Genomic DNA, 72,089 nt, shown 5'->3' with positions numbered 1-72,089 from the left:
TTAGGACACCGAGGAGATTTGATTTGAGTAACCAGAGATTGGGTAAGGGCTTGCAATTATTCTAAGGGGAAGGTGTTAGGCACCCCTCAGAATCCACTAGTGTGGTTCCCGGCCAGACTATTATTGTAAATTTGGTTACAATTAGCGCATAAACAAATAGGGCTCAAATAAGAGGGGATTTCATCATATAAAGGTTTGAAAGTAAACAAGGTTTGAAAGAGTAATAAAAAACTGATTTTAAAAATAAAGAGTTAAAATGTTGAAAAGAAAGAAATAAAGAATAATGGGAGAGGGGTCCTAGGCTTATTAATAATATGGATCACCCCACACAATGCCCAGTAATCACTCCTCAATGGGGCTACACGTGACATTATCGCATGGTCATCATATCCATATCTACTCTTCCCACCCTGTTAAGGTATTAATGCGCGGAATGGTCTCGTTTACCTATTGCATGCTACTACCCTCCCAATCCTATCAGTCCTAGAGGCATGAGGACTACTAATCCTAAAGGAAAGGGATGTTAGCTTATTTGTGGTTTCAAAGGGGAAAAATTCTAAGGCGACATACAAAACACGTATAACAAGTTGGGGGAAAACACATAACAAGCGAAGGCTCAAATATACCCCCTTTAAAAAAAGAAACACGTAATTAGCATGACTTACACATACTGTTAAGGTCTGATTAAGTACTAAACATACAAGAGCTTAAAGGTTGAGCCAGACTGATTTATTACACAATTCAGATAAGAAGTCCGAATCAGGCCTGCCGGCTGGTTATATTTACTAACAAAACTGATTTAATTTATAATTTTACCCTAAGGCTTGCCTAAGCATTGGACAAGGATCCTATAGGCATGAAATCTATGTAATTTAGAAAGCAACGAAATAACAGGGTTTAAAGTGAGCTGGACACATACTGATTAAAAGAGGAATCAGATTGTTAAAAGAAAGGCCAGTTTTTAACGAAGATTATGAGTTCTACAGCTAAAAGTACCTGTCGTTACTAATTTTAGTTCCATATGTGAATGAAGAGATTCAGATTCGATTAGGAGTTCCTATAGACATGCTTTCTACGCGTAGTTGATTTTGAACATGGTATAAAATGCAGAAGACTCGTTTTAAACTTATGAACATGATATCTAGGTGCAGAATTTTGTTTAAGACCTATGAACATGATATCTAAGTGCAGAAATTGTTTAAGACCTATGAGCATGATTTCTATATGAATGTAGTAGTCCTATGATCATGATTTCTATGTGAATGATGGGCATACAGAATTCAGAAGGACCTATAGGCATGATTTCTATGTGCATATGCAGAATTCAAAATTCCTATTAGCATGATATCTACCCTTTTTGCATACGTAGTTACCCGTCCCTTTTCACTAACCATCCGCAAGAGTTTATTACAAATTATTACAGCCCGGAATAAGGTAAAATACACCAAAAAAATAATAATAATAAAAGTACAACCAAGGAGAGCCTGATTCAGACTTCATGTCTGAAATATGAGGTAAACCAACTCCAAGAGATCATGATCCAAAGGCTTTCTCCCATTTGAGTGTGTCAGAGTTCCCTAAGAACCTCAAAAGGACTCCGGGCAATGCTCACACTCACATGTATCATCAGATTGGGGATAAGTGTAGTGTGGAAGGGCCAGCCCTCAAGTGTCCAAGTTCAGAGGGAACTCAAAGGGTCCCACGGCAGGGCTCACAAGAGGGGGGCAGAACTTAAAGACTAAGAAAGTGTGTGCAAGTGCAGAATAGAATGCTAAAGGGGAAAGGGAGAGGGAAAAGCTACAAGTAAGCACACATAAGGGGTGCAGGGGAGAGGGGTGATTGTAAAGAGCCTATTGCTTAGGCAAGGGAAGACTTTAGGCATGCCCAGCAATGGAGGGTGCTAGCATACCTATAAGCCCGTTAGAACACATACTATTAGAGGCTAGGATCCCAGGGGATCAAGTCTGATTCATGGACAATAACTTGCAGTATTGCCATGCCTCAAACCATAGCTTAAACATATAGGGGGTAGGGTTTTTTGGATTCATGCTAGAATGAGTGTTGAACTATACATAAGCAGTAAATAGGGATACTAAAGCCGTAAATAAATACATTGTTGTGGTGCTGAAACTTAAACAGGACATACTAGTTTCAAAGAAACAAATAGAGAGAAAGCAAGCAACTAGTCTTGTAACAGGCCACAGTATAAGCAAACAAGAGAGAATAATTTTTGAGTGTAAGTGTAAGTTTAGAAAGACAACCAGTGATGGGTCTGCTAATGAAAGAGTCATGTACTTATAGTGTGAAAAACAGGCAGAAATAAGGTAAGAAAACAATTAAGGAACTGGGTATCAATTAAAATCAATCAGTACAAGACTTCCTTTAATTAAGGAATTCGGACTTAAACGGTAATGAGTAATAAAATTGTTTAAGGAAAGAGATCAAACAAGCATCTTGTGCAAAGTAGGCATTTTAGGGGTAAATACATAGGAGTTTATTTAAGGGCAGAACTTTGAAATACTCGGTTACATAAATAAGGTAAGAAAAATCAATTAGTAGACGGTAAATCAAGGATTAGAGATTTTGTAATCGCTGGTCCATGAATGAACCAAGTCAGAAAAGCCGATGAGAGTTTTTAACTTAAATCGAGTCACGGGGAAATCAGCAAACAAGGAAAGAAATCAATCAAACCTATACAAAAGGAAGTCTGAAATTAATTAAAATTGAAAGCCATTTTAGAGGGAAGTTCAGCACATATAAAGAGCATGCAAACATGCTAAGCTGAATTTAGGGCAAAGAAAAATGTCATGTCATTGCAAAATTAATAGGTAATAGGCTATAGGATCATGGTAGTCACATAGGTCAGCAATGTAGAAGAGAGATAATATTAAATAGCATACAAAAGGTCCAGTGTAAAGACCTTAGAAGAGTTTAGTGGAGAATCAGAATTGCTTAAAGAAACAGAGGTTGAAACAAAGATTTCAAGACTCAGTTGAGCAGCAGATGAAACAAATTCAGAAACTCGAAATAGTTAGGGCTTCTGAAATAAGACAATTTCAAAGATGAAGTCATATCACATAGCCAATGTTCTCAAACTCGGATGAATCCCCAAATTCTAGGGTTTCACCATCAATTGAGTGTAGAGATGAGAGGACAAGTAATCAAGGAAAAAGATACTAATCGAAATAGGTTCAGAGGTCTCAGAAAGGAACTGAGACCTTTAACATGCTCTTTCAGTAGCAGGAACTCATGAGAAGCATATTAAAAGAACAACATGTGAAACACAACAGCGGAACTCAAAGAAACATAGTAGAAGAACTGATAAGAAACCTAATGGAAGAAACTAATAAGAACAGTAAGAGAAGCATATTAAGAAGCATATTAGAAGAAACTTAACAAGAACACAGTAGGAGAAACATATAAAGAACACAGTAGAGAAACATATAAAGAACACAGTAGAGAAACATATAAAGAACACAGCAGAGAAACATATAAAGAACACAATAGAGAAACATATAAAGAACACAGTAGAGAACATGAACACAAAAAAAAAACCTAAATCGGAAAAATATAAAGGTTTTGAAAGCATAACGTTTTGCAAGAAATATCAAGAAATCGCTTTAAAAGTTTAGGGAAAACATGGATCTAGAACATATCTAAAGAAAATAGAAGAACCTCAAAAGCTAGGGTTTCAGAGGAACCCAAACGGTGAGAAAGGCGTGGATAGATTTAACCAGGATGAGTCGAGGTCAGGCTCGAAACAGACATGGCTTGCCGGAGCAAGGCCGAAGATGGCCATAAACTTGAATCAACAAGGTCTCGATGAAGCTTCTTCATGGTCAGACCATGAAACTTCAGCAAACAAGCGTGTATGCACCATGGAAGGCTGGTAGGTGGTGAGACCACCATAGATTCAGGCCAGGAGGTGGCCGGAGAAGGTGAGTGAGACTCATCGGAACGAAGGGGAAGGGGGAAGGTTCTAGAGAGTACAAGAGATAGAGAGATAGAGATGAGTGAGGAATGAGAGGGGTTTGGGGGGTCGTTTGGTTTAATTTGGTAAGAATGGATTTGGACCGTTGATCAAAATTGATCAACGGCCAAGATTTAATCCGTGTTAGGTCGGGTAGATTTAGGATTTGGGCTTGGGTCTTTGGGCTGGTTTAATTTGGGTTGGGGTTTGGTTTAATTAGGCCAAATTAAAAAGATAAATCTGGCTATAAGTTAAATAGCCCTTTTTTTCCATTTAATTTATAGAAAATAATAAACAAATTTCTGAAAATAAATTGAAAGCACTGAAATAATTTATAACATATAATTATCGATAAAAAAAATATAAAATCCCATTTTATAAACAGGAGACGAATTTAAACCTAAAAATGGCTAATATTGCAATTATGCAATTTTATCCTTAAAATTACTCAATAAATTTGTAAAAATATGTAAAAAAAATATCTTAGCTATATTTTAGTATAAATATGAGAATCCAATAAATGAATCACCAAAAATGATAACTTTGGTGACAATTATTGGGTTTTTCTTGATAAAATAGGGCAGTAAATTGATTTAAAAATCTTTGAAAAATCAAAGAAAAATAATGTAACCTTGGGCTATACTTATATATGCATATATAGGCTATTTTGAAGGTATTTTGCATATTTTAAAAAATACAGGGAAAAATTGGGTATCAACACTTAATTGGCATGCTGAAATCCTGTTGTACTCATCTGGTCCAATACCACAGACGAGGATTTTCTTAGCTCGAAAGTTCTTTTCAATAGCCTTGCGGTTAGCATCATTATATTCCTTTCTAGTTTTAGGAACTGTCACTACAAAGGCTCTAATGGTCTTCATAGGAGCGAAGGGTCCATCGCAGATAATATCCCAAAGCTCTGAGTCTTCAGCCATGATGAAGTCGTGCATCCTTGTCTTCCACCATCTATAGTACTGGCCGTTAAATCTTGGCGGTCTGTAGGTAGACTGACCTTCTTCGAAGTTTGGCGGAGCAGCCATGAGAATCCTTTCTAGGTGTTATCCTGATAGAAAGAACCCGCTCTGATACCAATTGATAGAAATTAAGGGTCCACCAAACTATATAGAGAACCAGGTTCTTTATTAGTTCCCACAGAACACACGCGCACTGGAGTAAGTAAATGACACAATGGAGTTTTATGCGGAAAACTTCCAGTGAGTAAATGACACAATGGAGTTTTATGCGGAAAACTTCCAGCTCACTGGATCAAAAACCACGACCTACCCTTGTAGGATTTCAACTTCACTACTGAGCAAACTTTAGATTACAAACAATTGTAACCTAGGAATTAACCTCTTAATCCCTCACTAACTTGTAACAACACTATTACAAGCCACTTTGTAATAACTCTATTACAAAGACTTTACAACTCGACTAACTCTAGCCAAGATACAAACACAAGAGTTTAAGATTTACAAAGATTTCCTACACAATGCTTCTAATTATGCTAAGTAGGAATTACAAGTAGAGTGCTTTAAAAAAGGTACAACACAACTAAGGACATGTAATAACTCGATACAGGGAACTGGTCCGTTATTATGTTGTCCTATGTTCTTGATGCCCTTGAAAGTCACTTGCAAGATTGATAGATGACTTGAGAGAATGCTTGATCAATTCTTGAATGTGAAAGTATTTTATTTTACCTTTGCTTGATATTAATAATTCATTCGTGACATCACTTGAATGATGCAAGCAAGTTAGGTAAATGGCATTTCCCATAAAGTTGACTGCTGCACTATTTTCACACCGTTGCGTGTGTATGTAGCAACTTTACAGCTGGAGGAGTTGACTTGTACAATCACCACGGGAACCAGTAGCTACCTGTTCCCTCTGTTGTTTCTTTGACTCTGAAGAGTTGAAATGTGTCCCCAACTGGAGACTTGTTGATCTTTAAGTTCTTGAGGATGTGTATCAGGTTCCTTATCTGGTTATTAACAGTAAGTTTGTTAGATCATCAAAACATAACAGGGATACACATATAACCTATCATCCCTCCCATAGAACAGTGACAAGAGATTGTTACGATCTTTATGGTGAAATAAAACAAAACTTTAAGAAGGATTTCAAAGAAGCACAATCAAAAATTTGCCTTACCACAAATACATGGACCTCAATGCAACGAATTAATTACATGTGTCTTACGGCTCAATTTATTGATAGAGACTGGGTTTTGCATAAGAGAATACTACATTTTTCCCTATCTCTAGTCATAAGGGTGGAGATATGGTGATTGTTATCTCTAAGTGCTTACTTGATTGGGGTTTAGACAAGGTGTTCACCATTACTGTTGATAATGCAAGTTCAAATGATGTAACTGTGAAAGAACTATCTAAGCGGTTAAGTAATTGGGGAACTAACATGATGTATGGTAATCACCTTCACGTGAGATGTATGGCTCATATAATTAATCTTATTGTACAAGATGATTTAAAAGAAGATGGCGATTCTATCAAACGCGTTAGACAAGCAGCAAGATATATTAGTCAATCTTCTGCCAGGATTAAAAAGTTTAAGGATTGTTGTTAAATGGCAGACATAACATGTAAGAAAACCTTATGTTTGGATGTTTCTACAAGATGGAATTCTACTTACTTGATATTAGATGTTGCACAAAAGTTTCAGAATGCATTTGAGAGGTATAAGCTTGTTGATCATGGATTAGTTAATTATCTTGTTACCCATGTTTGTGAAGATGGAAATTGTGCAGGTTCGCTTGTGAGTGATGATTGGAATAATGTAAGGAACTTGGTTAAGTTTCTTGAAACATTTTATGAGCTTACCTTGAAAGTTTCATGTTCACTTTATGTCACCTCTAATGTTCACTTTTCTGAAATTTCCGAGCTTTCTTGTATGTTGAAAGGTTTGGTAGCAAGTGAGGATCTTGAGTTGCAATAATGAAAAATTTGACAAATATTGAGGTGAACCAGAAAAATAAATAAAATAATTTTTATTGCATGTATTTTGGATCCTCGTAACAAGATTGAGTTTGTTGAATTTGCACTTGAGGTCTCTTTATTTCTATTTTGAATTATTTTAAAATAAAATGTAGAACATGAGATGGTGCGAAAATTTATGCAACCCACTCTTTTTAAACTCAAACGAACAACTTTATTAAACTGAACTAGTCACTAATAAATTTACAATAAAACAAGAAGTATGTTTTGAATAGAAAGGACTAGCATAATTTTTAGATTCTTTTGTCAAGCAATGCACAACTAGATTTTCTTGCCTCTTAACCTAAATAGAGAAACATTAGGAATTGTCTTTAACAAGGAATGACAATCACCTATCAGCACTACGAACTCGGTAAAATCTTAAAGAGTTGCGAGAAAGCATAATTTTCTGTGTATCACATTCAACTATACATGGGTTATGAAAATTCAAAATGTTGGAATACCAGCCGAGAGCGAAACGCAAACTAATAGTTTCAGCATGCCCAAAATTAACACAACTTTGAAAAATCGAAGAAGCTTTAGCTACAAACGGGCTTCACATAATGTGCAAAAGAAAAGAAAAGAAAAGAAAAGATACAAGGAGGAGAACTATCATATATTATTGTATTCATATTTTAATTTAATTAAATGCTTTAGTTTTTAATAATCACTTCACTGGTGCAACATTGTATATACTGGAAAATTATCTTTCTTTTTTTTTACCTTACAAACAAGATTTATTTGTTTTTATAGGTAAGTCAATAATATATATTAAAAAGAGAAAAAAATCTATTATATTATAAAAAAATTAAAAATTTAGAGGGTAAAAAGTATTTGGTCATCAGAATTTTGAGAAAAGCCAATTGACTTTTGAAGTAATATAGGCATATAGATAAGTTATTATTTGTGTTACAAAAAAAAAACATGACATTACTAGCTAAGTTCGGATTGTTAAGTGACCATTTAAGTAGTGAACTCAAGAAGTTGTGACAACAAAAATAATTTTCAAATTGAATATTTCAAAATGATAATATACCTATATTCTGGGGTTTGACAATATAGCCCGGAAAAGAGAAGAAAAAAGTAATAGATATAGTATACGGTTAAAGGTCTGATTTTCCCTTCTACTATCATAAATAGACCTTATTTATCCCCCGTTTGAGTTTCTTATCAAAAATATCCGCACCGTTATACATTAGTTGCATATTTATCCCTCACCCGTTAAAAATACCCTCCCAGATTTTTAAGGAGCACGTGGCATCCTTTGATTGGACCAGACGACCTACCCCATTCTTTAAATTAAAACCCGCCCGACCCAATAACTTATCTTAGACCCATCGGTTTATTCCATTCCATTTTCCATCAAGCCTTTCTTCTCCCTCAGAATGAAAAGACCTAGGGTTTCTTATTAGTCGCTATTTTCAACTCCATTGAAAGGCCTTCTCTCCCATTTGCTTTCTTATTTGCTTGACATACATTGGGTTGTAAAGATTTTCCACCATAGCAAGTTTTCTCATGTCAGAAAGTATTTATTCATCAAAGAGGAGGTGCCATTATGGGGAAATTGCCAACCACCTCACTTCAATGACTCCATATAATCCCGGAAGGAGATTCTTTAAGTGACCTAAACCTGATGTATGTGTTATTTCGTTTATTCTAGTTCCATTTGATTTTTTCGATAATTTAATTTTTCCCTTGTATTATTGGTTCATAATTACAAGTTGTATGCTTTGTGTTTGGTAGATAAGCTCATGCAGTTATTGGGAATGGCAAGATGATGTGTTACCAGATCGAGCGCTCATTACAATTGACAATATGAATTACAAATTGGATGCTGCTAATGTTAAACTCAACAATATGAAGTCAACGTTGGATGCGATTATTCTTGAAAGGGACAGATTAAAGAAAAGAGTGGATGGCTTGAAGGCTTTAAAGAATTCGAAAGCGAACAAAGCCCGTAAATTGGAAGAGAAAATCCTAAATATGAAGATCGTCATTATGATTTCATAGGCAATATTTATGGGATTTGTTGCTGCAGTGCTAATGAAGTGAAGTTGATATATGAAGCGCAGCTTTTCAAGTTTTTGTATTGGTACTTAAAGTTCTAAACAATGAAGTGTTTTAGGTCTGATTTTGGTACTTAAGTTAGGAACTGTTTCCAGGTTCTTTTGTTCTATTTTCAAATAGTGAACTTGGTGTATTACTTCTTTTGCACTTGGTAAATGTGAACTTAGTTCAGCTTTGTAAATATGTACTTGGTAAACTTGGTGTTTCCAGGTTATTTAGTCTAGAATTGTTATCTGCTTATTGAAATTAGATAGTCTATTTCATCATTACTCATGAGACTGAATCTGCAGCAGCAGTACTAACAGCAGCCTATTTATGAACAAAATTATGAACAACGGCAGTAGTACTAATCTGCATTTCACTTAACAAATATGTAGTACTAACAGCAGCCTATTTATGAACAAAATTATGAACAACAGCAGCAGTACTAATCTGCATTTCACTTAACAAATCTGCAGTACTAACAGCAGCCTATTTATGACAGCAGGAGTAAATCTGTATTTTGCTTAACAAATCTGCCTGCATATTGCTTACCAGCAAAACTAAAATCTGCATATTTCTTAATAGCATCAGTAAATAAACAAATCTGCATTTGGCTTAACTTTATCCTAAAATCTGCATATTTCTTAACAACAACAGTAAACAAACAAATCTGCATTTGGCTTAACAATAGAACTAAAATCTGCATATTTCTTAACAGCAGCAGTAAACAAACAAATCTGCATTGTGCTTAACAGCAGAACTAAAATCTGAAAATTTCTTAAGAGCAGTAGTAAACAAATCTGCCCAGCAGCACTACACAAATAGCAAATTTTAGTTTGATGGACTGTTGGATGCAAAATTATGACCCCCAAAAACTTACAGACACTTGGTCATAATATGACCTCCAATTTACCATCAAATTAAACAAAAAATAGCAGTTGATTATACTGCCACAATGCAGTAACTACAAGCCCAAAAGACTTCAACTACCACACATTATTTGTTTCTCTTTCTTGGCACCAACTTTTCAATTCTTTGCCTACTTTGCATTTCCAATTGTCTTCCAATAATAGCAGTTTTTCCCTTCCATGTGAGGCTGCCTGGTGAGTAAGGAAGATTTGACGGAACACTTAAACCATTATGATCACCTTTGAATGCAATTACCCTTGATCCTGAAGGTTGTGATGGTTGTTGTCTCTATTGAAGCCTTGTTTTTTCTTCTGACACAACCATATGCCTTATAGCTAGTTCATCTTCTAGTTCTGGATGCTCAAAAGCAGCAACACAACTTGAAGTCTCCCTATAGACACTTGGTGTAGGCATGAAAACAAACTCTGGGCCTTGACTTGCTTGACTACATTGGGGTGCAGTAAGGTTGATTTCTTCTTGTGGATGTTGGACCACTTCTTTATCTTCATCAAGCATTCTTTGCCTTTTCTCCTTGTTGGGTGTCTATTAAACAAGTTAAATGTTAGATAAATCCAATAATGAGTAAATAAATTTACTAAATTAATTATTACCTTATTATATCCCCTAGCATTATGCTTTGTCTCTCCACAATTGCTGCACGCCATAACTCTTCCCTTCCTAGAAACTCCCCACTCACCTTGCCTCATGATTGCTTCATCTTTTTGCCTTGTTCTCTTGATTTTAGGCCTCCCAGCCAACTTAACTAACTCGGGTGGTTTCATTGCTTGAGATTCTTAAACTTTCCAAAAATTTTCACCCCTAACTGGCTGTAATTTGTGTTTATAAGTAAGCATGTGTGCTTCTTCGCTATACCACCAATTTATTTCCTTCAAAGGATCCATCTTCTTGTACTGAATTGCTTTAATGGCATGGGGACATGGAATTCCAGTGAGATCCCATCCCCTACATGTGCATCTCTTCACAGCCATATTGACAGTGTGCATATCTCCCTCTTCTCTGACTTCATATCCAAATCACCATTGGAGTTAACAACACATCTATTAGCTATCTTCAGGTACTCATTGTATAACTTAATGCTATGTGGAATGAAAGATGTAGCCTATAATCTAGCATATTCTTCTCTCTCCCTCAACTGGTTCATTAGCTTAATCCTTATATCCTCAAGTGTCACGCCCCGAGCCATGGCTTGGGCGTAGCACGACACTCGGTACCTGACTGCATGTGACCGAGCGAATCAACTGTATGGCTGGATCAATATGTGGTATAACTGTAAGCTAGAGGTGAATATATGACATGATAATCTACTAAAGAGTCTGACTGAAATATCATAGATGCGGAAAATACTGAAAGGTCTGCAAGTATAAACAAGTAGCCGACAAAGCTAACACATAAAAGCCTACTAATATCTGACTGACTGGGTTATAGTCTACGAAGACTCTAAAGAATACTGAAAATGCTAACTGTTTACCCGGACAAGGTCCCCAGTATACCTTATTAACGGAAATACTATAATGACTGAAACAGGGAGGATAATGCCCCGAAAGACTGGGGCTCACCAATAGTTGATACGAGATGTCCTAGCAAGCAGAATCGTCAACCTATAAATCGTTACCTGTATCGCGAGATGCAGGCCCCGGGCAAAAGGGGACGTCAGTACATTTGAATTGCATTGGTATGTAAAATAACTGAAGGAAAGAACTGTAAATACGGTAACTGAAACTGATAACTGATAGCTGATAACTGAACTAAACATAGGAAGTAAGGTTATGAATACTCCCTCTTCTGAATGATGAACAACCTGTTTATCTGAATATTAAACTGCGGCCTCAGGCCCAATATATATATATATATATATATATATATATATATATATGTGTGTGTGTGTGTGTGTGTGTGTGTGTGTGTGTGTGTGTGTGTGTGTGTGTGTGTGTGCGCGCGCACGCACAACTGCGGCCTCGGGCCCAAGTAGACGTATACATAACTGTGGCCTCAGGCCCAAAGATGCATAAAGCATAAACTACAGCCTCAGGCCCAAAGACAGGTGTTCAACATTCAAGAATATAAAATCAGGAACTGAGAATCATATTACAATACATGATACTGAAATGTTGAATCACACTGAGTTACATGATACTGGAATACTGAATAGGACTAGACGGAGACATGTATTCTTGAACTGATTATGAACACTGAAACTTTAGCTGTTTATGACATGCTGAGTAAGCTATACTGAGACTCAGGGACATCAAGCCCAAGTCTATATTGAATACGAACTGAGCTCACAACGTTCTGAATGAAAGTCATGAACGAGTTATGAAGCTAGAGAATAGAAGTTCTACAATTATTCATGGAATTAGGCTAAACTATATTTCTGAGGCAATTAGTAACGTGGGAAAAGGAACATAATGTAGGGAGAATTATTAACATTCCCAAACATAGAGAGTTAGCCTCACATACCTTAACTTCCTGCTCTTGAGCGTAATACAACGTTTGTCAACCCTTTCAACTTTAATCTATAGCAATACAAGTCAAAGAGATTCTATATTAGCTATGATGCTCATGTTTTTGGTCACTTAAGTATCTTATCAAACACTCGGTGAGAATAAAGCTTCATAGTCCTTATTAATGGTGTCTCTACACCCAATAACTCATTCTCTTGTTCCTAGATAAATTCTAAAGTCTCAAATGGTTATAATCAACATTATTCTTTATCACTCATAAAGTAAACAACTCCCTTAACCAATAATCAACAATCAACATCCCAAACCTATAATCGTTCATGCTTTCCTATCTAACCCATCAACTCATATCTCATGAACTAGGGTTTAAAATCATTAAACCAATGCTAGAATCAATTAGAGGGTGAAGACATTACCTTTTTGAAGTTCAAACCCTTTGAATTTGAGTTATTGGCTTCCTTCTCTCAACAATGATGTCCCAATTGAATATCTAAAGATATGGAGGGTTTACCCATGTTAATAAGATGTTGGGAAATTGAAATTAATGTAGAATCACCATTAGAACTTACCTTAGGTGATGAAGGGACCCTTAAGGAGTTAGATTTTTGAGAGTTCCCCCTTTCTAAAGCAAGTTTTTATGTTTTGGAGCTGTGGGGGACGAAGTAGGGCTTTAAAATGACCCCCCATAAGCGCGCCCGCGTACCTGAAGGCCTGACCGTGCTACTGACCGCGCAAAGTGGCAGTAACACTGCCTCAAAAGAAGCGCGCCGCGCTCGGGACGCGCTCAGGGCGCGCATATCGTATACTATTCTGTAAAACGCGCATAACTTTTTGCACAGAGATCCGTTCGGGCTCCATAATATATCATTGGAAAGATATTTTAAGGACTTACTACTTTTGTGTTTTGAGTGTTCTCAAATATCTTACACGTTGTTCACTAAACCTCCTGCCAGACTCATCTTTTGTAAACTTCGTAGATTTTATCGAATCTTGTACAATTTACTTTTCGTCTTGATTCTAAAATAACTATTTCCACCCATAATCATACCAATGGACCTTCACATGTCCAAAATATAACCTTACCACTCATTTAACACATTCATACCTAAGCCAAATTTATGGGGTGTTACATCAAGCATGTTAATGATTGGCTTCTGCCTAGCTTCTAGAATCCATGCATTTACGGATTCTGTGAAATTGTTGTCAACTATTTGGTTCTTACATACTGTGTCAAAATAGGCTCTATACCATGCTTGAGGAGGATATTTGAGTAAAGCTTCAGCAGCTTCCTTTTCCATTTTGCCAATGCTCTTCAACCGGTCCTTGAAGTCTTCCTCATATGAGCACCATGAACACCACCATAACAACTTCTTGAACTCGTCTGTTTTTCATTTTTTGCACCAGTTTGCTTCAATGTGTTTAACACAATATCTATTATTTGACTCTGGAAGCAAAGTATGGACTACCTGAATCAATCCCTACATAAAATAAATTCAAATAAGAACAGTTAAAGGACACAAATAAGATAGACTTAACAGTAAGGAAATAAATAAATAGAATAGAAAGACTACCTTCTGCATGTCTGAGATGAAGGTAATTCATTCACCCTCTTTGAAATCCAATGACCTTTGAAGCAATCCCAAGAACCAATTTCATGTTCTCTTAGTTTCCTTGTCTACAATTACCCAAGCTAGAGGATAGGTTTGGTTATTACAGTCCAAACCAACAGCAATAAACAATTGACCTTTGGCTTTCCCTTTAAGAAAGGTCTCATCCAAGCCAATGAAAGGTCTCATCCAAGCCAATGAAAGGTCTCAAACCTTCCTTAAAACCTATAGCATGTAAGCAAATATACATTCTCAAGAATCTTCTAACACCTTGAGCAAGTGCATCCTTTGACAAGTTAATGATCACATCACTCCCTGGATTACTTTCTCTAAGTTCAGTGGCATATGCCTCAAGTTTATTGTAGCCATCTGTAAAACTGCCTTCTAGTTTCTCTAAAATCTCTCTTTTATCCCTCTTACACTTTCCATAACCGACATTTGTATTAAACACATTTTTTATATCTGCTCTCATCTCTTTAATCCTATACATAGGATTATCTTGCAGCTTTTTCTTGAAATAATGTGCAATTGTATGATAATCAACCCTACTATTATCAAATGCTTCATCACAAGTATGCTCTGATTTTAGTGTCTTTATCCTAAAACCTGAAAGGTTTCCATCCCCATAAATGAGAACAAAAAAAGGGCAACCAGGAACACATTGGTACCTTAATCTTTCTTTATCACTTTTTTCTTGTTTTAAATCCTTTTTGTTTGCCAGGGAATATAGGTTAATACATTTTCTTGCTTCAGGTATGTCCTTGAAGCTCATACCCTTATATAATTCCTTGTAATTTTGTAGTCCAACATCAATTTCTCTATTTTTTGACATGCAATTGTTTGTAATTCCTCAGAATCATACATCAGTTAGTGATGGATGTGAAACAGAATAATGGACAATATTAGGAACAGTCACAGATAATTCACATTCATCTACTGCATAGAAGTTAAGACACTTAAACTCATCAGATATTAAAGACAATAACTGTCTTATCCCAGAATCATCAACTACTTCATAATAGTTACCAGAAGGTCCATTTACAATTAGTTGTTGAACACCTAAATACATCAATTCCCCAGTGTACTCATTTACTAGATCAATAAAGGAAATAAGGCCAGAGTCATAACCTTCCCAAGAGTGAACAAACTTCTTTAAATAGAACACATGGGGTTTTTTGATTCAACCCCCACCATGATGGAATATTTTGTCTACCAAAGTCATATTTAATATCCTGAAAAGTTAAGAAAACAAATGACTGTTATGATTGAATAATAATGTGCAATGGATGTGACATCAAAACTGAAATACAAGTTAAACAATAAAGAAAATCTATAACAAATGAAGACTGTTAAACTGAAATTAAGACAAAAATTAAGACTTTTAAACTGAAGGTTAAACTGAAATTGAGACAAAAATTAAGACTTTTAAACTGAAGGTTAAACTGAAACTGAAAATCTATTAAATTGTTAACCTGTTAACTGTTAACTGTTAACTATTAAACTGTTAACAAATGAAGACAAATACACTGTTAAACATTAAAGAAAATCTATAAACAGAAAGCTCTAACAAATGACTGTTAAACAATATAGAAAATGTTATCAAACAATATATTAATGGACCATAAGGAAAGACAAACATGGGCAACCCGAAAACAACAAAATATGCAACAACAGGACGACATAGAATAAGAAAGTGAAGACCCACTAGCTTTAAAATATTCAGTTAGGGTCAACAACCATACACCGAGAAAAAATACCTTAAATCCCAAACTTAAGACCCCACAATCTCAGTTGTGCCACCATTTTTTTTCATTAAACAAACAAAAAGGCCAAAACCACACGGACCACAAACTACACAAAAATCCAAAAAAAAAATCTTTCTCAAATAAACACTAACGGAAAACCCACCTAGACAACCCATGCAAACAAAATCCACTCATAAAAAATATAGCCAACGGTCAACTATAAAGATTTAAGCTCATACTCAAAACCATAACAATATTAAAGAATGAAATCCCTACAGGTGACTAATTCGCGGCAAATTTAAGCAAGAAAATACATATAACAGCTTAAACAAACATTTACTTGAAGAATGCACTTACCTTTAACTGCAGTTGTAGGAGAAAGCATGTGGAATGAATCGATTTTAATGGGGTGTGATGAACCCTAGGTTTCTTTCTGAGGGAGATGAAAAGAACGATTGGGAAATGAAAATAGAAAATGGGGCGGGTTTTAGGAGAAAGCATTGAAAAGAACGATGGGTCTAAGATAAGTTATTGGGTCGGGCGGGTTTTAATTAAAAGAATGGGGTGGGTCGTCTGGTCCAATCAAAGGATGTCACGTACTCCTTAAAAATCTGGGAGGGTGTTTTTAACGGGTGAGGAAAAAATGTGCAACTAATGTATAACGGTGGGGATATTTTTGATAAGAAACTCAAACGGGGAATAAATAAGGCCTATTTATAATAGTAGAAGGACAAATCAGACCCTTAACCGTATAGTATATATATACTTCATTTTCTTAAGATTTAAAACGTGAAATTAACAACGACAAAAAAGAAAGTAAAGGAGCGTATATACTATGATGTTTACTAGATCAAGATTCAAGATATAAAATTAGCTTTCATAACATAAGACGAAAATGTCACCTTTCTGGAGATAAAGAATATACGGAAAAAATACGTGAAGATGAAAAAAGAAATTTTCTTGCATATCTTGAAGAGTTTGTGGCGGATATAGCGCTTTGAAGGGGGAAAAAATTGTGATAGAAGAAGATAATGTATTCAGGGTCGGCTCTAATGTTGTACTTAGTAAGTAAGGCTGGTGTCTTAGGCTCCAAATTTGGAAGACTCCATTTTTTAGAAATAATAGATTTATAATAGTTTAAAATTATAATATTTAGTATTTTTAGTACAAAAGTAGATTTTCTCGTCATATAAAAGGAAAGAAATCTTTTTTTTTTTTTGCTTACTTAAATGAGCCGCCCTGGATGTATTGTATTTCTATTCAATACATCCAGCCTCTCTTTGTTTCCGGAGGTCTGATTTTCCTTTTTTTAATTATACTGTTGCATATTTGTGCTATTGATTTCATGATAGTGTGATGGAAGATTTACTGTTATTCATAATGAAACCAGAATGCTGTTTTTTCTGAATTAGTGAAATTCCCGATCAGGATACTTTTTCTTGTTTATTTGATCTCTGTGGAGAAGGGGAGCCTTGGCGTAACTGATAAAGTTGTTGTCATGTGACCAAGAAGTTATGGGTTCGAGCCGTGGAAACAGCCTTTTGCAGAAATGCAAGGTAAGGTTGCGTACAATAGACCCTTAAGGTCTGGCCCTTCCGCGCGAGCTTAGTGCACCAGGCTACCTTTTGATCTCGGTGGACTGCAAGTGGCGTTGGGCAATAAATATACCTATCATTATTCATCACTAGGGCAACTAATTTAGGTAAATAAAATAATATTAAAGGCATGTGCTTAAAAAATTTGCAAGTAATGTTGTTATTGTTTACCTCGAAAATACGAATAACAATTAAACTTGTTTGTGGTTTTAAAGATGTGTGATTTAATCCAATACTAAATAATAACCAAGAAATCTAACGTATAAATGAAAGAAGTAAGTTGAATCAAATCAGTGTTTAAGCAAGTCTCGACCTCGAGTTGTGATGGCCTCGAGGTTGGTCAACAAGAACAGTAAAATAAAGACAATGAAGTTAAGGAACAATTCTGATGAAATATGAGCCATAAAGTAAGAGAGTATATTCTTTGCTAATGATTGATGAGCGTTACAAATGATTGGGGTCTCCTTTATATAGTAGGGGAACCCTAGATAAGGTACATTCCTATTTACAGTAAAGAATCTTATTGGGACAGTTGTCTAACCGCTAGTACGGATTCGTACTAACTCGTACAAATCTATTTCGGAATATACGCCACGATCTTGGGGACGTAGCGGGAATCATGTTCTTTCTGTTTCAAACCCATAATGGCATCATCTCGGGGTTGGCCCTACTCGGCTTCGGTGCTCATCATGTACTTCGATCTTCGAGCCTTATGTTCTGCCCTCGGGCTCGAACCTGGCCCATAATGAGTCTGTTCCTCGATGTAAGCCCTCGAGCCCACAAAATCGGGGACACATGATTTTACCGTATACAGATAGTCCCTGCGTTTCTTAGAGTAAAATGATAAGAAACAATTTGAACCTCGATTTTCCGGAGTCCTTAATGATGATGTCATTCCTGTGACATAGGCGCTCGAAGTGACTGAAACATCCCGTCGGTCAACTTCCCCTAAACATTAAATGCTTCCAGTGGTGGTCGGACACTAGCGTCGTTGAACCGTCGTCGCTTGCCTATAAATACAAGGTAATTTCGGAGAAAGCATTACTTCAATCTTCAAAACTCCTCCAAACTTCTTTTATATCTCCTTCTCTTCATCTCTTTTCTCTCATTGCCCACTACTCCCGTTCCTTTTAGTGTTAGAAAATACCAGACTCCGCCTATCTCCATTTCTTCTAACTCGAAACAATAGCGAAAACTTCAAAGGCAGTTCCTCAAAAGGAGAAAGCTTCCTCCTCCTCTTCCCGGCCGGTCAAACTTGTGGCACCGGCCCTCCACGAGATTATCCCTGGCCCCTGTGTTATAAAGAAAGACTTCAGCATTAAAAATCCCCCCACAATCCCTGGCCGATGCGAGCATGTATCTCGATATATCAGCTCGATAACGAAGAAGCATCTTAAAGCCATGAAAAAAGACTGTGGCTGGGGGGACGAAATCATGGTACAGATCCCCGACCCCGAGGAAAGCATTACTACTCATGTGGAGGGGTTCTTAAGTGTTTACACTTACCCCTTCACACTGGGTCCTCTTGATCCAATCGTGATTGACTTCTGCAAAAGATATCAAGTCACCCTCGGCCAAATTCACCCCTCTTTCTGGCGTATCGTGATTATGCTCCGCTACTTCTCTAGCAAGGCCGAAGGATTAGAGTTTGCCCTCAATCACCTCATCCGATTGTATCGACCTCGGCTCTTCCGAGGGTTGATCAAGCTCCAATGCCGATCGAGCAAAGCCTTCTTCGCTAGTAATGACGAGGATTAGGACCGAGGCTGGATGAGCCAGCTCGTCCGAGTGAGGACCTCGACGTCATTCCCGAGTGAAAAATGTCGTTCCCAGAGAAATGGAACCCCAATCGTAAGTGAAGTTTTTTTCCCAGTATCTTCTTATATTCCGTTTCCACATTTTGTAATGCCTTTACCTTTCTTACAGTTGTTGCTTGGATGCCCCATGCGATCCTTGACCTCGAGGACTGGGTCCGGAAATTGGCTGTGACCTCCCCGTACGATGAGCGCAAATGCCGTGATTTGTCGAGGGGCAAATGGGAAGCCAAACACCATAGTTAGTTCTTCTCCCAGGTCTTTGACGCTTTCCCTTTTATTGGAGGTGTTGTCTTACTGATCCCTATTTTTCATTTATGCAGGCATTAGAGATGTCTCCGAAATGAGGCCAGCCCCACCCGGGGAAGAGACCGAGTCCCCGATTCCAAAATCGGGGAAAGATAATAAGAGGAAAAGGGCTTCAAAACCCGAAGAACCCCAAGATATGAAGGCCCCTGCTCGAAGGCCTAGGAGGAAACTCATTCAAGTGGACATAGATTCAATCCATCAACTGAATGGTGAAGAAGGGGACGAGAGCGAAGAACCGACGTTGGTGACACGAACCAGGAAATCAACTGAGGCCGTCAAGCCCTCAGAACCGGAAACCCTGCCTCGTGAAGAGGAGGCTCCGAAGAAAAATCTGGGCAAGGCTCCCGAATCACCTGAGATAAAAATTATTCCCCCGCCTTCAACAAGTACATCAAAGGGGGCAAGTACCGAGACCCCCGAGGCTGAACAGAGCGCCCCGAGCGACTTGCTCTGGGCCATGACAATAGGTCACTCCCCTCCTCTACCATCTTATTCTAAGGAGGCAATAAAGGAAGCTCAAGCTCTGCGAACGCCCGATCCGAGCAGATTCCTTGGTGAAGAAGAACCTTTCCGGGATTGCTTTACTAGGGTCGATGATGCCGCCGACCTCAATGATGCATCTACCCTCTTTGAAGAGGCTCATCGTCTATTCTCTCGGGTAAGCTTTACCTTTTACTTGTTGCAATTTTTTCTTCTCCTTGTACACTAACTGATATCTCTTTTTCCATGTAGGCTATTACCAAGTTTAGGGCCGAGCTGAGCCAATGTGAGGCCGAGCTCAAGAGATCCTCGGATGAAGGGAAGGCCCTGAGTGTCCTTTGCAGCTAGAAGGAGGAGGAGCTCAAGGACCTTTGGGTGGATTTGGCCAAAACTCGTCAAAATGAGGTCGAGTTAGATAAGCAGGTAACCGTCATTTTGCAAGAGTATGGTCTACTTGACCCAACTGTGGAGGCTCACACTTCAGTGTCTCAGTTGCAGTAAAAATTGGATATGATCGAGCAACTTCGAGGGGAGGTCGACCAAGTTAAGACCGACTGCAACCAGTGGAAGGAGCTTGCTGCTGAAAAAGATATTGCTCTGGCCAACCTGGCCTCGGCTGAGACCCAGCTCGGAGGAATCAAAGTTAAAAATCTGGCCCAGATCAAGAAGATCGATGAGCTCGAGGCCAAACTTGCCACAGCCGGGGCTGAGGTTACTGAAGCCAGAGCCGAGGTCGAGAAGACGAAGGCCACGGCTGATAAGACTGTTGCTATGTATCTAAAGGATGCCGAGGCTGCTCAAATGGAACTAAGGGAAGCCTCAAACCGGGAGAGACGAATCTGTGATTTGGCCAAGTGCCAATCCCGGAGGGAGACCCTCAAAGAGATTCATGATCGAGGCTTCGATCTCACCGAGGAGATAGCCCAAGAAAAAGCGCTCGAGATTGATGCCAAGTTCCTCGTCTCCTCCTCCGACGATGATGATGATGAAAGCAGCCAGAACGGGTCCGATAATGAAGCTGGGCCCGAAAAGGAAGCTGCTCCCGAGGGACAGACCAGCCCTGGGCATAGATAGGATTTTTCCTTTCTTCTTGTATTGTCCTTTTTTGTAAGACCTTTCAGCGGCCCCTTGTATATATCTTTTTCCCAATATATAAAAGAAGAATTTCCTTGATTGTTTTATCGATATTTCCTGCCTTGTAAAATTCTTGCAATGACTTCATCTTTTTTGACTGTGTGTTTGAGATTTTTTCATTGACATTGCCATGACCGAGTTCGAATAAGTTCGAGCTTTTGGGCATAAATCTTTACGGGCTCGTGCTGAATAGTCATGAGTCCCCGAGTCATTATTTGTTTGGGCTTGGGATAATCGAAACCTTGGGTTCGAATTGAGTGAGAGCGAGATCTCGAACCCTATTTGTATCGACCTTTTAGGCTTACTAAATCGACCCTTAGGATCTTTTATATTGGCTCTTAGGCTCTTTTATATTGGCCCTTAGGCTCTTTTAGGTCGGCCCTTAGGCTCTTTAAATTGGGCCAATTCTCCCTCTAAAACGGCTATAATTTTTCCCTCTTTTCGGCTAAAAGACTTAGTGAAAATTTCATTACGCCTTAACATGTGTTTTTTTGTACCCGCTGGATTTTCCGAGGGTTCAATCGATTAGAACCCGATTTTTTCTTAATCCGCTTGTGTTAAGATAGTTGAATACCTCTTGAGGCTTTTCCGAAGGCTGATATTATCGAAGCCTTTAAATTATTTGAGGGCTGATTTTTTGAAGCCCTTTTTTACTTGCTTTGCCGAGAGTAGCCTTATTTAACTGATTTTTCAAAGTATTTGAAGGCCTTTAACTTATGGTGGAAGTCGGACGTCTCCGAGCCGCATTATTTCGGCTGTAGCCTTTTTATATTACCGTAGTCTTTAATATGGTTGTAGCCTTCGGGTGTGTCTCTTGGACTTATTTCCCGATAACCTTTCGAACTTGTCCGAAAGGTTAGTCCCCGAGTATAATGGCCTTGACCTTTGCGTCGAGGGATGCCTCTTTGAGTCTTATAAATTCGAGTTTAGACATTTGAATGTGTTGACTGTCAATGGCAGTCCCCAGGTATTCGAGGTGTATTTGCATTTTGGCCCATGAGTCGTTTCTCACAGAACCGCAAGCATAGAGTTCGTATAGTAGCAAAATTCTTTGAGACACAAAGTGTTTCGATATAGAAAGAATGCTTCTTTGAATAATTGATACATGCGTACATGTTTTGCCATCGGGGCTCGACTATCCTATATGGACACGGTTCATCTGACCCTTTGGACCATTACAAAGTTTTCCTATCTAGGCCCTTTTTGGCGTGAAGTATTTTCGTCGAAAATATAACTTCCGAGGGTGATGCCCCCCAGTATTCGAGGTTGATTGAAAAGAAACCTTGAATACTGTTGAATTCTCCTTATGTAGCAAATAGTTGTTACCTCGTTAAAAACCTCGCCGGAAAAACCCATTTGGGATAAAACCCGATCTAAGGGAAAAAGAGTGCAACGTGTGCTTTAAAACCTAAGGTCTTCGTGTATAAGGGTGCCCTCGTTGTCTTCGATCAAACATCTGCAATGAGTTTGTCTTAAATACAAATGGAAAAAGGAGAAGGTCATACCTTAGCAATAATATCTTTTAAGTAGTGATACATTCCGGTTGTTTGGCAATTGTTCACCTCCCATCGTGCCAAGTTTGTAAGATCCTTTACCGATAACTCTGATGACTCGGTACGGTCCTTCCCAATTCGAGCCTAGTTTCCCTTCATTCGGGTCTCGAGTATTGAAGGTGACTTTCCGTAGAACTAAGTCCTTGATTCTGAAGTGTCGAAGGTTAGTCCTTCTATTATAATATCTCTCGATTCTTTGTTTCTACACCGCAAACCGAAAAAGTGCAGCTTCTTATTTTTCATCTACTAGCTTGAGGCTAGTATTCATAGCCTCGTGATTTGACTCCTCCGACGCATGTCGAAATCTGGCAGTAGGTTCCCCGACCTCGAATGGAACCAAGGCCTCGGAGCTGTATACTAACGACAACGGGGTCGCCCCTGTGCTAGACCTCGATGTCGTTCGATATGCCCAAAGAACCTCGAGTAGAACTTCTCTCCATTTTCCTTTTGCATCGTCCAACCTCTTTTTTAAGTTTCGAATGATAGTTTTGTTGGTTGACTCGTCCTGTCCGTTCCCGCTCGGGTGGTATGGTATTGATTAGATCCTCTTTATTTTGTGTGCTTCGAGGAACTCCGTTACCTTGTTGCCGATGAATTGCTTCCCGTTGTCACATACGATTTCAGCAGGAATCCCGAATTGACACACGATGTGATCCCAGATAAAGTCAATAACTTCCTTTTCTCTGACCTTCTCGAAGGCTTGTACTTCCACCCATTTAGAAAAGTAATCAGTAAACAAAATGAATTTAGCTTTACCTAGGGCCGCTGGTAGAGGGCCGACGATGTCCATTCCCCATTTCATGAAAGGCCATGGGGACAGGACTGAGTGAAGTTGCTCCCCGGGCTGATGACTCATTGGTGCAAACCTTTGACATTTATCACACTTTTTAACGAATTCCTTAGTGTCTTTTTCCATGCTATCCCAGTAATACCCTGCTCTAATAATTTTGCGAATCAAGGGCTCGGCGTTGGAGTGATTCCCACAAGTGCCTTCGTGGATTTCTCGTAGAACATAATCGGTGTCCCTCGGCCCTAAACATACAACCAACGGTCCATCGAACGTCCTCCTATACAATGTTCCATCTTCATCCAATGTGAACCTAGCAGCCTTGGTTCGTAGAGCCCTCGATTCTTTATGATCCGAAGGGAGTTTTCCACTTTTCAAATATTCGATATACTTATTCCTCCAATCCCAGGTCAAACTTATGGAGTTTATCTCGGCATGACCCTCCTCGACCACAGATCTCGATAATTGGACGACAGTCCCCGGGACGATATGATCTTCTTCAACTGATGACCCCAAGTTAGCAAGTGTATCGGCCTCACTGTTTTGTTCTCAAGGAACATGATTTAGAGTCCACTCCTTGAAGTGGTGCAAGGTTACCTGTAGCTTGTCCAAGTATCTTTGCACCCTATCCTCTCGAACTTCGAAGCTTTTGTTTACTTGGTTCACCACCAAAAGAGAATCGCACTTGGCTTCAACGACTTCTACCCCCAAGTTTTTAGCTAGCTCAAGACCTGCAATCATAGCCTCGTACTTGGCCTCATTATTAGTCAACCTAGAAGTTTTGATAGATTGTCTAATAGTACTACCTGTCGGAGGCTTCAAAACAATGCCAAGCCCGGACCCTTTCACATTCGAGGCACCGTCCATGAAAAGGGTCCATATCCCGATGATGTACCCGATTTTAGCAGAAGTTCTTTCACCACTTCGGGTACAAGGGTCGGCGTAAAATCGGCCACGAAGTCAGCTAGGATTTGAGACTTGATGGCCGTTCGGAGTTGATATTCAATATCGTACTGCCAAGTTCGACGGCCCATTTGGCCAATCGGCCCGATAGCTTGGGCTTATGCAAAACATTTCGAAGGGGATAAGTGGTTAACACACATATGGGATGACATTGAAAATATAGTTTCAACTTTCTAGGTGCGCTTATTAATGCAAGTACCAAATTTTCTAAGTGTGGATATCTAGTTTCAGCATCTCTTAGAGTTCGACTTACGTAATAGACAGGGAACTGCGTACCTTGCTCTTCCCGAACTAGTATCCCACTTACCGCTATCTCGGACACAGCCAAATATAAGTTAAGCTTTTCATCTACCTTCGGAGTATGAAGCAGAAGTGGGCTCGACAAGTATCGCTTCAATTTCTCCAATGCTTATTGGCATTCCGGGGTCCATACGAAATCATTTTTCTTTTTGATCAAGGAAAAGAACCTGTGGCTTCGATCTGATGACCTCGAAATGAATCGACCCAAGGCAGCTATTCGTCCTGTTAGCCTTTGCACGGCTTTCACACTATCCACGATTGTGATATCTTCGATGGCCTTGATCTTATTGGGGTTGACCTCGATTCCTTGATTAGATACCATGAAGCCGAGGAACTTGCCCGAGCCGACTCCGAAGGTACATTTTTCTGGGTTAAGCTTCATGTTGTACTTCCTTAAGATTTTGAATGTTTCTTACAAATGAGTTAAATGGTCCTCTGCGCGCAGGGACTTAACCAACATATCGTCAATATACACTTCCATTGATTTACCTATCTGTTCCTCGAATATTTTGTTAACTAGGCGTTGGTACGTGGCTCCAGCATTTTTATCCCGAAGGCATTACATTGTAACAGTATGTTCCAAACTTAGTGACAAACGAGGTCTTCTTCTGGTCCTCCGGGTTCATCTGAATTTGATTATACCCGGAGTAGGCGTCGAGAAAGGTAAGGACCCCTTGGCCGGTCGTGGCATCGATCATGCGATCAATGTTAGGTAGTGGAAAAGAGTCTTTAGGGCATGCCTTGTTCAAATCCTTATAATCTACACACATTCTAAGCTTGTTCCCTTTTTTAGGGACCACAACTACGTTGGCTAAACACTCGGGGTTTTTTTACCTCCCGCTATTTTAAGAAGTTTAGTTACCTCTTCCTTTATGAATGCATGCTTCACCTCGGACTGAGGCCTTCTCTTTTGCTTTACTCGTTTTGAACCTGGGGTCGAGGCTTAGACGGTGTGTTGTTATTTCTGGTGGGATCCCTGTCATGTCTAAATGGGACCAAGCAAAACAATCCATGTTATCGATAAGAAATTGAATGAGTTTTTTTCTGAGTTTGGGGGTTAATCCCATTCTCAGGTATACCTTTTTCTCGGGCATGTACTCGATCAGTATGACCTATTCCAGCTCCTCGACCGTTGACTTGGTTGCATCTGACTCTTCGGGAATAACAAAAGTTCGAGGAGTAAGGAGATCCTCTTCTTCTTCTTCGATTGCCTGCTTCTCCGATTTGGTTGAGGCCATGGACGGTGATTCCTATTTGGCGGTCTGCTTATCTTTGGTGCTCAATTTTTTTGAGGTCGAAGGCGCTGGTACCGGTATTACCTCATCGACTGAAAACATTTCCTTTGCAGCGTGTTGTTCCCCGTAAACTATTTTCACACCATCCAGTGGGAATTTCATCATCTGATGAAGGGTTGAAGGCACTGCCCTCATATTGTGGATCCATGGCCTCCCGAGTAGTGCGTTATATCTCATATCGCCTTCAATGACATGGAATTTTGTATCTTGAATGGTCCCGTCCACGTTCACTAGTAGGATTATCTCCCCCTTCGTTGTTTCACTTGCCATGTTAAAGCCGTTTAAGACTCGAGATGCAGGTACAATTTTGTCCTGCAGGTCGAGCTGCTCTACGACCCTCTATTTGATTATGTTTGCTGAACTACCTGGATCCACGAGAACACGTTTAACTTGAACTTTATTTAACAAAATAGAAATTACCAAGCTTCATTGTATGGTTGAGAAATGTCTTCCACTTCCTCGTTGTTGAACGATAGGATGCCCTCGGGCACATAACTCCGAGTTCGTTTTTCTCTGGTAATCGGCACCTTGGTACGTTGGAATATAGGCCCATGTGGAACATCGGCACCACCAACGATCATATGAATTACATGTTGTGGTTCTTCATGCCCATTCTTTTTGTTGGCGTCTCTTTCCATGAAGTGGTTCTTAGCTCGATCACTGAGAAATTCTCGAAGATCACCCTCGTTGAAAAATCGAGCAACCTTCTCCCTCAACTGCCTGTAGTCTTCGGTCCTATGGCCATGTGTGCCATGATATTTACACATCAAGTTTGGATTTCTTTGAGAAGGATCGGTTTGTATAGGCCTGGGCCACCTTGTGTCTTTGATCCTTCCAATAGTTGATACGATCCCCGATGCATCAACACTGAAATTATATTCTGATAATCGAGGTGCTTCCGCTGGATCGGCGTGTTTATCAAAACCATTCTTACTCATAAGTCCTCGAGAGATTTGACCTCGATCATTTCTTCGATCGTTCTGAAAAGCGTTACACCCCGAACTGTTGTTTCTCCGATCAGCGACATATGGCCGATATCATTCCCTGTTTGATCTTGGTTCCCTTTCCGTATCCCTCACGGCCTTATTTGCCAATCTATTAGGATGAACTCAACCTGAGGGGGCTCCAACTAGTCGTCCTTGACCCTGATCTTCGATTGGTAACAATTATGTACATGTGACCAAGTCAGAGCTGGATACTCGATCAGATTTTGCTTCAAGTGTCGTGACGTGATCGAACTCCGCTCGTTCAAACCCTGTGTAAAAGCTTGCACGGCCCAATCATCCAAGACTGGTGGTAATTCCATTCGTTCCATTTAAAATCGGGATACGAACTCCCTTAGCATCTCATCATTCCTTTGTCTTATCTTGAAAACATCTGATTTCCTTGTCACAACCTTTATGGCCCCGACGTGTGCCTTTACGAAGGCATCTACTAACATAGCAAACGAATCAATAGAATTCGGTGGCAAGTTGTGATACCAAATCATTGCTCCTTTTGACGAAATCTCCCCAAATTTTTTCAACAAAACCGACTCCATCTAATCATCATTTAGGTCGGTTCGTTTAATCCCGCAAGTGTACAAGGTAATGTGTTCATTAGGGTCACTCGTCCCATTGTACTTAGGTATATCGGGCATATAGAACTTTTTAGGAATAGGCTTCGGAGCCGCACTCAGAGGAAATGGATTTTGTACGAATTTCTTGGCATCCAAACCTTTCAAGACCAGGGGTGCTCCCGGTATTTTATCGAACCGGAGTTATACGTCTCCACCTTTTTGTCATTATCTTCAATCTTTTTCTCCCCCGACTCGATTCTTTTGGTGAGTTCTTCGAGCATCCTCATAATCGTGGGGTCAGCCCCCGAGCCATTACCGTTTGATCTTTTAGGCACCGGCTCAATACGGCGAGTGATTTTTGGCTCGACCACACTTGGAGTTTTATGCTGACTTTGAAGCTGAGCGATAGCAACCTGTTGACATTGTAGCATCTCGAATATTACTTGAAGGCTAACTCCTCCATCTCCTACACCCAGTGTTCCTTGGCCACCAAATCGGACTTCCCTACGTACCCTTCCCCGCCTAAATCTACATTCAGAGCAATGTGTGAGCTAACATCAATTGGTTCCACATTTGGCACATCCCCAGGGTTAATTGGTGGTACGCCAGCTCCCAAAGCGATTACATTGTTGTTTTCACCGTGAAATCCATGACCGTCATCGCCGTGTACATGTGCGTTTTGTGAGTTTGACATGTTTTAACCTGAGAACAAAAATTCTTGACAAGAATAGGTGTGAAAATAACGCGTGTTATCAGAACCAGTACTGAAATAATCAATATTATCTTTAGCCCCACGGTGGGCGCCAAACTGGTTACCTCGAATATACGAGTAACAATTAAACTTGTTTGTGGTTTTTAAGATGTGTTATTTAATCCAATACTAACTAATAACCAAGAAATCTAACGTATAAATGAAAGAAGTAAGTTGAACCAAACTAGTGTTTAAGCAAGTCTCGATCTCGAGCTGTGATGGCCTCGAGGTTGGTCAACAAACAGTAAAATAAAGACAATGAAGTTAAGGGACAATTCTGATGAAATATGAACAATAAAGTAAGAGAGTATATTCTTTGCTAATGATTGATGATCGTTACAAATGATTGGGGTCCCCTTTATATAACTGGGGAACCCTAAATAAGGTACATTTCTATTTACAGTAAAGTATCTTATTGGGACAGGTGTCTAACGGCCTAGTACGGATTCGTACTAACTTGTACAAATCTATTCCGGAATTTACGCCACGATCTTGGGGACGTGGCGGGAATCTTGCTCTTTCTGTTACAAACTCGGGGTTGGCCATACTCGGCTTCGGTGCTCATCGTGTACTTCGATCTTCGAGCCTTATGTTCTGCCCTCGGGCTCAAACCTGGCCCATATTGAGTCTGTTCCTCGATGTAAGCTCTCAAGCCCACAAAATCGGGGACACATGATTTTACCGTATACCGTTATCTTTGATAACCTGTAACATTTTGTAAGCTAATGTCTTTGTGCAATTGCATAATGGAAAACATTGTTAGACTGTTCTCAGTATGTTTAAACACTCGCAGGGGATGACTACAAGATAAAGGTCTGGACTTATAAGCTGCAGCGGTCCTTATTTACCCTGCTTGGCCGGGCATCTTGATTATATTCGCACTGTTCAATTTCACCATGAATATCCCTGGATTGTCAGCGCAAGTGATGATCAGACAATCAGGATATGGAACTGGCAGTCTCGCACTTGTATTTCTGTCTTGACCGGGCACTACCATTATGTGATGTGTGCCTTATTTCATCCAAAAGAGGACTTGGTTGTCTCTGCATCTTTGGATCAAATTGTTCGGGTCTGGGATATTGGCGCTCTAAAGAAGAAAAATGTTTGAGCCAGATGAATACAGACTTCTTCGGTGGCGCAGATGCTATTGTGAAATATATTTTGAAGGGTGACGATCGAGGGGTTAACTGGGCTTCATTTCATCCTACGCGGCCCCTAATAGTATCTGGTGCAGATGATGGCGTGGTGAAAATCTGGCACATGAATGGTATGGTCTAAATCATAAAGTATACCCAATCTTACGTAATTGGTTGTACACATAAAATCTAACAGTTCTGTGCTATTTGATATAATTTACTGTTATATATTGATCTAGCTGTAATAAGAGCTTTATGATCGTCCTGTCTACTTAATCAGAAATAGGATTTTAGAATTAGCATAACCTCCTGTCAGCTTACACTTAAAAACTGTCAGTTAGGAACTCCTTGCTTCGTTGAAACTCTTTGTACCTTGCAAAGTCTGAGCTGGTAGTGGTAGCAGTTTGCATGTATCTCTAAAGCTTGCTTGAAGCTAATCAGGCTCATGCTCAGCTGTAGTTTTGTAGTACTGTGAAGAGACGAATGCTTATTCTTAGTTGTTTAAGCGCAGGAGAAGCATACGTGTAACCTCAACTCTTTCTTTTCTTTTGGAGAAGAATATTCTCCTTGAATTAAATTGATAAAAAAACAAGTGCTGCTTCAGCTTGGATTAGGCTCTCAGAGGTTGAACCATGAATATTTTAATGCATTTGTTGATCTTAATTTTTCTCTCTACCTTCAAGGTAGGGGTAAGGTCTGCGTACACACTACCCTCCTCAGACCCCACTTATGTGATTATACTGGGTTTGTTGTTGTTGTTGTTGTTGATGTTAATTTTTCAAGTCACCGGGTTGAGACTAACATTGTTAATTGTTTCTTGATATTTCTATATAATAAGGCTTGGGAGGTGGGCACATTGAGAGGCTTACTGAAACATGTATCATGTGTTTTGTTCCATGCGAGACAATATATTATTGTGGCAAATTCAAAGGATAATAGAATTCAAGTGTGGGATTCTTCAAAAAAGATGAGTATTCAGAGTTTCCACAAGGAGCATGACAGATTCTGGATCCTTGCAGCTCATCCTGAGTTGAATCTTCTAGCAGCTGGACATGACAGTGGGATGATAGTGTTTAAGTTGGGGAGAGAACGCCCTGCTTTTTCAGTGAGCAGTGATTATTTATTTTTTGTGAAGGATCAATTTCTGCATGTATACGAGTATTCCACTCAGAAGGAATTCAGTGGATGTCATGTACATATCTATGGCCAGTTGACGTCGCTCTTACAGATCTCAAACACTTTCTTTAAGTCCTATTGAAGACGCTATGGTGACCTGTTTCGACACGGATGGGGTTTCCTATATTCTGTACACTAAACTTAAACTAAATTATCTTCAGCCTAAACCAAACAAGGAAAAGGGAAGTGGAGGATCAACCGTTTTTGTTACTCAGAACAGGTTTGCAGTGCTCGAGAAGAGCACCAACCAAGACCTGGTTAAAAATTTGAAAAATAAAGTTGTTAAGAAAATCCTTCTTCCTACTGCTACTAATGCAATATATTATGCCGGCACATAAACCTTACTATGCAGGGTAGAGGACAGAGTTGTTATCTTTGATCTCCATCAAAGAATTGGTCTTGGAGAGCTTCAGACTCCTTTCGTCAGGTATATTGTTTGGTCACCTGACATGGAAAGTATGGCTTTTCTTGGCAAGCATTCCATAGTACTAGCTGATAAGAAGCTTGTGCACCGTTGCACTCTTCGCGAGACAATTCATGTCAAGAGTGGTGTGTGGGATGACAATGGGGTCTTCATATATACGACACTTACCCACATCAAGAACTGCCTTCCTAATGGGGATAGTGTAATCATCAAAACCTTAGACGTCCCCGCCTACATTACTAAGATATGTGGGTAGACTATCTTTTGCTTGGATCAAGATGGGAAAAACTTTCCTATTATTATTGATTCAGCTGAATACTTTTTCCAGCCGGCCCTGCTTAGAAAGAGATATGACCAGGTTATGAGTATGATAAGAAACTCAAAGTTTTTTGGTCAAGCACTGATTGGCTATTTGTTGCAGAAGGGTATTCCTGACGTTGCATTTCATTTGGTTAAGGACAAGCTTACTCGTTTCGACTTAGAACTTGAAAGTGGGAACATTGAGATAGCTCTTGAATCTGCTAAGAAGATTGATGAAAAAATTCATTGGTATAGGCTTGGGGTGGAAGCCCTTCGGCAGGGTCATACATGTATTGTTGAATATGTCTATCAGAAGACGAAGAACATTGAGATGCTCTCCTTCCTTTATCTAATAACGGGAAACCTGGATAAGTTATCAAAAATGATGAAAATTGCTGAGGTATAGAATGAAGTTATGGCGCAATTACACACCGCCTTGTACCTTGGTGATATTCGTGAGCGTGTTAAGATCTTGGAGAATGTTGGTCATCTGCCCCTTGCATGCATTACAGCTGCAGTCCACGGGCTCAAGGATACTACTGAGCGTCTTGCAGAAGAATTGGGCGGTAATGTTCCATCATTGCAAAAGGAGAAGAAAGCATCTCTATTGTTGCCCCCTATTCCCATCTTGGGTGGCAGAGATTGGCCTCTTTTGATGGTGACAAAAGAAGGTGGTCTAGATACTATAGTCAGGGGTGGACATGAGGAGTATGAAGATGCTGCAGATTCTGATTGGGGTGAGTTGCAAGGTCTGCATAACAAAGATGGAGGATGGGATCCTCCACCTGATAGTGACACACCAACGACTGCTTCCAATGCCCGCTCTTCTCCTTTTGTTATCCCAACCCCTGGCATGCCTGTGAGCCAGATTTGGATCCAAAAATCACCTTTTGCTGCCGAACATGTGGTTACTGGCAATTTCAACACCTCTGCGGTTGCTGACAAGACAACTAGGGATTAGGAACTTCTCTCCTTTAAAGCAACTATTTGCTGATCTTGATATGGGAAGCCACACACATTTGTGTGCCTTCTCCTTGACACTAATTATCTCTTTGGCGATTAAGAGAGGTTGGAGTGAGCTAGCTAGTCCCCATGTGCGGCGTCCACCTGCCTTTGTCTTTAATTTTGTTCAGCTGGAAGAAAAACTTAAAGCTGCTTATTGGGCCACAACTTCTTGAAATTCTCTGTTGCCCTTAGATTATTCCTGAGCATTCTTCACACCATTCCCTTGATTGTGGTTGAGTCAAAACGAGAGGTGAATGAGGTCAAGGAATTAATTATCATAGTGAAGGAGTACATTTTAGGTTTGCATATGGAGCTTAAGAGGAAGGAATTGAAAGATAATCTTGTTCGTCAGCAGGTGTTAGCTGCCTATTTCACACACTATAATCTGCAGCTTCCGCACTTGAGACTCGCATTACAGAATGCTATGACTATTTGCTTTATGGCAGGCAATCTTAGCTCAGCGGCCAGCTTTGCCGGGAGACTTATCAAGAGCATTCAGATTAGTTAGTTAGTCTTAAGTTGAGTAACTAATTGAGGGACCTAAGTGTAGATGAAAGAACCTTAGGGGCCACATTAGGGGCCACACTGTAATTGCAGAGATTCAAGCTCAATCATCGTGACCGATGAAATTGGACAATTACTTCAAAATCACCCACTATTTCTTGGAGATTCAGATGCACCTGGAACAACATTGGTCTCGTTAAAGCTCACAGGTCCAGAAAATTGCTCTGTGGAGCAGAGCAATGAGGGTTGCACTGTTCGTGAAGAACAAGCTAGGGTTTGTGGACGGTACATGTCTGAAAGGATCGTACAAAGGTGAATTGGCAACACAATGGAAAAGATGCAATGTTGTTGTGGTTTCGTGGCTGAGTAGCACTGTAGCAAGTGAATTAGTACCTAGTATGATGTATGCCTCTAGTGCGAAGAAGGTATGGGATGAGTTTAAAGAGAGATTTGATAAGGATAATTTGACCAGGATCTATCAACTATGGGCTGAAATTGCAAATCTAAAGCAAGGAACTCAGTCTATTACCTCATATTTCTCAAAGATGAAAGATTTATGGGATGAATTGGATATTTTGGCACCATTTCCTTCTTGTGAATGTGAAGAATCGATGCCCTATGTGGAACATCTAGTGAGACAAAGATTGTTGCAGTTCCTTATGGGACTCAATGAGAGCTATAGCCAAGTGAGAAGCAATGTATTGCAGAGAAGGCCAGTTTTATCAGTAAATCAAGCCTATACAGTAGTTGTGCAAGAGGAAAGTCAAAGAGAACTAGGTGTTGTCGAACCAAACAAGGAACCAATAACAATGCTTGTAGGAAGGGGTTACATGTTCAAAGGAAAGAAACCAGGGCTGATTTGCGAGCACTGTGGTTATAAAGGTCACCTGAAGGAGAACTGCAACAAAATAGTAGGCTACCCTCCTGATTTCAAAAGCAAGAAGAAAGGGAAACTAGGTACATATAAACCTTTTGCTAATAATGCTAAAACAGATACAGGTGTTGAGACCAGAAATCAGCCACAAGGAAATTATCACACAGAAGAACAGTACAAAAATGGTTGGAGAAAACTTCACTAGGAAAGGAGGGCAGGGCCTTCAGAGTTAAAAAGATCCTCAAACCTGGCAGGTATTTTGTCATTGATGTCTAATGTATCCAATGTATGTGTATATGACTGGATAATAGACTCCGGATCATCACATCACATAACCTTCTGCAAAAGTGTTTTGGACTCCATTAGACCTATAGAGGGACAAAGTACTTATGGAGTGCAAAAACCTACAGGAGATATGTCCTAAATCACACATGCTAGAGAGGCTACAATTCTAGAGAATCGGGAAATTTAATAATATCTTACATGTGCCAGACTTTAAGTTCAACCTTCTCTCAGTGTCCAAGTTGACTAGGGACCTATGTTGTTCTACATGTTTTTACCCTGACTTTTGTGTCTTTCAGGGACTATACGGTGGCAAGGTGTTGGGGATTGGTAAAGAAGATAGTGATCTTTACATACTTAGTAGAGGAGATGTTGTTGCTGGTGGTTCATTTCACAGAGAAGGGGTGACCACCACATTGTGGCATCAAAGGCTAGGACATGCTTCTACAAATGCCATGCAACACTTGCCAGAGTTAAAGAATAAAGTGAAGCTAGAGATGCAAAGAGACTGTCAAATTTTCCCTTTAGCTAAACAAAATAAACTGAAGTTCCTATTAATAATAGTAGTTCAAGCTGTGTGTTTCAATTAGTGCATGCTGATGTATGGGGCCCTTACAAAATTGCAACCTATTATAGAAACAATATTTTGTCACTCTGGTAGATAACTATTGTAGATATACTTGGACTTGTTTGCTAAAATCAAAATGTGAAGTCTTTGTTGTGTTGAAAGATTTCCTTTCCTTGATCAAAAATTAGTTTGGTACAATGGTTAAGACATTAAGAACAGACAATGGAACACAATTTTTCAACAATTAGTGTAATGAATCATTCAATTCACTTGGGATTGATCATCAAAGCAGTTGTTCATATACTCCACAACATAATAGAGTAGTGAAAAGGAAGCACATGCATATCCTTGATGTGGCTAGAGCACTCAAGATTCAAAGTAACATGCCAATCAGATTCTGGGTAGAATACATTAGGACAACAGTGTACCTAATCAATAAGATACCTATAGAGGTCCTGAACAAAAGATCTCCCTATGAATTTCTATATGATAAACAACAAAAGATAGACCATATGGGTGGGCATTGATCGGTTCGATTTGGTTTTGTAGAAATTTCGGTTCGGTTTTCGGTTTATAATTTTAATAACCAAAACCGAACCATAATAACTTTGGTTCGATTATCGGTTTCAAGCCATGGCAAAAAAAAATTCTTTTGTTTATTTTTAGCGACAAGCGTTTATCATCATAATTGTTTCAATATATTTAAGACGACAAATTATTATAGTAATATATGTAAGACTACAAACTTAAAAAATATTTATGTATTTCTTAAATTTCATGATTTATCAAACATAATTATATAAAATAAAACGAATGGAGTACTTTGATGCAACAAGAAAACTAGATTTTGAGTGAATAGCAGAGCATGCACAATAACATAGGATCTCCTACTTTGCGTGAATCTAAATGTGCTTATCCAAAGCTAACTTAGAATCCAAAAAAAAAAACAAATCAAAATTTAACGATGTAAATGAAGAATAAAGTGCAAGCTTTAATGCCAATGATTTCATAGCATGCAGTATGGAAAGCTTCAAAAGGTAGCAAAAGAGAATATCTGTGGGGACAAAGCTAGCTAGCTAGGTGTTCATAAATATCACAAGGCATACTTTATTTCCATTTATCACTTCAAAGCTTCCAAAAAAAAATAAATGAAATAGTATTTATATACTAATATTATGTACAGTTATTTGAGATGTTAGTGTAATTAATCTTTTTACCCGTCTTCTGAAGTTTATTTCTCTTTCAAAGATAATGAGCCACTTTAAATCTTTAACTACTACTAGTACGATTATTTTAAGAAATTGAATATTTTCTTTGGTAAAAAGAAAAAACTAGTTAAGCTAAAATCAACAAAAGCGGTCTCCTGTTTTACAGCACCATATTATCAAGGATTTACATTTCCTAAAACGTGTCAACTTAATAGCCGATCAATGCGTGTAGGAATAATGCATTATTAATGTCTTGATTCACTTTCTTTCCCTACACAATGATGCCTTGTGGACAAAGCCTACCGGCCACCTCTACCGAAATTCGGTTTTTCAGTTAAACCGAACCATGAAACCGACCACCGAACTTTGTAAAATTATAAATCGCAAACCGACCGAATAAACCGAAAAACCGAAACCGAATAAACCGAAATTTTTGGTTCGGCCGATTTTTTCTGTTAGGTCGGTATTATACCCACCCCTAATAGACCATTTGAGAGTTTTTGGTTGTTTGTGTAATGTCAGTACCCTACCTAGAGGAGATAATTTTTTCCCTAGAGAAAAAGGCGCAGTAATGATAGGGTATTCAGAGACACAAAAAGGATACAAACTATTTGATTTAGAATCTAACATTTTTTTTGTCAGTAAGTATGTAAACTTTAGAGAAGATGTCTTTCCTTTTTAAGGTGAAGAAGCCTGTTAGGAGGATTTGTTCACTCTTGATCTAGTAGACATGACCACTAGTAAACCAAGAGAAGATGATGATAATGCCCCTGTTACAACTCAGGAAGACTTCAGCAATACTAGTATGGATAAAGAGGCAGTTCCTGCTATCCTACCTCAACCAAGCCACACAATAACAGACTTACCAGATGCATACTTGGATGAGTCAGCAGGAGCAAATGTAGATATGCCAAATGCATTAGAAGATGTTGTAGCTGTACCTCAAGCAGTTGCGTATGAAACTGGAGCAAGTTTGCAAGAGCAGCAAGCAGCAGACCAACAGTTGCAGCCATTTGAACCTGTTGACAATGCAGAATCCTCCACAGTTAGGAAATCCACCAGAGGCACAAAACAATCAACTTGGCTCAAAGACTATGTTACTAGCTGGAAACCATCAGGACATAATGCCTATCCAATCTCTCATTGTCAATTAAACACATTTGCCACAACACTACCAAGCCTACCTCGCAAATTTTTCTGCACTTACAGAACCAAAGACTTTCTATGAAGCCTGTACAGATCTGAGATGGATTAAAGCTATGCAAGAAGAAATTCAGGCACTTGAAGCTAATAAAATATGGAAGATAGTAGAGTTGCCACCAGGGAAGAAAGCAATTAGCTCAAAGTGGGTATATAATCAAATATAAAGCAAATGGTGAGATTGAAAGGTTCAAGGCATGCTTAGTGGCTAAAGGCTATACGTAACAGGAAGGTCTCGACTACCATGAAACTTTTTCACCTGTTGCAAAAATGGTCACAGTGAGGACTATGATCAGCCTTGCAGCCTCTAAGGGTTGGAAGTTATTCCAAATGGATGTGAAAAAATCATTTCTACTGGGTGATCTTTATAAGGAGGTGTATATGACTTTGCCACAAGGATTCCACAGGCAGGGGGAGTCTCAAGTTTTCAAGTTACTCAAATCTCTTTATGGCCTCAAGCAGGCATCAAGGCAATGGAATATAAAGCCGACTACTGCTCTTACTAAGGCAGGATATCTACAAAGTGCCTATGATAATTTGTTGTTCACAAAGAAGTCAGTAATGGACATAGTAATCATTTTAGTGTATGTGGATGACTTGATGATTACTGGGAGCAACAGTTATATGATAGATGGAGCTAAAAGGACTTTACATAAGTCTTTCAAGCTAAAAGACTTAGGAGAGTTGAGATATTTTTGGGAATTGAAATCATGAGTCACACAAAGGCATATTTCTAAATCAAAGAAAGAATGCACTAGAGCTTATATCAGAGTTGGGACTTAGTGGTGCAAAACCTGCAAGTTCACCTCTTGAGCAAAATCAAAAGCTTACTACTGTTGACTATGATACGCATGTAGGACTCAAAGGAGATGAAGAGCTAACAGATATTGGAGGCTATCAGAAACTTATTGGAAAGTTGATTAACCTGACCATAACCAGGCCTGATATCCGCTTTGCAGTTCAGGTCCTGAGTCAGTTTATGCAACATCCAAAGCTATCACACTTAGAGGCAGCTATGAGAGTGGTGAAGTATATAAAATGGTCACCAGGAAAAAGAATACTATTGAAAAGGGGATCACTTGAAGAGATTTTAGCCTATTGTGATTCTGACTGGGCAGCCTGCCCTTACACTAGAAGATCAGTAATAGGTTATGTGATTAAACTTGGTGAGTCACTGATTTCCTGGAAGTCTAAGAAACAATAGACAGTAAGTAGAAGTTCTGCAGAAGCATGGCTGTTGTTAGTGCAGAATTGGTATGGCAGGTAGGATTGCTAAGAGAATTTGGTGTGTCCTTACAGATGCCAGCAAAGGTCTTTTGTGATAGCAAACCAGCTATACAAATAGTTGCAAATCCAATCTATTATGAGCGGACCAAACATATAGAAATTGATTGCCATTTTGTGAGAGAGAAAATAAAAAATGGATTGATATCCACTCACTATATTTCTACAAAAGATCAGGTAGCAGACATAATGACCAAAGGCCTTGTAGTCGTTTAGCATCAGATATTGATGTCCAATCTGGGAATGTTCGATGCTTTCCATTCTCCAGTTTGAGGGGAAGTATCAAGAGCATTTAGATTGGTTAGTTAGTCTTAAGTTGAGTAACTAATTAAGGGACCTAAGTGTAGATAAAAGAACCTTAGGGGCCACATTAATAGATGGGTGTGAAGGCCACATAATTTTGTTATATAACAGTGCCCTTCCCCAATTCAGTTGTAACTTCCATTTTCAGAAGCTAAAAAATGCTCTCATTTCTCTCTAACCTTTCTCTTCATTTCTCTCTCTAGATTTTAGTAGATAGATTCATTTGCATATTGTGAAACTCAGTTCATAGAGTGCAGATTCAATAAATTGAGAAGACTCTCGGAGACTAATCCAAACAATGAAAGCCAAGCCAAACAAAGCCCGCCAGATTCTGCTAGCAGCTGAGAAAAATATGCGGGATGCTACACAATTGAATTATGACTTCAGAAATCCTTTGTGGTTTGTGGTGCAACGTATGTGTCACGACCCAAAATCTAACGATGGTCGTGATCGCGCCTATCGTGTTACAAGGCAAGCCTACTTCCCAAAATATCACTACTAAATCGATTATAAGAAATTAATAAAATATTTCACCATTTAATTTTTTCATAAACTAAATCAACTCTAAATATAATATAGAAAAATACGGAAACGAGCCCCAAACATCAGGGTGTCACTAAGTCATGATCGTCTAAAACTATAAACTAAGATATATAAACTGTCTAACTGTCCAAAGAAGAAATGACAGGAGGAGGAACAAGGTCCTGCGGACGCTAGCAGCTACCTTGCAGTCTCCAAAGATAGCCGGCCTGAACTCAACGATCGTCGCGCTCTAGCTCACCTAGATCTGCACATAAAGTGCAGTGTGTAGTATGAGTACAACCGACTCAGTAGTAACAGAAATAACTAAGGAACTGAGCAGTAGTGACGAGCGAAGTAAAACAGTCCAATTATTTATTTTCAGAATTTAAAAATAAACAGAAATAAACAGGTAAATGCCACAAAGAAATTTAACAGATAAATGCAGCAACAACACAAATAAATACAACCTCACAGCAGTGTCACTCCATCACTCATCACTCGCACTCAGCACTCAACACACTCAAAACACTCAACACTCTGCGCTCACTAGGGTGTGTACAGACTCTGGAGGGGCTCCCAAAGCCCAAGCGCAAAGCACGGACAACTCACGTGCCATCATATCAATACGTGGATCTGCACGGTCAACTCACGTGCTATGCGGACAACTCACGCGCTATGGTATCAATACCTGGACCCGCACGGTCAGCTCACGTGCTACGCGAACAGCTCACGCGCTACGGTATTAATATCCTCACAACCAGGCCCTCGGTCTCACTCAGTCATGTACCTCTCCAGCCTCACAATGCACCACCAATAAGGGGACACATCCCACATCAAGTATCACAACATATCAGCAAAATAATAGAGACTGAGGTGAACATGTACAATAATTTCTATGACTGAGTACAAATAACATGAGCATGAATGAAGCTTAAACATGATCTCTAACGTGAAGGTAGACAAGTTCACCAACAAGTAAATGCATAAACACAGATAATGGTTATTAGGCCTCACAGCATCACGGGACGGACCAAGTCTCAATCCCTCGAGGTATACACCCCCACGCCCTTCAACCTAGCATGGGTGTCACCTCCAAACAAACACATGATATCAAATTCTCCGGGTTTATACCCTCAAGGCCAGAGTTAAAACTGTTACTTACCTTAACCGCGTAAAATCCTACTCCGGAATGCCCTCGTCTCTGGACTCTGTCTCCAAAAGCTCCGAATCTATCCATAATCAGAATACTACTATCAACATAGTCTAAAGAATCGAATTCCACAATAAAAACTATAAAATATGCCAAAAATCCGAAATCAGCCAAAACTCGGCCCCCGGGCTCACGACTCCAAACCATTCAAAAATGGTAGAATAATAAACCTCCTACTCTCTCGAGTCTAACCATATAAAATTCGTCAAAATCGGACTCCGTTTGGTCCCACAAATCCTCACTTAAAACTCTCCAAAACTCAAACCCTAACTCCCTCAATTTTACTTTGAAACCACAATCAAATCCCAAAAGCGAAGATGGATTCATAAAATATAGCCAAAACCGAGTAGAGAACACTTACCCCAATCCATATGGTGAAAATCGCCTCCAAAATTGCCCAAATCCGAGCTCCCCAACTCAAAATATGACCGAATGAACAAACCCTAATTTTAAATATTTTTCTGCCAGCTATTCGTCCTCGTTTCTCATGCCAAATGATCCCGAAACGCGCTTTTTATACCTCCAATATATTCCTTGTGAAATTGTAGTCAAGTTAGGATTTTGAATCACTCAATTTGACCTTATAATGAATGAGATATGTTGGTTTCAATATTTGCAAATAGTGCAGATTTTTAAATACGCCGACGGTGGCAATTCCGTAATTAATCTGAAAAAATCTGGCAACCTAATTCTTAGTAAAATGACCATAAAATCCTCATACGATGTCCAGATTCGACGATTCTTTTTGCTACGGGTCCGTAATTATGATACGGATCTAATGCTTCAATCAAAAAAGAAATCGGAGCTCATTTGTTCAATATGATATCATTTATGCTTGAAGAAACGACGTCAAAACATAAGAAAAACGAGCGCAACACAACCCAAACCTATCCGAAACTCACCCGAGGCCCTCGGGACCTCAACCAATAATTCCAACAAGTCATATATCACTACCCGAACTTAGTCGGACCTTCGGAACACCCAAAATAACACCAAAACACTAAATCAACCTCAAATTCAAGCCTAAGAACTTCTAAACTTTCAACTTTTGCCAATTCAAGCCTAATTCTACCACGGACCTCCAAATTACATTCCGGACACACTCCTAAGACTAAAATCACCCAACGAAGCTAACCGAATCATAAAAATCCAAATCCGAATTCGGTTACTCATAAGTCAACTTCCGGTTTACTTTTCTAACTTAGCTTTCTAACTAATAAGAGACTAAGTGATCATTTTACTTCAAAACTACTCCGAACCCAAACCTACCAACTCCATACAACTCAACATAGCTGAATAACACATAAAAAACATAAATGGGGGGAAACGGGGCTATAACTCTCAGAACGACTGACCGAGTCGTTACATCCTCCCCATCTTAAGCAAACGTTCGTCCTCGAACGAGTCTAAAATATACCTAAAATCACATGATATACCACATAATTCAAACACTCACAACGATGATTTCTAATCATAGCAGCTGCCCAAAACAACCAAACGCTGGTAATTAACCTCTTATCAGACAAAGCCTGAATAAGCTATAACAAGTCACAAATCAAACACCCATTAGTCCTTTCTACATCTCAAGTAAACCCTTCTCGTCACATTCGAATCATATGAACTCATCTCGCGGTCACATCATTCTCATCACGTATCCATCCAGCCACCATTTCCACTAATAGGGACACTACCAAACATATAGGTCCACAAGCACGTGCTCACAGAATCAACACCTCAGTGCTCAATCGACAGTCAAAACCCGGTCTCAAGTCCTCCAGACTAACCCAACATCAACACACTGAAATCATATCTCGCACCTCATTCAGGGAATCACAATCCGTCGATGCACAACTGATAGCGAGCGCTCATGCGTATATGAATACGTGGAAGGAATTCAAAGAGTTACACTTCGAGCTGAATCAATACCGCACGATAAGAATTCAAGAAGGTGAAGTTTTCCTAAAGGTTCTGCAGCCTCTCGAAGATAAGTACAGACGTCTCCGTACCGATCCGCAAGACACTAAACCCGCTAATGACTCGCGAGACCTATGTAACCTAGGCTCTGATACCAACTTGTCATGACCCAAAATCTAACCATGGTCGTGATAGCGCCTATCGTGTTACAAGGCAAGCCTACTTCCCAAAATATTACTACTAAACCGATTATAAGAAATTAATAAAAGATTTCAACGTTTAAATTTTCATAAACTAAATCAACTCTAAATATAATATAGAAAAATATGAAAACAAGCCCCAAACATCAGGGTGTCACTAAGTTATGAGCTTGTAAAACTATAAACTAAGATATATAAACTGCCTAACTATCCAAAAGAAGAATTGACAGGAGGGGGAACAAGGTCCTGCGGACGCTAGCAGCTACCTTGTAGTCTCTAAAGATAGCCGGCCTGAACTCAACGATCGTCGCGCTCTAACTCACCTGGATCTGCACATAAAGTGCAGGGTGTAGTATGAGTACAACCGACTAAGTAGTAACAGAAATAACTAAGGAACTGCGCAGTAGTGACGAGCTAAGTAAAACAGTCCAATTATTATTTTCAAAATTTAAAAATAAACAAAAATAAACAGGTAAATGCCACAAAGAGATTTAATAGATAAATGCAGCAACAACACAAATAAATACAACCTCACAGCAGTGTCACTCCATCACTCATCACTCGCACTCAGCACTCAAAACACTCAACACTCTGCGCTCACCGGGGGGGTGTACAGACTCTGGAAGGGCTCACAAAGCCCAAGCTCTAAGCACGGACAACTCACGTGTCATCATATCAATACCTGGATCCGCACGGTCAACTCACGTGCTACGCGGACAACTCACGCGCTATGGTATCAATACCTGGACCCGCACGGTCAGCTCACGTGCTACGCGGACAGCTCACGTACTATGGTATTAATATCCCCACAACCAGGCCCTCGGCCTCACTCAGTCATGTACCTCTCCAGCCTCACAATGCACCACCAATAAGGGGACACATCCCACATCAAGTATCACAACATATCAGCAAAATAATAGAGACTGAGGTAAACATGTACAATAATTTCTATGACTGAGTACAAATAACGTGAGCATGAATGAAGCCTAAACATGATCTCTAACGTGAAGGCAGACAAGTTAACCAACAAGTAAATGCATAAACACAGATAATGGTTATTAGGCCTCACAGCCTCACGGGACGGACCAAGTCTCAATCCCTCGAGGTATACACCCACACGCCCGTCAACCTAGCGTGGGTATCACCTCCAAATAATCACATGATATCAAATTCTGCGGGTTTATACCCTCAAGGCCAGAGTTAAAACTGTTACTTACCTCAACCGCGTAAAATCCTACTCTGGGATGCCCTCGTCTCTAGACTATGTCTCCAAAAGCTCCGAATCTCTCCATAATTAGAATACTACTATCAACATAGTCTAAAGAATCGAATTCCACAATAAAAACTACAAAATATGCCAAAAATCCTAAATCGGCCAAAACCCGGCACCCGGGCGCACGACTCGAAACCAGTCAAAAATGGTAGAATAATAAACCTCTTCCTCTCCCTAGTATAACCAAATAAAATTCGTCAAAATCGAACTTTGTTTGGTCCCTCAAATCCTCACTTAAAACTCTCCAAAACTCAAACCCTAACTCCCTCAATTTCACTTTGAAATCATCAATCAAATCCCAAAAGCGAAGATGGATTCATGAAATATAACCAAAACAGAGTAGAGAACACCAACCCCAATCTATATGGTGAAAATTGCCTCCAAAATCTCCCAAATCCGAGCTTCCCAACTCAAAATATGACCGAATGAACAAACCCTAGTTTTAAATATTTTTCTGCCAGCTATTCTGCCTTGTTTCTCGTGCCAAACGATCCCGAAACTCGCTTTTTATGCCTCCAGTGGGTTCCTTGTGAAATTCTAGTCAAGTTAGGCTTTTGAGTCACTCAATTTGACCTTATAATGAATGAAATATGTTGGTTTCAATATTTGCAAATAGTGCAGAGTTTTAAATACACCGTCAGTGGCAATTTCGTAATTAATCTGAAAAATATGGCAACCTAATTCTTAGTGAAATGACCATAAAATCCTCATACGATGTCCAGATTCGATGATTCTTTTAGCTACGGGTCCGTAATCATGATACGGATCTAATTCTTTAATCAAAAGAGAAATTGGAGCTCATTTGTTCAATATGATATCATTTATGCTTGAAGAAACGACGTCAAAACATAAGAAAAACGAGCGCAACACAACCCAAACGTATCCGAAACTCACCCGAGACCCTTGGAACCTCAACTAATAATTCCAACAAGTCATATATCACTAGCCGAACTTAGTCGGACCTTCGGAACACCCAAAACAACACCAAAACACCAAATCAACCTCGAATTCAAGCCTAAGAACTTCTAAACTTCCATCCTTTGCCAATTCAAGCCTAATTCTACCACGGACCTCCAAATTACATTCCGGACACGCTCCTAAGTCTAAAATTGCCCAACGAAGCTAACCAAATCATAAAAATCCAAACCCGAATTCGATTACTCATAAGTCAACTTCCGATTTACTTTTCTAACTTAGCTTTCTAACTAATAAGAGACTAAGTGATCATTTCACTTCAAAACTACTCCGAACCCAAGCCTACCAACTCGATACAACTCAACACAGCTGAATAACACATAAAGAAATATAAATGGGGGAAACGGGGCTATAACTTCAGAGCAACTGACCGGATCGTTACAGTATGTCCCCATATACAGTGGCCAGAAGGATGTCACTTGCCCTTTGTTAAAGAATGAAAGTAGACATAAAGAATGAATGTAGCCAGATTACTTGTACTATACATAGATAGAATAAGTATTGAGATTTGATAGAAGATTTTTTAGGATTTCCCTTTTCTTTCCATAGTTAGAATCCTATGTGCTTGTATATATATGTATCACTTCATGGAATAAGATAATAACTTTTGATTCTTCCATACCTTGTTTATTACATGGTTTCATAGCCACATTTGTGGCTTCGCCGGAGTTGAGTCTGTCTCGCCGGAGTTGACCAAAACTTTCCGGCAGACACGTGGAGGCACGTGTGTGGTCCATCTCTGTCCAGCTTTGTTCTCTGAGATCGCCTTGATATTTTCAGTCAATTGGTGGTTATCCTTTGATTGCAGAACCTCGTTTTTGTGAAGGAAAAAAACAGTCTCGGCCAGATTGTATTACAACCAATTTTGGTCAGGTTTGAGTTCTATTGTTTGGCTTGTTTCTGGGATTCTGAAGTGTTTGTAAGACCATATAGTTGCATCTGATTTTGCTTGTCTTGTGGGTTGGTATTTCTTGGTTTGGTGTTACGTTTCTGTTCAGTCATTTTCTTCTTAGAAAACTTTGGTTTGGTCTCTTCAATTATTCTGTTGGTTATTAAGAGAATTTGTTTGCTTAAAGATGGGTGATCACAAGACTACCATGACTGATATAGTTCCTGCTATGTCCAAAATTACAGAATATAAACTAAATAGTTCTAATTATTTAGAATGGAGTAAGACTATTAGAGTTTATTTTCGTAGTGTTGAGAAAGATGACCATTTAGTTCAAGACCCCCTACAGATGGAACTAAAAAAATATGGATGAGAGATGATGCGCGGTTATTTTTACAAATTAGAAATTCTATTGATAGTGAAGTTGTTGGTTTGACTACTCATTGTGAGTTTGTCAAAGAATTAATGGACTATTTGGAGTTTTTATATTCTGGGAAAGGGAATATGTCTCGAATCTATGATGTGTGCAAGAAGTTTTATCGTGTTGAAAAGGGGGATAAAACTCTCACTTCTTATTTCATGGATTTTAAGAACACCTTTGAGGAATTAAATATGCTTCTGTTGTTCAGTACTGATATTAAGGTGCAACATACTCAGAGAGAGCAGATGGCCATAATGAGCTTTTTAGCCGGTCTCCCTTCTGAATTTGAGACGGCTAAATCTCAAATCTTGTCTAGCTCTGAAATTTCATCTCTTAAGGATGTCTTTAGTAGGGTACTACGCACAGAGAATTTGTCATCCGTTCAACAAAATATCCTTGTTGCTAAAGGAGGAGGAAATGATCCAGGAAGAAGATCTGATTTCAAGGGAGGAAGAAATAAAACTACGGAATCCGGTAAAGATGTGTGTCATTATTGCCATGAGCCAGGCCATTGGAAGTGAAACTGTAAGAAATTGCAGAATCGTAATCAAAATAGCACTCGAGCAAAGGCTAATGTTGCAGCTGCTCCTAGCCCATCCTCTGATAAAACAGTTCTTGTCTCGGCGGAGGAATTTGCTAAATTTTCTCAATTTCAAGAATCACTAAAGGAATCCACTTCTGTTGCTACTGCTGAATCAGGTAAAGCATGTCTTGTATCTGCTTCAAACAAATGGGTGATTGATTCAGGTGCCACAAATCACATGACAGGTAATCCTAGTACCTTTGCCAGCTTTCGTCCCCACAAATCACCATCTCTTGTAACCATAGCTGATGGGTCAACCTACAATGCTATGGGATCTGGGACAGTTAAACCAACCCCTTCTATTACTCTGTCATCTGTATTGAGTCAGCCAAAATTTTCCTTTAATTTAATATCAGTGAGTAGACTTACCAAAAATCTAAACTGTTGTGCGTTATTCTTCCCGGATCATTGTTTGTTTCATGATCTTGTGACGAAGCAGATTATTGGTAAAGGACATGTATTTGATGATCTCTACATCCTTGATGAACGAGTGCCTCGGTCAATTGCCTGCTCTAGTGTCATGTCACCATTCAAAGCGCATTGTCGGTTGAGACATCCTTCTCTGCCTATTTTGAAGAAGCTTTGCCCTCAGTTCCATAGTGTTTCTTCATTGGAGTGTGAGTCATGTTAGTTTGTGAAACATCATCACAGCTCGTTAGGTCCTAGAGTTAATAAACGAGCAGAGTCTGCATTTGAGTTAGTTCATTCTGATGTATGGGGACCATGTCCAGTTGTGTCCAAATTTGGGTTTAAGTATTTTTTACTTTTGTGGATGATTTTTCTCGGATGACGTGGATTATTTTATGAAAAATCGATCCGAAGTGTTTTCTCACTTTTCTGCTTTTTGTGCTGAAATTAAGACTCAATTTCATACTACTGTACGCACACTAAGGAGTGATAATGCTAAAGAGTATATGTCAGAATCATTTCAGTCTTACATGAGAACATGGGATTATTCATCAGTCATCTTGTATTGATACACCTTTTCAAAATGGAGTTGCTGAGGAAGAATAGGCATCTACTAGAGACAGCTCGGGCAGTTTTGTTCCAGACGAAGGTCCCTAAGTAATTTTGGGCTGATGCAGTCTCTACAGCTTGTTTCTTGATTAATCGTATGCCATCTACCGTGCTTAGTGGTGGTATTCCTTACAGTGTTCTCTTCCCGAACAAGCCATTATTCCCTGTAGAACCTAAGGTGTTTGGAAGCACATGTTATGTTCGAGATGTTCGACCATCTATTACCAAGTTGGATCGCAAGGCTTTGAAGTGTGTTTTCTTGGGATATTCACGATTTCAGAAGGGATATCGTTGCTACTCTACTGACCTTAGCAAATATCTAGTGTCGACTAATGTGGCATTCTCGGAGACTACACAATTTTTCCATACATCTCCTATTTCTACAAGTCAAGAGGAGGAAGATGATTGGTTAGTCTATCAGGTTACCAATGCTTTGACAGAACAATCAGATGATGTTTCTCTTGCATCTCCAGTTCTTCTATTGAGCATCAGACAACCGTTGTGCCTTCCGAAACTACTCAATCTGTGCCAACAAGACCTCCAATTGTTCAAGTGTACTCTGGGAGACGAGGGATCAATGATACATGTCCTACACCAGTTGCTTCGTCATCGGATCCTCCTCCGTCTGATCCTTCAGAAGATCTTAACCTTCCTATTGCCCTTCGCAAAGTTACACGTCACTGTAAATCCACATATTCCATTGCTAATTTTGTTTCTTATAACCACTTATCTCCTACATCTCGTTCTTTAATTGCCTCGTTAGACTCATCTCTATCCCTAAAACAGTGAAAGAGGCCTTGAATCACCCTGGATGGTATGATGCAATGCTTGAGGAGATACATGCTTTAGATGAAAATCACACGTGGGATCTAGTGGACTTACCCAAAGGAAAGAAATCTGTAGGACATAAGTGGGTCTTTGCAGTTAAGGTTAATCTAGATGGTTCTGTGGCAAGACTCAAAGCCAGACTTGTGGCTAAAGGGTATGCCCAGACGTATGGGGTGGATTATTCAAACACTTTCTCTCCGGTTGCTAAACTCACTGTTGTTCGCTTATTTATTTCTCTAGCTGCTTCTGAGAATTGGCCTTTGCATCAGTTGGATATCAAAAATGCATTCCTTCATGGTGATCTCCATGAAGAAGTGTATATGGAGCAACCACCTGGTTTTGTTGCTCAGGGGGAGTATGGGAAAGTATGTCATTTGAAGAAATCCTTGTACGGCTTGAAGCAGAGTCTGAGGGCTTGGTTTGGCAAGTTTAGTGAGATTGTTCAGGAGTTCGGGCTGAAAAAGAGTAGATGTGATCACTCAGTCTTCTATAGGCAATCGACAGTTGTTATTATCCTCCTTGTTGTATATGCCGATGATATTGTTATTACTGGAAGTGGTTTTGCTGGAATTTCCTCTCTTATGTCCTTTATACATACTAGATTCCACACAAAGGACTTGGGCTCGTTGAAATACTTCTTGGGAGTAGAAGTAAACAGAAGCAAAAAAAGGAATTTTTCTGTCTCAAAGGAAGTATATTCTTGACCTGCTCGCAGAAACTGGAAAGTTAGCAGCCAAGCCTTGTAGTAGTCCAATGGTTCCAAATGTGCATCTGATAAAGGATGATGGTGATCCTTTTGACGATCCAGAGAAATACAGGAGATTAGTTGGTAAGTTAAATTATCTCACTGTAACTCGTCCGGATATTGCTTTTGCTGTAAGTGTTGTTAGCCAGTTTATGTCCGCTCCTAAGGTCAAACATTGGGCAGCACTGGAACAGATTCTATGTTACTTAAAAGGAGCTCCTGGACTTGGCATATTATACAGCAATCGTGGGCATTCTCACATTGAGTGTTTTGCAGATGCGGATTGGGCTGGATCCAAAAGTAATAGAAGGTCTACTACCGGCTATTGTGTCTTTGTGGGTGGAAACCTGGCATCGTGGAGAAGTAAGAAACAGAATGTTGTATCTCGATCCAGTGCAGAATCCGAATACAGGGCTATGGCACAGACTAGCTACGTGTGAGGTTATGTGGATACATCACCTTCTCACTGAAATTGGGATAAAGCATACTACACCAACAAAACTTTGGTGTGATAATCAAGCCACTCTTCATATAGCCTCAATCCGGTGTATCATGAAAGGACAAAACATATTGAAGTTGACTGTCACTTTATTCGTGAGAAGATTCAGGAAAACTTGATTTCTACTAGTTACGTGAAGACAGGAGAGCAATTGGCTGATTTGTTCACAAAGGCATTAAATGGAACTCGAGTTAATTATCTTTGCAACAAGCTGAGCATGATCAATATCTATGCTCCAGCTTGAAGGGGGGGGGGGGGGGAGTGTTAAAGAATGAATGTAGACATAAAGAAGGAATATAGACAGATTACTTATACTATACATAGATAGAATAAGTATTGAGATTTGATAGCAGATTTTTAGGATTTTTCTTTTACTTCTTTCCATAGTTAGAATCCTATCTACTTGTATATATATGTATCACTTCATGGAATAAGATAACAACTTTTGATTCTTCCATACCTTGTTTATCACACCCTTATTGCGCTACTCATTTTGTTCCATCCCAACAAGGACAGCTTTGTAATGTTTGTGATCTTTCAGTTGTAGGAGCTGATGCCTCTGGCTTACTTTGCTCGCTTTCACAGGTTAAATAATTTCACATTAGTTCGAAATCAAGATTCACTATGGAGTAAGGCTTTGGGGTTATGAAATAAAAATACCCATCATGGAAAATACCCTCTTGATTATGATTTTCATTTAAAATGAGATCAAAGCCTCCAAATTGGCTCCCAGAATGAACCAAAGAATCATAGACAAACACATGGTTAGAAGATCCAACAGCAGACATCACAAACTGTGGCCAATCCAGATTTCATGATAACAAGAGACGAAAAATAGTACTATACCATTGTCATAAGAGCAAAAGAATGATATGACTATTCAAATAGGATAAATAAAAAATTAAGCAACTTTAGTAATTGGAAACTTCCAGCACCAGAAGCTAGCAATTCCTCATGGCAGTGCCACCAAAATTCTTTCACCAGAAAGAAGCCATTCAACTGACATTAATCTCCTCTTAGAAACAGTCTGTAATATGTGTTACCACATACCTATTGGCATATGGCGTGACAATAAAATTCAGCGATCATGGCAATTTGCCGATATGGTATGTCGTCACGCCATATTGCAGACTATTTCTAACAATCTAATTTAAAAATAAAAATAAAAGCTATTTTAGCATTGTGAAAGTTTATCCAAAATCAAACAGCCTTCCTCTATGAGGTGTGAGGTCTACGAGAGAACAAGAATAACAAAATTTAAATGATAAACCAGCAGGTTAGGAAAGTGGAGGAGTAGAAGAAGTTAATTAAGACAAATGGTGGCAACATTAACGGTTGGAAAGAAAAGATACAAGTGATATATGGCGAGATGATTTGGCTATATATATATATATATATATATATATATATATATATATATATATATATATATATATATATATATATATATATATATAGGAATGGAAATAGCTTCTAATCATGCCAAGTCGTAGTTTAAAGAGGTTATATACTTACCTCCCATGCATGAAGCTACTTTTCCATATTCGTATGTCACTAATTAGCCATGCATGAAGCCGCCTGTTCATATCCATTTACCACTTAACCATGCACGAAAATTAACCCTTAAGCTACTTAAACCACAGCTTGTCCACATCTTTTGAAATATCACCACATTTGCCACAATGACATGAAAATAACTCCTGAGAAAGATATTAATTAGTAGGAAATCAAAGGCAAAATACATGAATATGCCTTTTGGTTTTGGAGACTTCAAAAGTAGACCTGAAAATTAAGTCTGAATGGTGCATTAACTTAATTTTAGCTCAGTACACAGAATTTGTTCTTGTTTTCCAGCTGTAAATTATCCAATAGAAACTAATTATAAACGAGTCGTGTAACAATGATATGGGGATGTAGCTCAGATGGTAGAGCGCTCGCTTAGCATGCGAGAGGTACGGGGATCGATACCCCGCATCTCCATATCTGAGTTGATGTTGTAATTCTTTTGTTTTTCTGCTTTCTTTTTCAACATCTACAACATGATTTGCTTCAATTGAACTTGTGGTGACTAGGTGTACAATTGATTATTGTTCTTTAACAAATAACCAAAAAAAATTACAAAAAAATAATCATTTATTTTAAGAAAACGCCACTCTAGTAAATGATCCAAATATTTTTAAGTAGCTAGCACAATAGAGCTTAGGATTCAAAACGTGATAGCATTAGACAATAAGCCAAAAGTGTACACACATTTGAAAGTTTCGTCAGTGGCCAGACCAACTATCCTTGAGACCCGAGCAATGTGCTTACGTGAAGGCCAGTGAGATTTGAATATAAAAGGCAACTAAAAAAAGATAATGTACTTAGTGTCATTATCTTAAGATGATTATCCATTTACTAATTTGTTCCTTCCTGCCTACTAAGTCGCAAAAGTGCGAACCTTGCCTTCATTGTGGAGAAATTCAAAAACTTCAACCTTTTTCACAATTTATGCTTGCCTTTTTGTTTACCTATTATTGTACTAGGGACTAAATAGGAGATAGAAGTAAATGAGAGGGGGCAATTTGTAAATAGAAAAAAATAGAGAAGAAAAACCGTGTATAAGAATAGATATTAGAATCTCTGTATAAGAGAGTTTGTTAAGATTCCAGAATATTCGGTTCTTCATTTTTCTGTCTTGAGTCTTCATCTTCTTCTTACTCATTTCTGTAAATCTACAGCATTTTATGAGTTGATAGTTGAATCAATGAAGTCAATACATGTTTGCATGTATGGGAGTGTGTATTAGCTCTCTGAATTAGCTCAATTTGACATGGTATCAGAGCCGCGATCTGACAACTAGGGTTCCGACGAAGATTCCGGCGATCGGAGGAGAATTTCGGGATAATCAAATTCAGACGAAGCTCACACTTGATAAAACATGGCAGGAAATGAGGTAACTCAACTTGAACACAATTATCCACTTTTTCTTCAAGCTTCAGATGCTCCTGGGTTAGTATTAGTCCCAATAAAGCTCACAGGGCCAGAAAATTATGCCCTGTGGAGCAGGGCGATGAATTAGCTCTAAGGGGAAAAGGTAAGCTGGGATTTGTGGATGGAACATGTGTCAAAAATATGTACAAAGGAGAACTCGCAGAACAATGGGAAAAATGTAATGCAATTGTGCTCTCATGGATTGGTAGCACAGTTGCGAATGAATTGATGCCGGGAATTGTGTTTGCATCAAATGCAAAGAAAGTATGGAGTGATTTCAAAGAGAAGTTTGATAGATGCAGTTTAACGAGAATCTACCACTTATAGACAGAAATAGCTACTCTAAAACAAGGTACAGATTCAGTTATAACCTATTATTCTAGAATGAGCGATTTGTGGAATGAATTAGATGTGTTGGCTCCTAAATTTTACTGCGATTGTGAGGAGTCTAGACCCTCAATGGAACTTCTAGAGCAAATTAGGTTACTGCAATTTCTTATGGGTCTGAATGAGAGCTATAGCAATGTTAGGAGCAATGTTCTCATAAGAAGACCAGTTGTTTCAGTAAACGAGGCCTATGCAGTAGTAATTTAGGAGGAAAGCCAGAGATCACTAGGAGTTGGTGACACAAACAGAGATCCCCTCACTATGATGGCAGGAAAGACTCAGGGATTCAAGCCAACTAAGAAGTTTGGGTTGATATGTGACCACTGTGGCTACAAAGGACACTTGAAAGAAAACTGCTACAAAATTATTGGTTATCCAGCAGATTTCAAAAGCAAGAAGAAGTTTCAGAGTGGAGGACAAAAAACCTATGCTAATGTAGCAAGCACTAAAGAGATGGGGACAAATATGAATCAATTTCAAGGACATGTGTTAACTGAGAATCAGTATAATCAACTAGTAGGACTACTAAACAAATCACCAGCTGGACAATGCTCATCCAACATGGCAGGTATAATTTCTCTATTCTCTAGTACTTCAATGGTAGATTGGATAATAGATTCAGGAGCTACACATCACATTACTCACAATAAAGAGGTCCTAAGTAATGTTAAGAGTATGGAGGGCCAGAGTAACAGTGGAGCGCAATTACCAACTGGAGTAAGGGCAAAGATAGAACATACTGGAAATGCAGAAATTTTAACAGATCAGTGGGTAAAGAATGTGTTACATGTACCTGATTTTAAGTTCAATCTACTGTCAGTGTCAAAGCTTACTAGGGATCTCAGATGTTGGGTCAGCTTCTACCCTGATTTCTGTCTGTTTCAGGAACTCTTCAGTGGGAAGGTACTGGGGATTGATAAAGAGTCAGCAGGCTTGTACTTGTTGAATAAGCAAGCAGCAATGTCAATGTTAGCTGGTATGATTCAGAGAAAGGAAACAGAATCTGGTCTTTGGCACATGAGGTTGGGACATGCATACATGAGACTGTTCAACAAATCCCAAGTATAAAGAATAAAATTAGTAGTAGTGAAGCTGATGACTGTGATATATGTCCCCTAGCAAAACAATGTAGATTACAATTCCCTATAAGTACTACTAGTTCAACATCTGTCTTCCAGCTAATTCATCTAGATGTTTGGGGGCCCTATAAGGTGCCTACATATGATAGGAAGCAGTATTTTGTCACTATTGTGGATGATCTTAGTAGGTATACTTGGGTTTGTCTAATACATTCTAAGTGTGAAGTGATAGTTGTGTTGAAAAATTTCCTTTCCATAATAAAGAATCAGTTTGATGCTGCTGTGAAATTTTTGAGATCTGATAATGGTTCGGAGTTTTTCAATTCTAAGTACAATGAACTGCTGGCTTCACTTGGTATTGTACATCAGAGTAGTTGTGCTTACACTCCACAACAAAATGGCATTGTGGAAAGAAAGCACAGGCACATTTTGGAAATGGCAAGTGCACTAAAATTTCAGAGTGGAGTTCCAATTAGGTTCTGGGGAGAGTGTGTGAAAACAGCAGTCTATTTAATCAATAGACTGCCTACACCAGTTTTGCAGGAAAAGACTCCATATGAACTGTTATATCAGAAGCAACCCAATATTGATCATCTCAGGGTTTTTGGATGTTTGAGTTATGCAAGCAATCTACCAATAAGGGACAAAATTTGCTCCTAGAGCCAAGAAGACAGTATTTCTTGGTTATTCTGACACTCAGAAAGGGTACAAACTGTATGACTTAAACAATCAAAGTTTTCTTGTCAGCAGGGATGTCACCTTCAAGGAGCATATCTTCCCATTTAAAGACACTGGTAGTGATGAAGATGATATGTTCACTCCAAGTCCTACTCATACTCAACTTTTGTCTTCAGACACTCCACTCACTCTTCCCACATCTTCTTCATCAACACAGCAAGAAGGGCATGTTGATAGCAGTTCTGCTCCTTCTGTACCAGCACTGGGTCAGCAAGGTTATGACAATAACCTTGAAGATACCTTTCTTGATACAAATCCTAATCCTTGTGATGTTCAGCCAGACTCCCACCAATCTGCAGAGGAGATGGAGGTTGTGAATGAAATGATTGAACCAACAATTCCTGTAATTTCACCCACAGATGTCCCTCCAGCTGAACCAGATATCCAATCAGCTGAACCAGCTCAACCTTCTGTTGCCACAAAGTCACAACTACCTCCACCTACTAAATATGCCAGACCTCAAAGGAACTCTAATCCTCCTGTTTGGCACAGGGATTATGTAGTTCAAACCAAATCCTCAAATAGCTGCAAATATCCTTTGTCTTCACACCTTGCTTACCATCATTTATCACCAGAATATCAATCCTACCTGGGATTTTTCTCAGCCTATACTGAGCCAAAATCCTTCAAGGATGCTGTTAAAGATCAAAATTGGATCACTGTAATGGAACAAGAGATTCAAGCTCTTGAAGAAAACAATACATGGGAGATAGTAGACCTTCCTACTGGGAAACATCCCATTGGTTCAAAATGGGTCTACAAAATTAAGCACAAGGCCAATGGAGAAATAGATAAGTTCAAGGCAAGATTGGTTACCAAGGGCTATACACAACAAGAAGGCCTAGATTATCATGAAACTTTCTCCCCAGTGGTCAAAATGGTCACCGTGAGAACTGTGATCAGTGTTGCTGCCTCCAAGAATTGGCCCTTGTTTCAAATGGATGTCAACAATGCCTTCCTACAAGGAGACTTATTTGAGGAGGTTTATATGGAACTTCCTCAGGGATTTCACAAACAGGGGGAGTATAAGGTATGTAGATTGTTCAAATCCCTTTATGGATTGAAACAGGCATCTAGACAATGGAATATCAAACTCACAAATGCTCTTTTACAAGCTAGGTACACTCAGAGTGCTCATGATCATTCCTTATTTACCAAGAGACATGAAGGGGACATTGTGATAGTCCTTGTCTATGTTGATGATCTCTTAATAACCGGGAGTAAGCAGTTCCTCATTGACCAAACAAAGGACACTCTGCATAGTTCCTTTAAAGTAAAAGACCTGGGGGAGCTAAGATATTTTCTGGGAATTGAAGTCCTGAGATCAAAGAAAGGAGTTTTATTGAATCAGAGAAAATATGCATTGGAGTTAATCACTGATGCAGGGATGAGTGGTTGCAAGCCAGTAGCTACTCTTATTGAATTGAATCAGAAGCTAACAACAGTTAACTATGACAGTCATGTTGGAAAAACAGATGATCACCAGCTTGAAGATGTTGGAGCCTATCAAAGGCTCATTGGAAAGCTAATCTATCTCACAATCACAAGACCAGACATTTGCTTTGCAGTGCAGGTGTTGAGTCAATTCATGCAACAACCCAAGAAATCTCACCTAGATGCAGCGCTGAGGGTGGTAAGATACATCAAGTCAGCTCCTGGATTGGGGATACTGTTGAGAAGAGGACAAGCAACAACACTCACAGCCTTTTGTGATTCTGACTGGGCAGCCTGTCCCAACACAAGAAGGTCTGTAACAGGATATATTGTGAAGCTTGGTGATTCTTTATTATCCTGGAAGTCCAAGAAGCAACAGACAATTAGTTGAAGCTCGACAGAAGCAGAGTATAGAAGTATGGCAGCTGGAGTAGCTGAGATTGTTTGGATGGTTGGATTATTGGAAGTGTTGGGAAACAAAGTGGAGGTACCAGTAAACTTGCATTGTGATAGAAAGGTAGCTATGCAAATAGCTGCAAATCCTATATTTCACGAGCGGACTAAACATATTGAAATAGATTGCCACTTTGTCAGGGAGAAGCTCAAGGATGGGTTGATTGCAACTCAGTATATCCCTACAAAAATGCAACTTGCTGACCTAATGAAAAAAGGATTGAGTGCAGCACAACATCAGTCCCTATTATCCAAGCTGGGAGTAGAAGATGTCTTCCATGTACCAGCTTGAGGGGGAGTATTATTGTACTACGGACTAAATAGGAGATAGAAGTAAATGAGAGGGGGCAATTTGTTAATAGAAAAAAATAGAGGAGAAAAATCGTGTATAAGAATAGATATTAGAATCTCTGTATAAGAGAGTTAGTTAAGATTCCAGAATATTCGGTTCTTCATTTTTCTCTCTTGAGTCTTCATCTTCTTCTTACTCATTTCTGTAAATCTACAGCATTTTATGAGCTGATAGTTGAATCAATGAAGTCAATACATGTTTGCATGTATGGGAGTGTGTATTAGCTCTCTGAATTAGCTCAATTTGACATTACTCGGGAAAAAAATATAGTTAAATTTATATATGTAATTTATAGACATGTGAATTAAGATAATCTGTTTAACAAACTTGTAAATGAAAAAGTAAACAAAGCTCAAATAAATACTTTTGTGTATAGAACTATGGAAACGAGAGAAAGAATTTGCTTTGTTGACTCTTGTAGATCGTAAGAGTACTAACGCCACTAGTTATACTTAAATTTGAGGAAACAATACCTTCAAAAATCTTACCCTCTTAAAGATGATTAAAAAACCCTCTTGATGGTTGTATAATGTTGAGAATAAATATCGATATTTTCGGTAATGGCTGTCCTCGTTAATTGTATATCCTTCAACAGGTGACTTGTTTTCAAGTTCACTCCTCCGATCTTTACGTCCCTGGATTATAATCCCTGTCACATGGCTTTATCCAGTATTATTTGGCTACTAATTTGTCTTCATCTTGTCAACCACTGGCACGTGTCAGCACATGAGTTTACCCAATACACTTTTTAAAGCTAATTACATCCGCGTACCACTATTCGACTTAAATTACAAACATTAGTTTATAACTTTAAATATATCAAAGATGATTTCTCTTAAGGAGGGTGTGTGATTAACTAGTTGGTGAAGTAACAACTTATATAGGAACTAGCAAGACGATGATTAGTAGCCAATCCGGAGAATGATCAACCATATTTAAACTAAATCACGGCTTAGAGTCCTACAAGAAAGAGTGGAATGGAGAATTTAATATGTTTCTTCTTCCTCTATCTATTGTGTGATTTGAATATTTGTTACTTTCAATTTTATGTGTCTATATTATTATTTGGGGAGTTTATGAGGTTATCCGAAATTAGATCATACGTTTTAAGAATATTTTATAAAGATTTTGGAGAATGCTGGGCATTTTCTCCTTGCATACACTGCAGCTATAGTGCTGAGCGTAAAGAAGAATTGGGTGGTAATAAACCATTATTGCCAAAGGAGAAGAAAGCATAGCTGTTGCTGCCCCTACAGAGATGATCTTAATGAGGTTCGGGGCTTTGCATCTGACATTCGTTGGGTTTCTCTCTTTGGGGTCCTGCGCCCCGACGTTTTTGTGCAATACACCCCTAGTGTGCTCTGTTTACTATTCTTTCGTACTTCTTTTTACCATGCGACAGGTCAGCGAAGCCCGAGAAGGAAAGGTCAAACACTTCGGCCTAACAGGAATGAGCAACGACGATTTTTCATTTAAAATCAGATCAAAGCCTCTAAATTGGATCCAGGAATGAACCAAAGGATCATAGACAAAAACATGGTTGTTGGAAGATCCAACAGTCGACATCACAAACAAATATCTTATACCCATTATTAGGTAAAAAAATCAAACTAAGGAACTCAAAAGCAAATTAAAAGCAATGTTGGGAATTTAACAACCCTTGAAGTTCTTGCAAAAATATTTGATATGATGAAAGAATTGATACTCGGGTGAGTAAACAAAGCAAGCCATTAGAAGAAGATAAAAGAACAGATGAAGAGGATGGCAGAACAAGGGAAATACAGACAGATAAATTGTTATGTTGTATAGTGTAAAATAGGCTATGTTACGTGGTCGTTTAAGAGAGTGACATGTGGAACCTAAGGCGGGGGATAATTAGAACTGAAGGCAATTATCCCATTTGTCATCGGAAAGAATGAACAGGCTAAAAGATGCAATAAATACTCTCCGCCCGGTAGCTTTTAATGAAGAATATTCCACAGCATTTAGTGCGCTACCCGTTACAGAAAATTTGTCATTTATACTCACCGTTACACCTACTTCAATGGCCCTCATAACTGATATTAAAGAAGGGCATGATCCTAGGACATTGTTCCCTAGGTGCAGCTATAAATAGTAAGCTCTATTATCATTGTAAAGGACACGACTTTTCTGGCAAACTTACACCATAATCTATTCAAAGCTTTATAGAGTTTTATTTCCTGATTCCTTGATTTCATTACTGTTGTGCCCTGAAGCTCTGCCTCTGGAATTACTGTTTTCGTGATTTTATCCTTACTTCAAGGCTAAGTATTGCGTATTTCTTTAATTATTTCATTCTTTCATGATCGAATTAATTCACTTGTCTAGAAATCACGTATAAATTCAATTGTACCATTTTAAGGGTAAACAGTTTGGTGCCCACCGTGGGGCCTAGACAACTGTGTAATTAAGTTGATCCTTACCTTTTTTACTAATATGTTTTGATTATTTGTCTTAGCAAGAAATCACAAAAAATGGCAGACAATGGTGTTAACAACACGCACAATCTTGAGAATCAAGGAGACCAGCCTCATCATGAGGATTCAGTCAGTAACACCCACAATGAGGGGAACGATGCCTCCCCAGCCCACGACAAGCGGTACCCACAACACGTTCGGGAGATGACTCCCGATGATACTGAAGAGGAGGATGTTGTTGATGCAGTAAGGGTCCCACAAGAGCAACAAGCGATCATTCTAGGCTACCTCACATGGGAGGATAAGGTTATGACGGAGTTGAAGCAGGCGTTGTCGGAGGCTTCAAATAACGCGAATAGATGAGGCCCAATTCCTCCGGTGCTCCCGCAAATCAAGCAATGGAGAGGTTCGACAACAAAACCCCCGAGGGGCGAGGTTGGCTCCGATGAGGTTGGGGGGAGCGGATCCGGCCCCAACAACGAGAACGATCCCTTCAAGAGCAAACTCTTACAACTTATGAGGGAAGTGAATGCCCGTATGGACCAAATTCCGGGTGCACCACCGGTGCTGAAAGGACCGAACTCTAAGAAGTATACTCAACTGCCGTATAAACCAAGCGCGGCACTAAAATTAATCCCAAAGCGGTTTAAAATGCCCGATGTGCCGAAGTATGATGGAACTTCAAACCCTCAGGAGCATATTACCACTTTTACAACGGTGGTGAAGGGGAATGATTTAGCTCCCCACGAGATTGAATATGTTCTGCTGAAGAAGTTTGGAGAGACTCTCACGAGGAGAGCCTTGACATAGTATTCGCTGTTACCCGAGCATTTCATAGATTCCTTTGAGATGCTCACGGGCTCTTTTATTAAGGCTAATGACGGGGCCAAAAAGGTACAGGAAGGCCGACATATTCAAATTGCGCAAGGAGAATCCGAGTTGCTGCGGGTGTTTGTAACCCGATTCCAAAAAGAGAGGATGTTGCTCCCGGCTGTTCTGGACAAATGGGCGGCTGAATCGTTCATCAAGGGTCTGAATCCGAGAAGTTCAGACGCTTCCCGGAAACTAAAGGAAAGCCTTCTTGAATTCCAAGCGAGGACTTGGGCGGATGTTCACAACCGGTATGAGCCAAAGATAAGGATCGAAGTCGATCAGGTTGGCTTTCCGTCGTCGGTAAAAGGAAGGGAGAAGAATAAACAAAAATCAAGAGATGATTTTGACACAGATAGATGGTATTCGAGGTGCTAGTTTTTGCCCTACGAATGAGCTAAAGGACGCGGCAGAGGCTTTCGGTCGGCAAACAGGTTTGTTACTAACAAAAGAACTCATCGTCGTCGAAAAAATAGCTCATTGCAGGACAAAGAGGTATTAGGTACACGGGATCCTTCCTACCCCAGGCTGTTGATCACGCCCAACTATGCCTTATTAAAAAGGACTAAGCGGACGTTGCAAATATAATCTGAGTATTTAGCCCAGAGTCGAACCCACAAGGAATTAACCTATCAATTACTCTTGTTAGACTAACTAAATTCTACGTAATCAACTTCCCAAACGTTTTGAATAACAATTGAGGATATTTTTACTAACTATAACTGACTGCAATTAAGTAAACAAAGACTAACTATGATCAAGTTGTAAACAATTAAGAGAAGGATCTAAGGTTATGATTTCCCCTATTGATGGAATCCCTTCATGTTATGTTTCATATAGATTTGCCTAACCGTCTCTATCAATCATGAGCACTCTTATTACCGTAAATCTCTCCCGAGTAATCACGACAATTTACTAGACGCACTCTCCCGAGTTACGCTAGCTGGCTTTTATTACAGCTCACTTAAGATTGCACCCAAGGCTTCGTTATCCCTAATCCCGTCTTTAAACCCTCGGTTATTGATCCCTCATATACCCTAGGAGTGGTGTTGTTCAACAATTACCTAAATATGCACTCTCTCCCAAGTAATACATACTAAATAGGCACAGCTAATTGAGGATCCTATCAATTAACTACAACAAGAACATAGTTGAACAAATAGAGAATAAACCGGGCAAACTATATTAACATATCAAGAAGCTTATCCTTCAATAGGTTCCATCAAAACCTCAGACTAAATATTTAGCTACTCATACTAGTGTTCATCATCACAAAAGAAAATTCATCACAAATGGTAAAATACAAAAGGAAGAAAGGAAGAACTCGATGTTGAATTATCCTCCTTGCCTCTTGCCTCTCCTTGCCTTCAACTAAGCTATAAAACCCTTGATAATGTTCCTTTGGGCGAGCTGGACCTTTTATAGGTTAAGTGGAATTACCCCCGAACTTCCAAGTTTACCCCTGAATTTTATTTTTCGGAACTGGACTAGCGCGGTCGCGCTAATGGGCGCGCTACTGACCGCGCATATGGCATAACATTCTGCCTCGTACTCCTGGGCTAGCGCGGTCGCGCTAGTGGACGCGCTAGTGGGCGCGCTAGTCTGGGTCATCATTTCAGCCCTTCTTTCTCTCTTCTTCCAACGTACTCAGCTCCGACGGGCTTCCCTTGCTTCAGTTTAGCTCCAATTACAGTTCTAAGTCCTCATACATGCAAATCGCTTCTGCAAAACATGAAATTCACAATTAGAGCCAATTTATCATCATTTAACTATCCTATAACAGTGAAACATAGTCAAGCTGGGGCATAAACGGTCGCAAAATTACATGAATCTAGCCTATTATCAACACCCCACACTTAAATTATTGCTAGTCCTCGAGCAATCCACCACACTCTATAAAGGTTCCTTCACTAAGCCTTTTCCCCTAACGTATCACACCAAGAACAAATCACCAAAGTTACGCGTAGTAGTGAACAATCTTTGCCTCAAAAGTCGACTCTCACGTGCCGTGCAATATTCGTATTTACTCAAATTACTCTATACAGAAGTCAAGACTTACCTTTCCTTCGTTAATCACATGCCCTCACATCACACAAGAGAGTAGTTCCACAAATATTAATATTAAGAACAATTAGGAACTTAGATAGATAAAATTCGCTCACTCTCAAAAAGAACATTCACATGCCACAAAGACGTACCATAGGCTTGCCCGTAGTAAACTACTCTACTAATCGAGCCCATTCAGTCTAAGATCAATTAGGACTTCACTTGGTTGTAATGTAGGCTAAGGGACGGGTAGGATATATTTGGATATAGTGACTAACCTCCCTAAGCACTTTTAATACAATCACATTAACCTTCAAAATCTTACTTATGTCAACCAGACATTCCACCACATTTTTATTTATAACATCCCACTCCATTAGGTGCAATTGTATCAAGTCACCACTTATCAACTACTACATTTACTCATTCTCTCTTTTTTTTTCCTTCTTTTTTTTTAAGTGGTTCTTATTCTTTTACTTTTCCAAAAACTGCACCTTTCCTCTATTTCATCGGTTCCACTCAAAAACCAAACCACCACCCCACACTTTAGCTTTTGCATATTTCAATACCATTCAAGTGCTTATGGGAGGTAAAGGGGTTCAAACAGATGGCCATTCAAACAATTGGGTAAGATTCGCAATGTGGTTGCCAAAGAAACAGGCTTATAGGCTCAACGAGGTTGACTACGATGTATTACATTTAGGTGGGTCTACTTTATATATCTGGCTTAACAAAGAAATGCCTATATCACATCTAAGACTGAATGAAGCTACTATTTCGCTTTGCAAACACACGGGGCAAGTTCTAGGCATCAAATGTAAAGCTTAGAATACAATACAACTCACACACACATGGCACATGACTCACTCCAGATTGGCTTATCAAGACACTCTCGTTTGAGTATTCAAGTCAGTTACAAACATACAAATTAAGGCACTTTAGCAAGAAAGAACCAGTGAGACTAAGCGTTACACTCTAGTGTCTACTGTGTTCAGGTGTATCAACGCCTAGGGTTTCTCTTTCTATTTCAGCTCGTAGCCCATCAATACTAACTAAAAACTAAAAATAAAATAAACATAAACTAACTACACCCGATTCAAAATAAACCCTTGGAAAAGAACCGTGGCCCAAAGAAAAACCAAGGGGGAGTTACTACACTACCTAAAATAAAATAAAAAAATTTGGTATTTTCTTTAGACTTACTTCCCTCAAGAAAACTGTCTAAAAGATCCGTCATCAGGAAGAGTCCCCATATTCCTGTTTTTTTTTTCGTTACATTGACTTAGACCCTCAAGAACCCGTCGAAAAAGATCCGTCGTCGGGACAAGTCAACTTACCTACCTTAAGCTTACCTAGTGTAACTATTACTCAAAACACCAAAAACAATCAAGAAGAAACAAAGAAACATCAAACAGTCAAATTGTTACATATACATACATACACTGAAGTATCCCCCACCCCACACTTAAAAGGAAGTCATGTCCCCATGGCATACAAAATAAAGAACACTGAGGTAAAGGAACTTCCGTGAAATATCACTCTTGATCGGAGATCGTGTCTGGGTTCAAATTGCAAGCACGACCCAGAGCTCTCAGCCAGCCCAAGATTTTCTTCTCGGATTTCACCTGTTGGGCAGCCACCGCATCAACACGTGTACCTAAGTCAGCGACCGAGGTACGCAATCCAGCCACCTCCTTCTCCAATGCTGTGAACCAGGTAACCCGAGCAGCTCCAGATGGTGTTGCAGTCCCAGATGGTGCTGCAGCTGCTGCAATTTGCTCATAGGCCTGTGGCTCGGCCCCCACATCCTCCTGCTCAGCCTCTGTATCCTCAGAGTCATCAGAATCACCACTAGCATCACCACCTGCTGCCACCAGCTCCTTACCAGTAGTGACCTTTTCAGCTCAGAACTTATGGTCTCTTGGCACTCTCCCATCTACATCCAGATTTTCCAGCACCCGAGCTGCCCGGCATAGTTTAGTAACCAAGGAAGGGGAAAAAAACCCATACCTTTTCACCGGACAACGAATGAACATCTCCTCATGAATCACCTTGCCACGTCAAAGTTGTGGCCAGTCATAAAGCACCAAATCAGAGCCGCTCGAGGACCATGCACCTCCGTGGTGCTGGAGGATGGGATAAGGCGGTTGTTAATAACATATAACCAGCACTTCCGTTAGCGCTGCGGAGTGAAACTTCTGACCATACTTCATCCATATAACTTCCCTTCCGGGTACACAGATTGTTTTAAGGAACATCGCCCACTGCGTGTGTGACCTGCCATACATTTCATATCCGTCTTCATAAGGATCCACTGGAGGGGGCAGCTGGTACATCCTCCGTATAGCCTCCACAGAGGCATCCACCGCCTTTCTGCGCACAATCACGATGCCATTCATATGTTCTTTCACATTGGCGTAAAACTCGTGGACAACCATCACATTTCCCTCGCTCGGCTCGTCAATGAAGGTTTGCAATCCCCGCCTTACCAGCTCAGTATACATGTGAGGGCAGCCCAGCTGGACCGACCCTATATCTATGCCCATTTTCGGTATCGGCTTTTTAGGGGCCTTATCCGCAAAAAGGTCCTGAGCCTTTGCAGATACGAACCTGTTGGCATCAAAGGGACGAGCAGGAGCTGACCCGCGGGCCCTAGACGAACCACCTTGATTGCTGGAAGAGGCACCTGCGGTGCGGCGTTTCCTAGATGGAGCCATAGTACCTGGAAAAACGGAATAACATTAGCACAGCCCACTAGCAAATATAATCTGAGTATTTAGCCCAGAACAAAATTGTGATGCAATGCGGTTACTCAGACTTCACACGCACAATTGGTCACAATTACACAATTACATTCACTGAGGCATTTACACAAACACCTTGTGGGCATTATATGAGGAGAAGTGAAGAAGAGTAGGGGAGAACGTGACTTGAAACTTGGAAGGTGGGTTGGGAATTTGAAGAAGATGGGAGTTGAAGAAGATGGAATTTGGAAGAAGAAGGGGGTTAGGGTTCTTTTGTTTTGTTTTAACGTTGGGGGAATTGGGGTTGAAGAGGGGGGCGGGAAGAATAGAATAGAGAAAAAGAAATTAACATAAAAAAATTAAAAAAATAAAAACTATTTTTAAGTTAAAGGGAAAAAACGCGTTAGTTGGGCGGGACTAGCGCGGTCGAGCGCGGTACGAGCGCGGCCGCGCTAGTCCAAGCAGAACACTTGGCCATATGCGCGGCCACTAGCGGTCGCGCTTCCAGAGCGGTCTGTAGCGCGGTCGCGCCAGTGTTTTGGAGCTGAGGCAGAATACTTGCCCATATGCGCGGCCTGTAGCGCGGTGGGTAGCGCGGGTGCGCTCCTGGGCATGATTTTTTTTCATATTTTTCACCTGTTCTTTCCGCTTAGGATGGACTTGTCACCTGCCCAAACTCACCTGCATTGGTTAGTACTTCCCCAAACTCAAAATTAACAACTACTATTATCATTGGGTTGCCTCCCAACCAGCGCCTTAGTTAATGTCGTGGCACGACGATTACAACAAATCAATGGGTTGCCTCCCATGCAGCGCCTGATTTAACGGCGCGGCACAACGCAGACAAGCGCATTTAAGGCTCGCTCGACCTCTGAGGTTCAGTCAGGTGGATCTCTAACACTTCCTTTGGTTCATTCATGCCTACATATAGTTTCAATCTCTGCCCATTGACTCTAAATGTATGAGAGTCTTTCTCTGAGGCAATCTCTACAGCCGCTGAAGGGAATACTTCGACCGCTCGAAATGGGCCAGACCATCGTTACTTGAGCTTACTCGGGAATAGCCTTAATCTTGAGTTATAGAGCAATACCATGTCCCCGGGGTTGAAATTCCGCTCCACAATGTTCTTGTCGTGCAACCTCTTCATTTTTTCCTTGTACAACCTTGTGCTCTCAAAAGCAAGATATCGGAACACGTCGAGCTCATGCAATTCTGTGATTCTCGTTGTGCCCGCAGCCTCAATGTCTAGATTCAGCTGTTTCATTGCCCACCAAGCTCTATGTTCAAGCTCCACTAGCAAGTGGCAGGCCTTCCCGAACACCAACTTATATGGTGACATACCAATCGGTGTTTTAAAAGCAGTTCTATAGGCCCAAAGTGCATCATCTAGCATTTTTGCCCAATCAGTTCTTGTGGAGTTTACAGTCTTGGTCAATACACTCTTTATCTCTCTATTAGACACTTCCACCTGTCCACTGTCTGAGGATGATATGGTGTTGCCACTTTGTGGCGCACATCATACTTCGCTAGCAATTTCTCGAAGGCTCGATTACAGAAGTGGGTGCCTCCGTCACTGATAATAGCTCTCGGGGTCCCAAAACGGGTGAATATGTTCTTCTTCAAAACCCCACCACCACTCTTACATCATTAGTGGGAAATGTTGCAGCTTCTACCCATTTGGACACGTAATCTACAGCAACAAGTATGTACTTATTGCCAAAGGAGCTGACGAAGGGGCCCATGAAGTCAATCCCCCAGACATCGAACACTTCAACCTCTTGAATTGGGTTTATGGGCATCTCATGGAGACGGGAAATGTTCCCGGTTCACTGACATTCATTACAGCCCTTCACCCATTGATGTGCATCCTTAAACACTATTGGACAGAAGAACCCAGCCTCTAGCACTTTCGCCGCCGTCCTGACTCTTCCAAAATGCCCTCCATACGCTGATGCATGACATGCCTGCAAAATGGGAGATTGTTCTATATCGGGGACACACCTCCGGATCATATTGTCAACACATATTCGAAACAAATAAGGTTCATCCCAATAATACATGCGGCAGTCACGATAAAAGTTTTTCTTTTGTACAGAGGAAAGGTCATAGGGAACTATGCCGCTTGCCAGGTAATTTGCAAAGTTTGCATACCATGGCACTTCCTCAAGACTTGTAGCAAGCGGTTGCTCGCCTGGAAAGGTTTCCAGAATATCCTAAACCTTAACTGAGTTTTCAGCTCCCTCAAGTCATGATAGATGATCCGCGACTTGGTTTTTTGTGCCCTTACGGTCACGAATTTCGAGGTCTAACTCTTGCAGTAACAGCACCCAACGAATCAGGCGCGGTTTAGACTCCTTCTTCTCAATCAAGTACCTGAGAGCTGCATGATCAGTGTATACGATTACCTTAGAGCCAATCAGGTATGATCTGAACTTGTCGAATGCAAACACCACAGCCAACATCTCCTTTTCAGTCACAGTGTAGTTCATCTGGGCTCCACTCAGCGTTCTACTGGCATAGTAGATTGGATGCATTAGCTTGTCTTTCCGCTGTCCCAGCACTGCCCCCACTGTGTAGTCATTGGCGTCACACATGAGTTCGAATGGTTGCTCCCAGTCGGGGGCAACAATGATGGGTGCTGTGACTAGCCTTTTTTTCAACTCCTCGAATGTTACCCCGCAATCATCAGAAAACAAGAAGGGGTGATCTTTTTCTAACAACTTACAAAGAGGGTTGGCAATTTTTGAGAAGTCTCTTATGAATGTCCAGTAGAAATCGGCATGCCCGAGGAAGCTCCTGATTGCCTTGACTGAAGTTGGAGGTAGCATCTTTGCTATCACATCAACTTTAGCACGATCCACCTCGATTCCTTTACTTGATACCCGGTGTCCCAAGACTATGCCCTCTTGTACCATGAAATGGCACTTCTCCCAATTAAGAACCAGGTTAGTCTCAATACACCGTTTCAGCACATGGGTCAGATTTATAAGGCACTCATCGAATGAGTTTCCCACCACTGAGAAATCATCCATGAATACCTCCATTATGTCTTCTACCATGTCAGTGAATATGGCCATCATGCACCTTTGGAATGTGGTGCATTGCATAGGCCAAAGGGCATCCTTCGAAAAGTATAAATGCCATATGGGCAAGTGAAGGAGGTCTTCTCTCTGTCCTCTGGTGCAATGGAGATTTGATTGTACCCTGAGTATCCATCCAGAAAACAGAAGTGAGACCTCCCTACCAATCTGTCTAGCATCTGGAAAACACCTGGCTCAAAAGGTGAAAAAACCACGACCTACTACTCTGTAGGATTTTCCCAAACTTCCACTAAAATCACTGAGCCAAAACAGCATTTACAAAACTCTTTGTAAACCTAAGGATTAACTCTAATCCCGTTGTAGCACACAGCCTCAACTGTTGCGACAACTTCAAGTTAGCATATAACTTGAACACTCTAAGTACCTAATACAAATGCTTCTATGAAAGCTGAAAGGTACAAGTTTAAATCACCTACTACAATTGAACTAGAATAAAGAAAGACACAATGGAATTGGTTCTTCTATCTCATTCAAGTAGCTTCAGGTATGCACACTCAAATCTTCACCTAAATTGCTTGCCAAATTGCCTCGCTCTTTTGCTCTCAATTTAGTGTTACTTCTGCGTTTGTGCAATACCCATAAAAGAGAACAATCACTGTTATTTAATGAGTTAGTAATTAGAGTTTGATTAAGACTCAATTGCTGATCTTCCATCGAGGTTGAGTCCGTAAACAACACAAACTCCAACACTATCTTTTATCCGGATTGTGTTCTCTTCACATTAGGAGACTTTCTCCCCTTATCCAATATGCAACCTTTTCGATCAGATTCAGGAGATATTGCTGCTTGATCAATGAGACTATCTCCTTCACGTGCATCTCACATGCGTAGATTGATCATCACTGTGATTCACATGATGGACCTGGTCCATGACTGAGTTCATTTGTCATTCTTCAAAACTTCACCTGCTCTTGGGCCAACAAGTGGGAAGTGGTCTTTCCGGGTGGACAAATTTAATTTTCTGTAGTCCATGCAAATTCTCCAGCCTGTGACGGTTCTTGTAGAGATCAGCTCATTGTTATCGTTTTTTAACACCGTCATGCCACCCTTCTTAGGCACACATTGCACCGGGCTAACCCGGTTGCTGTCAGAGATTGGGAAAATGATTCCCGCATCAAACCACTTTATCACTTATTTCTTCACCACTTCCTTCATGTTGGGGTTCAGCCTTCTTTAGTGTTCCCGGGAAGGTTTGTGTCCCTCTTCCAGCAGAATTTTATGCATACAATAGGCTGGGCCGATCCCCTTAATGTCTATCATGGTCCACCCAATGGCAGTCTTACACTCCTTGAGTACCTGCAAAAGTTGTTGTGCCTGCACATCTAACAAACTAGATGAGATAATAACAGGTAATGTGGAGTTAGGTCCTAGGAACTCATACCTGAGATGGGCGGGCAGTAGCTTTAATTCCAGCTTTGGAGGTTCTTCAATGGATGGCTTGGCTGGAGGAGTTTCTCTGTTTTCTAAGTGCAGGGGCTCGAATTCAAGAGTTCTATCCCAAAACCCTCTGCCCTCTAAAGCCAACACCCATTCTGCCAGTTCTTCCCCATTCGCCTCATCCAAATTTACCGGACATGCAGCAAGAGGGTCCTCAATAGTCAGCATCTCATCATCAGCTTCTACGATTACATCCACGGCATCAATAAGAGAACAATTGGCGAATTCACTTGGTCGCCTCATAGATTTCCGCACATTGAACGTTATCTCCTCATCGTTCAACCTCATCTTGAGCTCCCCAGTCTCACAATCAATGAGAGCTCTCCCAGTGGCCAAGAACGGCCTTCCCAAAATTATGGGAATTTCTTCATCCACCTTGCAATCTAGAATCATAAAATCTGCAGGGAACACAAATTTCCCTACCTGAATCAACACATCATCCAAGATACTAGAAGGTCTTTTCACGGTCCTGTCAGCCAGCTGCAACAACATAGAAGTGGGTCTAGCTCTTCCAATCCCCAACCTCTTATAGATCGCCAGGGGCATAAGATTTATGCTAGCCCCCAAATCACAAAGTGCTTTGGCGAAAGCAAAGTTACCAATGGTGCAGGGAATTATGAAACTCCCTGGGTCAAACAGCTTCTCAGCAATTGGTCTAGTCACCACAGCACTGCAGGTCTGAGTAAGATTCACTGTGGCCAAGTCTTGGTAATCGAATTTTCGGGACATCAAGTCCTTCATCATTTTTGCATAACCAGGCATCTCCTTCAAGGCATCTATCAATGGAATATTTACCTGGATTTGTTTCAGCATCTCCATGAATTTCTTATATTGCTCTTCTTTCTGGTACTTGGCCAACCTATGTGGGAATGGTGCTGGAGGTCTCTTCTTCCCAATGATGTAGGACTGCTCTTTGTCAGCTGCCACCTCAACTACCGGTTCCTAGGCTGTCTCAGCTTCTTTCCCAGACTCAATCTGTATGTTATGTTCTTCCTGGGCAGGCTGTACTGTCACCTCTGTTAGTTTCGTTGACTCATCTAGCTCGATGGGCACTGGTATAAGTGTCTCAGCCTGTCTGCTTTCTCGAGCCCTCTCTTGCTCCAAGTCTAAGTCTCTGCCATTACGTAGACTCACTGCCATCAGCTGCTTCGGGCCTTGATCTTTTGGATTTATCTGAGTGTCTGCAGGTAGTGTCCCATGAGGACGATTATCCAAAGACATCGAAATCTGGCCCATCTGCACTTCAATATTCTTAATAGCTGACTCATGTGCATCTACTCTTTCACTCATTTTTGCATTTGACCCAATAACCTGCTGCATCATTGCCTCGAGTCTAGCAAACCCATCTTCCTGCCTTCCACCATGCTGCTGCTGAGGAGGATGGTACCCCTGCTGCTGATTTTGATTATTATTTTCCTGTGGCCTTTGATAAGGTGCCATATTATAGTGAGGTCTCATACCCCCCATGTTTCCATTGTTGAGCTGTGGCTGGACTGACCTGTATGGCTGCTGCTATTGGCCCCAATTTTGACCACCCTGTCTCTGGCCTCCATAGTTAGACACATAATTCATGTCCTCAGGGTAGTGACTATGATCAATTTCTGCATTCCACTGGTTACCAATTGGCTGACTAATGCAAGATGTGCATAAGCCCCCATTGGTAGTATCTACAATGTGTACCTGCTGTTTATGCCCTGACTCTTCCACCTTTTTGGTGAGTATACTCATCTGTGTCATCAATGTAGCCATGTTTTCAGCAAGAGTGTTGGATGGATCTATGGGCACTGAGTGAACCACTGGAGTGATAGGTGCGTTCCTGGTTGTCCACCCCGAATTCTGTGCCATCTTATCAAGCAGACTCTGGCTTTCTCTCCATGTTTTGCTCAAAAATGCTCCACCAGCTGAAGCATCAACATTACCCTTCAAGCCATCTGCCAAACCCATGTAGAACCGCTGCCCCAACATCTGATCTGGAATACTGTGGTGCGGACATATAACCAGCATCCCTTTGAATCTTTCCCTTGTTTCTTGCAGTGTCTCCATTGGTCTCTGTTTGAAACTCAAAATTTCATCAATTTGTTGAGCAGTCTTGTTGGGTGGATGAAACTTGTTCACAAATTGCTTGACTANTCAAACAATTGGGTAAGGTTCGCAATGTGGTTGCCAAAGAAACAGGTTTATAGGCTCAACGAGGTTGACTACGATGTATTACATTTAGGTGGGTCTACTTTATATATCTGGCTTAACAAAGAAATGCCTATATCACATCTAAGACTGAATGAAGCTACTATTTCGCTTTGCAAACACACGGGGCAAGTTCTAGGCATCAAATGTAAAGCATAGAATACAATACAACTCACACACACATGGCACATGACTCACTCCAGATTGGCTTATCAAGACAC

General features: G+C 40.0%; 1 non-coding gene and 1 pseudogene across 1 annotated transcript; both read left to right on the top strand.

Annotated features, from left to right (window-relative positions):
• Window positions 1–28,401: 28,401 nt before the first annotated feature.
• Window positions 28,402–50,226, top strand: LOC109208788 (annotated as a pseudogene).
• Window positions 50,227–51,539: 1,313 nt separating this feature from the next.
• On the top strand, window positions 51,540–51,612 carry TRNAA-AGC. Its single transcript has one exon. It is a non-coding gene; the product is annotated as a tRNA-Ala (tRNA).
• The last annotated feature ends 20,477 nt before the right edge of the window (window positions 51,613–72,089 follow it).

Source organism: Nicotiana attenuata, unplaced genomic scaffold (assembly GCF_001879085.1).
Source record: "Nicotiana attenuata strain UT unplaced genomic scaffold, NIATTr2, whole genome shotgun sequence".
NCBI lineage: Eukaryota > Viridiplantae > Streptophyta > Magnoliopsida > Solanales > Solanaceae > Nicotiana > Nicotiana attenuata.
This window is presented reverse-complemented; position numbering and strand designations above follow the sequence as displayed.